Source organism: Chiloscyllium punctatum, chromosome 3 (assembly GCF_047496795.1).
Source record: "Chiloscyllium punctatum isolate Juve2018m chromosome 3, sChiPun1.3, whole genome shotgun sequence".
Classification (NCBI taxonomy): Eukaryota; Metazoa; Chordata; class Chondrichthyes; order Orectolobiformes; family Hemiscylliidae; genus Chiloscyllium; species Chiloscyllium punctatum.
The window spans coordinates 6,322,794-6,394,133 of NC_092741.1; the positions used below are offsets into that span (position 1 = coordinate 6,322,794).

At 54.7% G+C, this 71,340-nt stretch overlaps 2 protein-coding genes across 2 annotated transcripts; one reads left to right on the forward strand and one right to left on the reverse strand.

Moving 5' to 3' along the window:
* The first annotated feature begins 12,197 nt into the window (after positions 1–12,197).
* Positions 12,198–14,695, forward strand: LOC140454498 (calpain-1 catalytic subunit-like). Its single transcript, XM_072549300.1, has 4 exons — positions 12,198–12,296; positions 13,952–14,071; positions 14,175–14,233; positions 14,341–14,695. The coding sequence occupies exons 1-4, from the start codon at positions 12,257–12,259 to the stop codon at positions 14,362–14,364; spliced, it is 243 nt and encodes an 80-aa protein (XP_072405401.1). The 5' UTR covers positions 12,198–12,256; the 3' UTR covers positions 14,365–14,695.
* A 1,675-nt stretch (positions 14,696–16,370) lies between these two features.
* Positions 16,371–54,904, reverse strand: LOC140455348 (E3 ubiquitin-protein ligase RNF8-like). Its single transcript, XM_072550135.1, has 7 exons — positions 54,667–54,904; positions 51,930–52,058; positions 50,364–51,593; positions 42,878–42,961; positions 37,043–37,135; positions 35,043–35,247; positions 16,371–17,157 (listed from the first exon to the last, which is right to left on the reverse strand). Exons 1-7 carry the CDS (start codon positions 54,730–54,732, stop codon positions 16,979–16,981), a joined length of 1,986 nt encoding a protein of 661 aa, XP_072406236.1. The 5' UTR covers positions 54,733–54,904; the 3' UTR covers positions 16,371–16,978.
* Positions 54,905–71,340: the final 16,436 nt, after the last annotated feature.

A 71,340-nucleotide genomic window follows, 5' to 3' on the forward strand; every position in this document is an offset into this window, starting at 1 on the left:
TGGGGGGAGGGGAGGGGATGGTACACACTGCTGTTACTGAGGGGTCGGTGGGGGAGGGAGGGGATGGTACACACTGCAGTTACTGAGGGTCGGTGGGGGAGGGAGGGGATGGTACACACTGCTGTTACTGAGGGTCAGTGGGGGGGAGGGAGGGGATGGTACACACTGCTGTTACTGAGGGTCGGTGGGGGGAGGGAGGGGGATGGTACACACTGCTGTTACTGAGGGGTCGGTGGGGGGGGGGGGAGGGGATGGTACACACTGCTGTTACTGAGGGTCGGTGGGGGGGGGGAGGGGATGGTACACACTGCTGTTACTGAGGGTCGGTGGGGGGAGGGAGGGGATGGTACACACTGCTGTTACTGAGGGGTCGGTGGGGGGAGGGAGGGGATGGTACACACTGCTGTTACTGAGGGTCGGTGGGGGAGGGAGGGGATGGTACACACTGCTGTTACTGAGGGTCGGTGGGGTGGGGAGGGGATGGTAAACACTGCTGTTACTGAGGGTCGGTGGGGGGAGGGAGGGGATGGTACACACTGCTGTTACTGAGGGTCGGTGGGGGGGGAGGGAGGGGATGGTACACACTGCTGTTACTGAGGGTCGGTGGGGGGAGGGAGGGGATGGTACACACTGCTGTTACTGAGGGTCGGTGGGGGGGGAGGGGATGGTACACACTGCAGTTACTGAGGGTCGGTGGGGGGGAGGGAGGGGATGGTACACACTGCTGTTACTGAGGGTCGGTGGGGGGGGGAGGGAGGGGATGGTACACACTGCTGTTACTGAGGGTGGGTGGGGGGGGGAGGGAGGGGATGGTACACACTGCTGTTACTGAGGGTCAGGTGGGGGGGGGGAGGGGATGGTACACACTGCTGTTACTGAGGGTCGGTGGGGAGGGCAGGGAGGGGATGGTACACACTGCTGTTACTGAGGGTCGGTGGGGGGGAGGGAGGGGATGGTACACACTGCTGTTACTGAGGGTCGGTGGGGGGGGGAGGGGATGGTACACACTGCTGTTACTGAGGGTCGGTGGGGGGAGGGAGGGGATGGTACACACTGCTGTTACTGAGGGTCGGTGGGGGGAGGGGGGAGGGGATGGTACACACTGCTGTTACTGAGGGTCGGTGGGGGGGGGAGGGAGGGGATGGTACACACTGCTGTTACTGAGGGTCAGTGGGGAGGGGGGGGGATGGTACACACTGCTGTTACTGAGGGTCGGTGGGGGGGGGGGAGGGGATGGTACACACTGCTGTTACTGAGGGGTCGGTGGGGGGGGGAGGGGATGGTACACACTGCTGTTACTGAGGGTCGGTGGTGGGGGGGAGGGGGGGGATGGTACACACTGCTGTTACTGAGGGTCGGGGGGGGGGGAGGGGATGGTACACACTGCTAGTACTGAGGGTCGGTGGGGGAGGGAGGGGATGGTACACACTGCTGTTACTGAGGGTCGGTGGGGGGAGGGAGGGGATGGTACACACTGCTGTTACTGAGGGTCGGTGGTGGGGGGGGAGGGGATGGTACACACTGCTGTTACTGAGGGTCGGTGGGGGGAGGGAGGGGATGGTACACACTGCTGTTACTGAGGGTCGGTGGGGGGGAGGGAGGGGATGGTACACACTGCTGTTACTGAGGGTCGGTGGTGGGGGGGAGGGGATGGTACACACTGCTGTTACTGAGGGTCGGTGGGGGGGGGGAGGGGATGGTACACACTGCTGTTACTGAGGGTCGGAGGGGTGGGGAGGGGGGAGGGGATGGTACACACTGCTGTTACTGAGGGTCGGTGGGGGGGGGAGGGAGGGGGATGGTACACACTGCTGTTACTGAGGGTCGGTGGAGGGAGGGGAGGGGATGGTACACACTGCTGTTACTGAGGGGTCGGTGGGGGGGGAGGGAGGGGATGGTACACACTGCTGTTACTGAGGGGTCGGTGGGGGGGGAGGGAGGGAGGGGATGGTACACACTGCTGTTACTGAGGGGTCGGTGGGGGGGAGGGAGGGAGGGGGATGGTACACACTGCTGTTACTGAGGGTCGGTGGGGGGGGAGGGAGGGAGGGGATGGTACACACTGCTGTTACTGAGGGTCGGTGGGGGGAGGGAGGGGATGGTACACACTGCTGTTACTGAGGGTCGGTGGCGGGGGGGAGGGAGGGGATGGTACACACTGCTGTTACTGAGGGTCGGTGGGGAGGGGGGGATGGTACACACTGCTGTTACTGAGGGGTCGGTGGGGGGAGGGAGGGGATGGTACACACTGCTGTTACTGAGGGTCGGTGGGGGGGAGGGAGGGGGATGGTACACACTGCTGTTACTGAGGGTCGGGGGGGGGGAGGGGATGGTACACACTGCTGTTACTGAGGGTCGGTGGGGGGGAGGGAGGGGATGGTACACACTGCTGTTACTGAGGGTCGGTGTGGGGGGGGGGGGAGGGGATGGGACACACTGCTGTTACTGAGGGTCGGTGGGGGGGGAGGGAGGGGATGGTACACACTGCTGTTACTGAGGGTCAGTGGGAAGGGGGGAGGGAGGGGATGGTACACACTGCTGTTACTGAGGGTCGGTGTGGGGGGGGAGAGGATGGTACACACTGCTGTTACTGAGGGTCGGTGGGGGGGGAGGGGGATGGTACACACTGCTGTTACTGAGGGTCGGTGGGGGGGAGGGAGGGGATGGTACACACTGCTGTTACTGAGCGTCGGTGGGGGGGAGGAGGGGATGGTACACACTGCTGTTACTGAGGGTCGGTGGGGGGAGGGGGGAGGGGATGGTACACACTGCTGTTACTGAGGGTCGGTGGGGGGGGAGGGGGGGAGGGGGATGGTACACACTGCTGTTACTGAGGGTCGGTGGGGGGGGGAGGGGATGGTACACACTGCTGTTACTGAGGGTCGGTGGTGGGGGGGAGGGGGGGGATGGTACACACTGCTGTTACTGAGGGTCGGGGGGGGGAGGGGATGGTACACACTGCTATTACTGAGGGTCGGTGGGGGGAGGGAGGGGATGGTACACACTGCTGTTACTGAGGGTCGGTGGTGGGGGGGAGGGGATGGTACACACTGCTGTTACTGAGGGTCGGTGGGGGGGGGGGGAGGGGATGGTACACACTGCTGTTACTGAGGGTCGGTGGGGGGGGAGGGAGGGGATGGTACACACTGCTGTTACTGAGGGTCGGTGGGGGGGGGGGAGGGGATGGTACACACTGCTGTTACTGAGGGTCGGTGGGGAGGGGGAGGGGATGGTACACACTGCTGTTACTGAGGGTCGGTGGGGGGGGAGGGAGGTGGATGGTACACACTGGTGTTACTGAGGGTCGGTGGGGGGAGGGAGGGGATGGTACACACTGCTGTTACTGAGGGTCGGTGGGGGGGGAGGGAGGGAGGGGATGGTACACACTGCTGTTACTGAGGGTCGGTGGGGGGGAGGGAGGGAGGGGATGGTACACACTGCTGTTACTGAGGGTCGGTGGGGGGGAGGGAGGGAGGGGATGGTACACACTGCTGTTACTGAGGGTCGGTGGGGGGGGAGGGAGGGGGATGGTACACACTGCTGTTACTGAGGGTCGGTGGGGGGGGGAGGGAGGGGATGGTACACACTGCTGTTACTGAGGGTCGGGGGGGGGGAGGGGATGGTACACACTGCTGTTACTGAGGGTCGGTGGGGAGGGGGGGATGGTACACACTGCTGTTACTGAGGGGTCGGGTGGGGGGGAGGGGAGGGGATGGTACACACTGCTGTTACTGAGGGTCGGTGGGGGGGAGGGAGGGGATGGTACACACTGCTGTTACTGAGGGTCGGGGGGGGGGAGGGGATGGTACACACTGCTGTTAGTGAGGGTCGGTGGGGGGGGAGGGAGGGGATGGTACACACTGCTGTTACTGAGGGTCGGTGTGGGGGGGGGGAGGGGATGGTACACACTGCTGTTACTGAGGGTCGGTGGGGGGGGAGGGAGGGGATGGTACACACTGCTGTTACTGAGGGTCAGTGGGAAGGGGGAGGGAGGGGATGGTACACACTGCTGTTACTGAGGGTCGGTGTGGGGGGAGGGAGGGGATGGTACACACTGCTGTTACTGAGGGTCGGTGGGGGAGGGGATGGTACACACTGCTGTTACTGAGGGTCGGTGGGGGAGGGGGACGGGATGGTACACACTGCTGTTACTGAGGGTCGGTGGGGGGGAGGGAGGGGATGGTACACACTGCTGTTACTGAGGGGTCGGTGGGGGGGGAGGGAGGGGATGGTACACACTGCTGTTACTGAGGGTCGGTGGGGGGGAGGGAGGGGATGGTACACACTGCTGTTACTTAGGGTCGGTGGGGGGGGAGGGAGGGGATGGTACACACTGCTGTTACTGAGGGTCGGTGGGGGGGGAGGGGATGGTACACACTGCTGTTACTGAGGGTCGGTGGGGGAGGGAGGGAGGGGATGGTACACACTGCTGTTACTGAGGGTCGGTGGGGGGGGAGGGATGGTACACACTGCTGTTACTGAGGGTCGGTGGGGGGGAGGGGAGGGGATGGTACACACTGCTGTTACTGAGGGTCGGTGGGGGAGGGAGGGGATGGTACACACTGCTGTTACTGAGGGTCGGTGGGGGAGGGAGGGGAGGGGATGGTACACACTGCTGTTACTGAGGGTCGGTGGGGGAGGGAGGGAGGGGATGGTACACACTGCTGTTACTGAGGGTCGGTGGGGAGGGGGAGGGGATGGTACACACTGCTGTTCCTGAGGGTCGGCTGTTCCTGAGGGTCGGTGGGGGGGAGGGGAGGGGATGGTACACACTGCTGTTACTGAGGGTCTATGGGGGGGGGGGGGGGGAGGGGATGGTACACACTGCTGTTACTGAGGGTCGGTGGGGGGGAGGGGATGGTACACACTGCTGTTACTGAGGGTCGGTGGGGGAGGGAGGGGATGGTACACACTGCTGTTACTGAGGGTCGGTGGGGGGATGGTACACACTGCTGTTACTGAGGGTCGGTGGGGGGGAGGGAGGGGATGGTACACACTGCTGTTACTGAGGGTCGGTGGGGGGATGGTACACACTGCTGTTACTGACGGTCGGTGGGGGGGGGGGGAGGGGATGGTACACACTGCTGTTACTGAGGGTCGGTGGGGGGGGGGGAGGGGATGGTACACACTGCTGTTACTGAGGGTCAGTGGGAGGGGGAGGGGATGGTACACACTGCTGTTACTGAGGGTCGGTGGGGGAGGGAGGGGATGGTACACACTGCTGTTACTGAGGGTCGGTGGGGGGAGGGAGGGGATGGTACACACTGCTGTTACTGAGGGTCGGTGGGGGAGGGAGGGGATGGTACACACTGCTGTTACTGAGGGTCGGTGGGGGAGGGAGGGGATGGTACACACTGCTGTTACTGAGGGTCAGTGGGAGGGGGAGGGGATGGTACACACTGCTGTTACTGAGGGTCGGTGGGTGGGGGAGGGAGGGGATGGTACACACTGCTGTTACTGAGGGTCAGTGGGAGGGGGAGGGGATGGTACACACTGCTGTTACTGAGGGTCGGTGGGGGGGGGGAGGGGATGGTACACACTGCTATTACTGAGGGTCAGTGGGAGGGGGAGGGGATGGTACACACTGCTGTTACTGAGGGTCGGTGGGGGGGGGGAGGGGATGGTACACACTGCTGTTACTGAGGGTCAGTGGGAGGGGGAGGGGATGGTACACACTGCTGTTACTGAGGGGGGGGGAGGGGGAGGGGGAGGGAGGGGATGGTACACACTGCTATTACTGAGGGTCGGTGGGTGGGGGGGAGGGAGGGGATGGTACACACTGCTATTACTGAGGGTCTGTGGGGGGGGAGGGAGGGGATGGTACACACTGCTGTTACTGAGGGTCGGTGGGGAGGGGGGCGGATGGTACACACTGCTGTTACTGAGGGTCGGTGGTGGGGAGGGAGGGGATGGTACACACTGCAGTTACTGAGGGTCGGTGGGGAGGGGGGCGGATGGTACACACTGCTGTTACTGAGGGTCGGTGGGGGGGGGGGGAGGGAGGGGATGGTACACACTGCTGTTACTGAGGGTCGGTGGGGGGGGGGGAGGGAGGGGATGGTACACACTGCTGTTACTGAGGGTCGGTGGCGGGGGGAGGGAGGGGATGGTACACACTGCTGTTACTGAGGGTCGGTGGGGGGGAGGGAGGGGATGGTACACACTGCTGTTACTGAGGGTCGGTGGGGGGGGGAGGGGGAGGGGATGGTACACACTGCTGTTACTGAGGGTCGGTGGGGGGGAGGGAGGGGATGGTACACACTGCTGTTCCTGAGGGTCGGTGGGGGGGAGGGAGGGGAAGGTACACACTGCTGTTACTGAGGGTTGGGGGGGGGAGGGGATGGTACACACTGCTGTTACTGAGGGTCGGTGGGAGGGGAGGGAGGGGATGGTACACACTGCTGTTACTGAGGGTCGGTGGGGGGGGGAGGGAGGGGATGGTACACACTGCTGTTACTGAGGGTCGGTGGAGGGGGAGGGGATGGTACACACTGCTGTTACTGAGCGTCGGTGGGGGGGGAGGGGATGGTACACACTGCTGTTACTGAGGGTCGGTGGGGGGGAGGGAGGGGATGGTACACACTGCTGTTACTGAGGGTCGGTGGGGGGGGGAGGGTGGGGATGGTACACACTGCTGTTACTGAGGGTCGGTGGGGGAGGGAGGGGATGGTACACACTGCTGTTACTGAGGGTCGGTGGGGGGAGGGAGGGGATGGTACACACTGCTGTTACTGAGGATCGGTGGGGGGCGGGAGGGAGGGGATGGTACACACTGCTGTTACTGAGGGTCGGTGGGGGGGGGAGGGAGGGGATGGTACACACTGCTGTTACAGAGGGTCGGTGGGGGGAGGGAGGGGATGGTACACACTGCTGTTACTGAGGGTCGGTGGGGGGAGAGGGAGGGGATGGTACACACTGCTGTTACTGAGGGTCGGTGGGGGGGGGAGGGAGGGGATGGTACACACTGCTGTTACTGAGCGTCGGTGGGGGGAGGGAGGGGATGGTACACACTGCTGTTACTGAGGGTCGGTGGGAGGGGAGGGGATGGTACACACTGCTGTTACTGAGGGTCGGTGGGGGGAGGGGATGGTACACACTGCTGTTACTGAGGGTCGGTGGGGGGGTGGGGAGGGGATGGTACACACTGCTGTTACTGAGGGTCGGTGGGGGAGGGAGGGGATGGTACACACTGCTGTTACTGAGGGTCGGTGGGGGGAGGGAGGGGATGGTACACACTGCAGTTACTGAGGGTCGGTGGGGGGGGGAGGGAGGGGATGGTACACACTGCTGTTACTGAGGGTCGGTGGGGGGGGGAGGGAGGGGATGGTACACACTGCAGTTACTGAGGTTCGGTGGGGGGGGAGGGGATGGTACACACTGCTGTTACTGAGGGTCGGTGGGGGGGGGAGGGGATGGTACACACTGCTGTTACTGAGGGTCGGTGGGGGGGGAGGGAGGGGATGGTACACACTGCTGTTACTGAGGGTCGGTGGGGGGGGGAGGGAGGGGATGGTACACACTGCTGTTACTGAGGGTCGGTGGGGGGGGGGGAGGGAGGGGATGGTACACACTGCTGTTACTGAGGGTCGGTGGGGGGGGGGAGGGAGGGGATGGTACACACTGCTGTTACTGAGGGTCGGTGGGGGAGGGAGGGGACGGTACACACTGCTGTTACTGAGGGTCGGTGGGGGGGGGGAGGGAGGGGACGGTACACACTGCTGTTACTGATGGTCGGTGGGGGGGGGGGGAGGGAGGGGATGGTACACACTGCTGTTACTGAGGGTCGGTGGGGGAGGGAGGGGACGGTACACACTGCTGTTACTGAGGGTCGGTGGGGGGGGAGGGAGGGGATGGTACACACTGCTGTTACTGAGGGTCGGTGGGGGGGGGAGGGAGGGGATGGTACACACTGCTGTTACTGAGGGTCGGTGGGGGGGGGGGGAGGGAGGGGATGGTACACACTGCTGTTACTGAGGGTCGGTGGGGGGGGGTGGAGGGAGGGGATGGTACACACTGCTGTTACTGAGGGTCGGTGGGGGAGGGAGGGGACGGTACACACTGCTGTTACTGAGGGTCGGTGGGGAGGGAGGGGACGGTACACACTGCTGTTACTGAGGGTCGGTGGGGGGGGGAGGGAGGGGACGGTACACACTGCTGTTACTGAGGGTCGGTGGGGGTGGGGGAGGGAGGGGATGGTACACACTGCTGTTACTGAGGGTCGGTGGGGGAGGGAGGGGACGGTACACACTGCTGTTACTGAGGGTCTGTGGGGGGGGAGGGAGGGGATGGTACACACTGCTGTTACTGAGGGTCGGTGGGGGGGGGAGGGAGGGGATGGTACACACTGCTGTTACTGAGGGTCGGTGGGGGAGGGAGGGGACGGTACACACTGCTGTTACTGAGGGTCGGTGGGGGGAGGGAGGGGACGGTACACACTGCAGTTACTGAGGGTCGGTGGTGGGGGGGGACGGAGGGGACGGTACACACTGCTGTTACTGAGGGTCGGTGGTGGGGGGGGACGGAGGGGACGGTACACACTGCTGTTACTGAGGGTCGGTGGGGGGGGGGAGGGAGGGGACGGTACACACTGCTGTTACTGAGGGTCGGTGGGGGGGGGGGAGGGAGGGGACGGTACACACTGGTGTTACTGAGGGTCGGTGGGGGGGGGGAGGGGACGGTACACACTGCTGTTACTGAGGGTCGGTGGGGGAGGGAGGGGATGGTACACACTGCTGTTACTGAGGGTCGGTGGGGGAGGGAGGGGACGGTACACACTGGTGTTACTGAGGGTCGGTGGGGGGGGGGAGGGGACGGTACACACTGCTGTTACTGAGGGTCGGTGGGGGGGGGAGGGGATGGTACACACTGCTGTTACTGAGGGTCGGTGGGGGGGGGGGGAGGGAGGGGATGGTACACACTGCTGTTACTGAGGGTCGGTGGGGGGGGGAGGGAGGGGATGGTACACACTGCTGTTACTGAGGGTCGTGGGGGGGGGGAGGGAGGGGATGGTACACACTGCTGTTACTGAGGGTCGGTGGGGGGGGGGAGGGGACGGTACACACTGCTGTTACTGAGGGTCGGTGGGGGGGGGGAGGGAGGGGATGGTACACACTGCTGTTACTGAGGGTCGGTGGGGGGGGGGAGGGAGGGGATGGTACACACTGCTGTTACTGAGGGTCGTGGGGGGGTGGAGGGAGGGGATGGTACACACTGCTGTTACTGAGGGTCGGTGGGGGGGGGGGAGGGGATGGTACACACTGCTGTTACTGAGGGTCGGTGGGGGGGGAGGGGATGGTACACACTGCTGTTACCGAGGCTCGGTGGGGGGGGGGGGGAGGGAGGGGATGGTACACACTGCTGTTACTGAGGGTCGGTGAGGGGGGGAGGGGATGGTACACACTGCTGTTACTGAGGGTCGGTGGGGGGGGGGTGGAGGGGATGGTACACACTGCTGTTACTGAGGGTCGGTGGGGGGGGGAGGGGATGGTACACACTGCTGTTACTGAGGGTCGGTGGGGGGGGGGGAGGGGATGGTACACACTGCTGTTACTGAGGGTGGGTGGGGGGGGAGGGAGGGGATGGTACACACTGCTGTTACTGAGGGTCGGTGGGGGGGGAGGGAGGGGATGGTACACACTGCTGTTACTGAGGGTGGGTGGGGGGGAGGGGATGGTACACACTGCTGTTACTGAGGGTGGGTGGGGAGGGAGGGAGGGGATGGTACACACTGCTGTTACTGAGGGTCGGTGGGGGGGGGAGGGAGGGGATGGTACACACTGCTGTTACTGAGGGTGGGTGGGGGAGGGGATGGTACACACTGCTGTTACTGAGGGTCAGTGGGTGGGGGGGAGGGGATGGTACACACTGCTGTTACTGAGGGTGGGTGGGGGAGGGAGGGAGGGGATGGTACACACTGCTGTTACTGAGGGTGGGTGGGGGGGGAGGGAGGGGATGGTACACACTGCTGTTACTGAGGGTCGGTGGGGGGGGGGAGGGGATGGTACACACTGCTGTTACTGAGGGTCGGTGAGGGGGGGAGGGGATGGTACACACTGCTGTTACTGAGGGTGGGTGGGGGGGAGGGAGGGGATGGTACACACTGCTGTTACTGAGGGTCAGTGGGGGGGGAGGGAGGGGATGGTACACACTGCTGTTACTGAGGGTCGGTGGGGGGGGAGGGAGGGGATGGTACACACTGCTGTTACTGAGGGTCGGTGGGGGAGGGAGGGGATGGTACACACTGCTGTTACTGAGGGTCGGTGGGGGGGGAGGGAGGGGATGGTACACACTGCTGTTACTGAGGGTCGGTGGGGGAGGGAGGGGATGGTACACACTGCTGTTACTGAGGGTCGGTGGGGGGAGGGAGGGGATGGTACACACTGCTGTTACTGAGGGTGGGTGGGGGGGAGGGAGGGGATGGTACACACTGCTGTTACTGAGGGTGGGTGGGGGGGAGGGAGGGGATGGTACACACTGCTGTTTCTGAGGGTGGGTGGGGGGGAGGGAGGGGATGGTACACACTGCTGTTTCTGAGGGTGGGTGGGGGGAAGGGAGGGGATGGTACACACTGCTGTTTCTGAGGGTGGGTGGGGGGGAGGGAGGGGATGGTACACACTGCTGTTTCTGAGGGTGGGTGGGGGGGAGGGAGGGGATGGTACACACTGCTGTTTCTGAGGGTGGGTGGGGGGGAGGGAGGGGATGGTACACACTGCTGTTTCTGAGGGTGGGTGGGGGGGAGGGAGGGGATGGTACACACTGCTGTTTCTGAGGGTGGGTGGGGGGGAGGGAGGGGATGGTACACACTGCTGTTTCTGAGGGTGGGTGGGGGGGAGGGAGGGGATGGTACACACTGCTGTTTCTGAGGGTGGGTGGGGGGGAGGGAGGGGATGGTACACACTGCTGTTTCTGAGGGTGGGTGGGGGGGAGGGAGGGGATGGTACACACTGCTGTTTCTGAGGGTGGGTGGGGGGGAGGGAGGGGATGGTACACACTGCTGTTACTGAGGGTGGGTGGGGGGGAGGGAGGGGATGGTACACACTGCTGTTACTGAGGGTCGGTGGGGGGGAGGGAGTGGGTGTTTGTGGATGTGGTGCCAATCAAACAGCTGCTTTCTCCTGGATGGTGTTGAGCTTCTTGAGTGTTGGAGCTGCCCCCATCCAGGGCAAGTGGGGAGTATTCCCTCACCCTCCTGACTTGTACCTTGTAGATGGTGGACAGGCTTTGGGGAGTCAGGAGGGGAGTTACTCACCGCAGTATTCCCAGCCTCTGACCTACTCTTGTCGCCACTGTGTTTATGGGGTGAGTCCAGTTCAGTTCCTGGTCAATGATAACCCCTGGGATGTTGGTATCGGGGGAATTCAGTGATGGTGACACTATTGAATATCATGGGGATGGTCGTTCGAATCTCCAAATTGTTATGGTGTAGAAGGCGATTTGGCCTGTCAGATCTACCCTGGACCTGTGAACGTTTTAACTTGGTACCAATCTCCTGCCTTTTGCCCACGTCAGATAATTATTTAAGTGAAAATAATCCCCTGTTGGATATCTGAGTTGAACTTGCCTCCTCCCCCTTTCCAGGCAATGTATTCCATAATGAATCATTCGCTGGGTCAAACAGCCTTTTCTCACACCACCCTTACACAGCACGTCAAACACATACCCTCTGGTTATTGTCCCTTCTCCAAGTGGGAACAGTTCTCTCTCGCTACTCTGTCCTGCTCCTGGAAACCTCCATCAGATCCCCCTCTCAGTCGCCTTCTCTCCAAGGGGAACAGCCCCAACCTCTTCCAGCTGTCCTCCAAACCCCTCCCCATCCCGACTGGGAAATATCTCCCCGATCCCTCACTGTCACTGGGTCCGAATCCTGGAATTCCCTCCCTCAGGGACATTGTGGGTCTACCCACAGCACAGGGACTGCAGTGGGTCAGGAAGGCAGCTCGCCCCCACCCTCTCAAGGGGGGGGCAACTAGGGACGGGTGATAAATCCTGGACCCAGCCAGCGATGCCCATGTCACCTGAGTAAATTGAAAAAGTACTCGGGGGGTTTCTGATTGCTGGAACCATTCCAGACTGAACAATTGTAACCAAGATCTCTCTCTGTGGTTTTGTGAACCAGTGGGTAAGGGGGTGAATGTGAAATCGATGTTGCTGATCCATTGCTGAGAGGGTGCAGGGTTTAATAGATTCAAACAGATGCCTTCCTTTGTCTTATTGACAGAAAATCTACAAGAAGAATGATCTGGACCAGTCTGGCACCATGAGCTCCAGTGAGATGCGAGTTGCTGTTGAGGAAGCTGGTGAGAAATTCCCCATCGTATGATGGGAAAAGAACAGGAGGCCATTCAGCCCCTCGAATATAATCCTATCTGTTATCTGTTGCTGCTGGGGAAAATGATGGTCTAGCAGCATTACTACTGGACTGTAAGGGTCCAAACCCGAATGTTCTGGGGAGCTGAGGTTAAATACTGTCACAGCAGATGGTACAAATTAAAAATTGAACTATTGTTGATTGTCAGAAAAAAGTCCCATCTGTTTCACGAATGCCCTTTTGATATCCTAGTTAGGCCTGCATGTGACTCCAGACCCACAGTAAACGTGGTTGCCCCTTAACGGCCCTCTGCACAATTAGGGATGGGGGGGATGTACTGGTTATACTGGTCTAGCCAGTGATACCCTGAGCCTGTGCGAATGGACCAGCCCATTGAGCTTGTTGAACAAGAACAGCAGGAGGCCACTCAGCCCCAGAAGGTCAGGGGTCACCATGACTTCAGTAAAGCCTTTGATAAGGTTCCACGTGGCAGGCTGTTGGAGAAAATGCAGAGACATGGGATTGAGGGTGATTGAGCAGTTTGGATTAGAAACTGGCTTTCTGAAAGAAGGCAGCGAGTGGTGGTTGATGGAAAATATTCAGCCTGGAGTCTGGTTACTAGTGGTGTGGCACAAGGGTCTGTTTTGGGACCATTGCTGTTTGTCATTTTTATAAACTACTTGGACGCAGGCATAGGTGGATGGATTAGTAAGTTTGTAGATGACACTAAAGTTGGTGGTGTAGTGGTCAGTGTGGAAGAATGTTACAGGTTGCAGGGGACTTGGATAAACTGCAGAATTGGGCTGAGAGGTGGCAAATGGAGTTCAATGCAGCTAAATGTGAGGTGATGCACTTTGGGAGGAATAACAGGAAGGCAGAGTACTGGGTCAATGGAAAGATTCTCGGTAGTGTGGATGTGCAGAGGGATCTTGGAGTCCATGTACACAGATCCCTGAAAGTTGCCCCCCAGGTGGATAGTGCTGTTAAGGCGGGATACGGTGTGTTAGGTTTTATTGGGAGAGGGATTGGGTTCCAGAACTGCAATATCATGCTACAACTATACAAAACGCTGGTGCAGCCACACTTGGAATATTGTGTACAGTTCTGGTCGCCCCATTACAGGAAGGATGTGGAAGCATTGGAAAAGGTGCAGAGGAGATTTACCAGGATGTTGCCTGGTCTGGAGGGAAGGTCTTATGAGGAAAGGCTGAGAGACTTGGGTCTGTTCTCATTGGAGAAGGCGGCGGCTAAGAGGGGATTTGATAGAGACATACAAGATGATCAGAGGATTAGATAGGGTAGAGAGGGAAAGTCCTTTTCCTAGGATGATGACGTCAGCTTGTACGGGGGGGGCATAGCTACAAATTGAGGGGTGATAGATTTAAGACAGATGTCAGAGACAGGTTCTTTACTCAGAGTGGTGAGGGGGTGGAATGCCCTACCTGCCAATGTAGTCAACTCAGCCACATTAGGGAGATTTAAACAATCCTTGGATAAGTTAATGGATGATGATGGGATAGTGTTGGGGGATGGGCTGAGAATAGTTCACAGGTTGGTGTAACATTAAGGGTTGAAGGGCCTGTTCTGTGCTGGATCGTTCTATGGTCTATGGTGTGAGTTCTGTGTGTGTCTCTGTCTCCCCAGGTTTCCACTTGAATAACCAGCTGACCCAGATAATTGTGGCCCGCTATTCCGAGGTGGATAATCTCACCCTTGATTTCGATAACTTTGTTTCCTGTCTCGTTCGCCTGGAAGCTGTTTTCAGTAAGTGTTACCCTCAGTGGGGAGGGTCCACCTGGCTGCTGGGATGGGGGGGGGGCAGGGTCAGGGGTCACTCTGACACTCACAGATTCTCCTCCTTTTTCAGAAATGTTTAATTCTCTGCCCAAGGATGGGGATGGTCTTGTCGAGCTCGGAATGCTGCAGGTGAGGGAGTGAACAGGACGGTGGGGGGGGGGAGAGTCTAACTGCTGTCTGCCTGATAATGACCCCACACTAAGTGCTCTTTCTCTCTCTCTCTCTCTCACACACAGTGGCTCACGTTGGTCATGGGCTGATGTTGCTGGACCAGCAGTGGACGGGGAAGAGCAATTTCTACTGGGACAGTGCTCCATGAAGTGTCCATTCTGTCTGAGACATGCGCCCTGCTGTCTCTCTCTCTGGGATCTTGTTGCTCAGCCCTGCCTCAGGGCTGCTTGTGTTTCTAGCAGTGGGTCATATCACCAGTGCACTGTGCTCTGATCTCTGCGGTGGATTAACTCTGACTCTGTTGCCTAATCCTCAGCATGGCTTTCTCTGAGGACCAGGTGGGTGGTTGTACCAACTTGGTCACTTTGTATTTCTGACTGAATAAAAATGGGTTGAAAACTCTGGGAGCACTCAGAACAATGTCTGATGTAGTCTTTGATCGACTGACTGGATTTCCAAAAGCAGTATTCCCTCTGCTGGTGCACGACCCGTAAAGCACAATTTTCAGAAACCAGCATTTATTATCCTGTCCCTAATTGCCCCTTGAGAGGGTGGGGGGTGAGCTGCCTTCCTGACCCGCTGCAGTCCGTGTGCTGGGGGTAGACCCACAATGTCCCTGAGGGAGGGAATTCCAGGATTCGGACGCAGTGACAGTGTTCCCAGTGAGGATGGGGAGGGGTTTGGAGGGGAACTTGCAGGGGGTGGGGTTCCTACATGTCTGGGTTGGTAACGTGGTGTCTGAGGAGTCTTGGTGAGTTTCTGCAGCCCACCTGCCACGAAATGTCATCGGGGAGTGTTTGGATCATCTGTTGTTGGTGATGGTGTGTGCTGAGAATGGGACTTGGCAGTCCAAGCTTGTCCAGACCTTGCTTCAGTATCGGAGGAAATGCGAATGGTGGTGCACACTGTGTAATCATCAGGAAACATCCCCCCATCTCTGACCTTGGGATGGAGGGAAGGTCATTATTGAAGCAGCTGAAGATGGTTGGGCCTAGGACCCTCCCCTGAGGGACTCCTGCAGAGGTGTCCTGGAGCTGAGATGACTGACCCTCCAACAACCACAACCATCTTCCTCTGGGCCAGATGTGACTCTAACCAGTGGAGAGTTTGCTCCCGATGCCCATTGATTCCAGTTTTGCCCAGGCTCCGTGATGCCACACTCGGTCGAATGCAGCCTTGATATCAAGGGCTGTCCCTCTCCCCTCCCCTCTGGAATCCAGCTCTTTTGTCCATGTTTGACCCAAGGCTGGAATGAGGTCAGGAGCTGGGTGACCCTGGGGGAACCCAAACTGGGCGTCACTGAGCAGGTTATTGCTGAGCGGGTGCTGTTTGATAGCTCTGTTACTGACCCCTTCCATCACTTTACTGAGGATCGAGGGGAGACTGATGGGAGGGGGGGTAATTGGCCGGGTTGGATCTGTCCTGCTTTTTATATACAGGACACACCTGGGCAATGTTCCACATTGTCGGGTAGATGCCAGTGTTGTAACTGTACTGGAACAGCTTGGGTAGATCAGTGAGAGAATAGTGGGAAAAAGATTGAGCAGGTTGAGGGGAGTGTGGGGTGAGGGGATGGTGTGGAGACAGATAAACGGAAGAGGAATGAAGGGGGGAGGGAGAGCGAGAGAGAGAACTGGATTGGGGGGGGGGGGGAAAGAGAGGAGTGGAACTGGCATGCAGATACAGGGGGAGGTTCAATCAGATACAATACTGACATCTCAGCAGCGAGATGAACAGAGAATAGAGGGATATGAACCATTTGGAATAGGATCGTGGTCAGCACACACACACACACACACACAGAGGGCCTAAGGGCCTCCCTGTACACTGGAGTCTTCTATCGTAGATGGTGAGACTGGGGGGGGGGTGGGGGGGTGGGGTGTCGAGATGGGGAGCAGACGTGTCCCAGGTAGTGTACAATATATCCAGTATTTATTGTCCAGAGAGAGAGAGAGGATGCCAGTGTCACCATCTTGTTAAGACAAAGCAGTTCCTTTAAATGAACAGCCCTCCCCAAATCACCTCCCTCTCCCACACACACAAAACCAACCTGGGGACTGTGCCCCCACTCGATCCCAGCACACATCCCTCTTCCCCCACTGGACCCCAGCTCACCCCCCTGTCCCCGGACTGGACCCCAGCACATTTCCCTATCCCTGGTAGACCCCAACTCACCTCCCTGTCCCGAGTGGACCCCCCTGTCCCTGGACTGGACCCCAGCTCGTCTCCCTGACCCCGGACTGGACCCCGGCTCGTCTCCCTGACCCCGGACTGGACCCCGGCTCGTCTCCCTGTCCCCGGACTGGACCCCGGCTCGTCTCCCTGACCCCGGACTGGACCCCGGCTCGTCTCCCTGACCCCGGACTGGACCCCGGCTCGTCTCCCTGACCCCGGACTGGACCCCGGCTCGCCTCCCTGTCCCCGGACTGGACCCCGGCTCGCCTCCCTGACCCCGGACTGGACCCCGGCTCGCCTCCCTGACCCCGGACTGGACCCCGGCTCGCCTCCCTGACCCCGGACTGGACCCCAGCTCGTCTCCCTGACCCCGGACTGGACCCCAGCTCGTCTCCCTGACCCCGGACTGGACCCCAGCTCGTCTCCCTGTCCCCGGACTGGACCCCAGCTCGTCTCCCTGTCCCCGGACTGGACCCCAGCTCGTCTCCCTGTCCCCAGTAGACCCCGAGCTGCTGTGTTGTGATTGTGCTAGGAATGTGTCAAATGCTGTAATAAATGGGGGGAGGGGGAATTGTCCTCCGTGTCATCCCCATCACTGTGCTCGGCCAGCTCCGAACTGTCCAAGGTACTGACCGACTGGATTGAAGTCAGATCATCGCAACTACTGCTTTCACTGTCAGGCACAGAGACAGGCTTCATTTTCAACGCTGAAACAACAACGAGAAACAGACAGGTTACCGACCAGAACCACAAACACATGCTGCCTGCCTGGACAGGACAGTGGGAGAGTGTTAAACAAGGCCTTCACGTGACAGTGGGACCAGGATACAGGTACCAAACTGGAGAACAGGCACAGGGGATCTTCAGCAGTTTAACAGTGGGAACGGGGAGGTTTTGGATCAGTCTGGATCACTTAGATCCCAGGCTCAAGTGGGAGACGAGGAAAGAAATTACCCAAATGTTCAATTCCTCTCTGGGCACAGAGAAGCTGTCAGAGGACTGGAGGACAGCTAATGTGGTTCCCCTTTACAAGGAGAGTGGGAGAGAAACCAGGGGATTACAGGGCAATGGGTCTCACATCAGTGGGAGGGAAATTACTGGAGAGAATTCTGAAGGAGAGCATTAATCTCCACTTGGAGAGGCAAGGTTTGCTCAGGGATAGTCAGCACGGCTTTGTCAGAGGGAGGTCATGCTGAACAAATCTGGTGGAATGTTTCAAGGTGGTTACCAGGTGTGTAGATGTGGATGACGGAGTTGATCTGGATTTCAGCGCGGCCTTTAACAAGGCCCCACAGGGAAACAGATACAGAAGGTAAAAGCTGATGGGATTCAGAAATGGCTGAGTGCCGGGAGACAGAGGGAGGGGTGTGTGTGTGTGATTGGGGCCCAGTGTGTGGTGGGGTCCCACAGGGATCTGTGCTGGGTCCCTTACTGTGTGTGTGACTGGAGCCCAGTGTGTGGTGGGGTCCCACAGGGATCTGTGCTGGGTCCCTTACTGTGTGTGTGATTGGGGCCCAGTGTGTGGTGGGGTCCCACAGGGATCTGTGCTGGGTCCCTTACTGTGTGTGTGTCTGGGGCCCAGTGTGTGGTGGGGTCCCACAGGGATCTGTGCTGGGTCCCTTACTGTGTGTGTGTCTGGGGCCCAGTGTGTGGTGGGGTCCCACAGGGATCTGTGCTGGGTCCCTTACTGTGTGTGTGACTGGGGCCCAGTGTGAGGTGGGGGCCCACAGGGATCTGTGCTGGGTCCCTTACTGTGTGTGTGTCTGGGGCCCAGTGTGTGGTGCGGACCCACAGGGATCTGTGCTGGGTCCCTTACTGTGTGTGTGATTGGGGCCCAGTGTGTGGTGGGGTCCCACAGGGATCTGTGCTGGGTCCCTTACTGTGTGTGTGATTGGGGCCCAGTGTGTGGTGGGGTCCCACAGGGATCTGTGCTGGGTCCCTTACTGTGTGTGTGACTGGGGCCCAGTGTGAGGTGGGGGCCCACAGGGATCTGTGCTGGGTCCCTTACTGTGTGTGTGTCTGGGGCCCAGTGTGTGGTGGGGACCCACAGGGATCTGTGCTGGGTCCCTTACTGTGTGTGTGATTGGGGCCCAGTGTGTGGTGGGGACCCACAGGGATCTGTGCTGGGTCCCTTACTGTGTGTGTGATTGGGGCCCAGTGTGTGGTGAGGTCCCCACAGGGATCTGTGCTGGGTCCTTTACTGTGTGTGTGATTGGGGCCCAGTGTGTGGTGAGGTCCCACAGGGATCTGTGCTGGGTCCCTTACTGTGTATGTGACAGGGCCCAGTGTGTGGTGGGGACCCACAGGGATCTGTGCTGGGTCCCCTTACTGTGTGTGTGACTGGAGCCCAGTGTGTGGTGGGGTCCCACAGGGATCTGTGCTGGGTCCCTTACTGTGTGTGTGACTGGAGCCCAGTGTGTGGTGGGGTCCCACAGGGATCTGTGCTGGGTCCCTTACTGTGTGTGTGATTGGGGCCCAGTGTGAGGTGGGGACCCACAGGGATCTGTGCTGGGTCCCTTACTGTGTGTGTGATTGGGGGCCCAGTGTGTGGTGAGGTCCCACAGGGATCTGTGCTGGGTCCCTTACTGTGTGTGTGATTGGGGCCCAGTGTGTGGTGGGGACCCACAGGGATCTGTGCTGGGTCCCTTACTGTGTGTGTGATTGGGGCCCAGTGTGTGGTGGGGACCCACAGGGATCTGTGCTGGGTCCCCTTACTGTGTATGTGACAGGGCCCAGTGTTGTGGTGGGGACCCACAGGGATCTGTGCTGGGTCCCTTACTGTGTGTTGTGACTGGAGCCCAGTGTGTGGTGGGGTCCCACAGGGATCTGTGCTGGGTCCCTTACTGTGTGTGTGACTGGAGCCCAGTGTGTGGTGGGGTCCCACAGGGATCTGTGCTGGGTCCCTTACTGTGTGTGTGATTGGAGCCCAGTGTGTGATTGGGGACCCACAGGGATCTGTGCTGGGTCCCTTACTGTGTGTGTGATTGGGGCCCCAGTGTGAGGTGGGGACCCACAGGGATCTGTGCTGGGTCCCTTACTGTGTGGTGTGATTGGGGCCCAGTGTGAGGTGGGGACCCACAGGGATCTGTGCTGGGTCCCTTACTGTGTGTGTGATTGGGGCCCAGTGTGTGGTGGGGACCCACAGGGATCTGTGCTGGGTCTCTTACTGTGTGTGTGACTGGGGCCCAGTGTGTGATGGGGACCCACAGGGATCTGTGCTGGGTCCCTTACTGTGTATGTGACAGGGCCCAGTGTGTGGTGGGGTCCCACAGGGATCTGTGCTGGGTCCCTTACTGTGTGTGTGACTGGAGCCCAGTGTGTGGTGGGGTCCCACAGGGATCTGTGCTGGGTCCCTTAGTGTTTGTGATATTCATAAACAATACGGATGAGCATGTGGGGGGTGGGGGTTGTGGGGGGTGGGGGTTGTGGGGGGGGGGGGGGGGGTGATTGGTGGGTGGGGTGTGGGGGGCGGGTGGCTGTGGGTGTGGTGATAATTAAGTTTCTGGGTGAGGAAGATTGGTCGGGTGGTTAACAATGAGGAAGATGAGCCTGGGTTCCAGGGGGATCGAATCCGATTGGTCAGATGGACAGATCCGGAGCAGATGGAGTTTAACCCTGATCACTGTGAGGTTAACCCTGAACACTATGAGGTTAACCCTGATCACTGTGAGATGGAGTTTAACCCTGATCACTGTGAGTTTAACCCTGATCACTGTGAGGTTAACCCTGAACACTATGAGGTTAACCCTGATCACTGTGAGATGGAGTTTAACCCTGATCACTGTGAGATGGAGTTTAACCCTGATCACTGTGAGTTTAACCCTGATCACTGTGAGATGGAGTTTAACCCTGATCACTGTGAGATGGAGTTTTAACCCTGATCACTGTGAGGTTAACCCTGATCACTGTGAGGTTAACCCTGATCACTGTGAGATGGAGTTTAACCCTGATCACTGTGAGATGGAGTTTAACCCTGATCACTGTGAGGTTAACCCTGATCACTGTGAGATGGAGTTAACCCTGATCACTGTGAGTTTAACCCTGATCACTGTCGAGGTTAACCCTGATCACTGTGAGGTTAACCCTGATCACTGTGAGGTTAACCCTGATCACTGTGAGATGGAGTTTAACCCTGATCACTGTGAGTTTAACCCTGATCACTGTGAGATGGAGTTTAACCCTGATCACTGTGAGGTTAACCCTGATCACTGTGAGATGGAGTTTAACCCTGATCACTGTGAGATGGAGTTTAACCCTGATCACTGTGAGTTTAACCCTGATCACTGTGAGGTTAACCCTGATCACTGTGAGGTTAACCCTGATCACTGTGAGATGGAGTTTAACCCTGATCACTGTGAGGTTAACCCTGATCACTGTGAGTTTAACCCTGATCACTGTGAGATGGAGTTTAACCCTGATCACTGTGAGATGGAGTTTAACCCTGATCACTGTGAGTTTAACCCTGATCACTGTGAGGTTAACCCTGATCACTGTGAGGTTAACCCTGATCTCTGTGAGGTTAACCCTGATCACTGTGAGTTTAACCCTGATCACTGTGAGGTTAACCCTGATCACTGTGAGGTTAACCCTGATCACTGTGAGATGGAGTTTAACCCTGATCACTGTGAGTTTAACCTGATCACTGTGAGATGGAGTTTAACCCTGATCACTGTGAGATGGAGTTTAACCCTGATCACTGTGAGATGGAGTTTAACCCTGATCACTGTGAGTTTAACCCTGATCACTGTGAGATGGAGATTAACCCTGATCACTGTGAGTTTAACCCTGATCACTGTGAGATGGAGTTTAACCCTGATCACTGTGAGTTTAACCCTGATCACTGTGAGTTTAACCCTGATCACTGTGAGTTTAACCCTGATCACTGTGAGATGGAGTTTAACCCTGATCACTGTGAGATGGAGTTTAACCCTGATCACTGTGAGGTTAACCCTGATCACTGTGAGATGGAGTTTAACCCTGATCACTGTTGAGATGGAGTTTAACCCTGATCACTGTGAGTTTAACCCTGATCACTGTGAGATGGAGATTAACCCTGATCACTGTGAGTTTAACCCTGATCACTGTGAGATGGAGTTTAACCCTGATCACTGTGAGATGGAGTTTAACCCTGATCACTGTGAGTTTAACCCTGATCACTGTGAGGTTAACCCTGATCACTGTGAGATGGAGATTAACCATGATCACTGTGAGGTTAACCCTGATCACTGTGAGTTTAACCCTGATCACTGTGAGATGGAGTTTAACCCTGATCACTGTGAGGTTAACCATGATCACTGTGAGGTTAACCCTGATCACTGTGAGTTTAACCCTGATCACTGGGAGATGGAGTTTAACCATGATCACTGTGAGGTTAACCCTGATCACTGTGAGTTTAACCCTGATCACTGTGAGATGGAGTTTAACCCTGATCACTGTGAGATGGAGTTTAACCCTGATCACTGTGAGTTTAACCCTGATCACTGTGAGTTTAACCCTGATCACTGTGAGATGGAGTTTAACCCTGATCACTGTGAGTTTAACCTGATCACTGTGAGATGGAGTTTAACCCTGATCACTGTGAGATGGAGTTTAACCCTGATCACTGTGAGGTTAACCCTGATCACTGTGAGTTTAACCCTGATCACTGTGAGATGGAGTTTAACCATGATCACTGTGAGTTTAACCCTGATCACTGTGAGATGGAGTTTAACCCTGATCACTGTGAGATGGAGTTTTAACCCTGATCACTGTGGGTACCTGATCTGTGAGTTTAACCCTGATCACTGTGGGGTTAACCCTGATCACTGTGAGATGGAGTTTAACCCTGATCACTGTGAGATGGAGTTTAACCCTGATCACTGTGAGGTTAACCCTGATCACTGTGAGGTTAACCCTGATCACTGTGAGATGGAGTTTAACCCTGATCACTGTGAGTTTAACCCTGATCACTGTGAGGTTAACCCTGATCACTGTGAGGTTAACCCTGATCACTGTGAGATGGAGTTTAACCCTGATCACTGTGAGTTTAACCCTGATCACTGTGAGATGGAGTTTAACCCTGATCACTGTGAGATGGAGTTTAACCCTGATCACTGTGAGATGGAGTTTAACCCTGATCACTGTGAGAGGGAGTTTAACCCTGATCACTGTGAGATGGAGTTTAACCCTGATCACTGTGAGATGGAGTTTCACCCTGATCACTGTGAGGTTAACCCTGATCACTGTGAGATGGAGTTTAACCCTGATCACTGTGAGTTTAACCCTGATCACTGTGAGGTTAACCCTGATCACTGTGAGTTTAACCCTGATCACTGTGAGTTTAACCCTAATCACTGTGAGATGGAGTTTAACCCCTGATCACTGTGAGTTTAACCCTGATCACTGTGAGATGGAGTTTAACCCTGATCACTGTGAGATGGAGTTTAACCCCTGATCACTGTGAGATGGAGATTAACCCTGATCACTGTGAGTTTAACCCTGATCACTGTGAGATGGAGTTTAACCCTGATCACTGTGAGTTTAACCCTGATCACTGTGAGATGGAGTTTAACCCTGATCACTGTGAGTTTAACCCTGATCACTGTGAGTTTAACCCTGATCACTGTCGAGGTTAACCCTGATCACTGTGAGGTTAACCCTGATCACTGTGAGGTTAACCCTGATCACTGTGAGATGGAGTTTAACCCTGATCACTGTGAGTTTAACCCTGATCACTGTGAGTTTAACCCTGATCACTGTGAGATGGAGTTTAACCCTGATCACTGTGAGATGGAGTTTAACCCTGATCACTGTGAGATGGAGTTTAACCCCTGATCACTGTGAGATGGAGTTTAACCCTGATCACTGTGAGATGGAGTTTAACCCTGATCACTGTGAGTTTAACCCTGATCACTGTGAGATGGAGTTTAACCCTGATCACTGTGAGATGGAGTTTAACCCTGATCACTGTGAGATGGAGTTTAACCCTGATCACTGTGAGTTTAACCCTGATCACTGTGAGATGGAGTTTAACCCTGATCACTGTGAGATGGAGTTTAACCCTGATCACTGTGAGATGGAGTTTAACCCTGATCACTGTGAGATGGAGTTTAACCCTGATCACTGTGAGTTTAACCCTGATCACTGTGAGATGGAGTTTAACCCTGATCACTGTGGAGTTTAACCCTGATCACTGTGAGATGGAGTTTAACCCTGATCACTGTGAGTTTAACCCTGATCACTGTGAGATGGAGTTTAACCCTGATCACTGTGAGGTTAACCCTGATCACTGTGAGATGGAATTTAACCCCGATCACTGTGAGTTTAACCCTGATCACTGTGAGATGGGAGTTTAACCCCTGATGACTGTGAGATGGAGTTTAACCCTGATCACTGTTGAGATGGAGTTTAACCCTGATCACTGTGAGATGGAGTTTAACCCTGATCACTGTGAGTTTAACCCTGATCACTGTGAGATGGAGTTTAACCCTGATCACTGTGAGATGGAGTTTAACCCTGATCACTGTGAGAGTTTAACCCTGATCACTGTGAGATGGAGTTTAACCCTGATCACTGTGAGATGGAGTTTTAACCCTGATCACTGTGAGATGGAGTTTAACTCTGATCACTGTGAGTTTAACCCTGATCACTGTGAGATGGAGTTTAACCCTGATCACTGTGAGATGGAGTTTAACCCTGATCACTGTGAGTTTAACCCTGATCACTGTAAGATGGAGTTTAACCCTGATCACTGTGAGGTTAACCCTGATCACTGTGAGATTGGAGTTTAACCCCTGATCACTGTGAGAGGAGTTAACCCTGATCACTGTGAGTTTAACCCTGATCACTGTGAGATGAGTTTAACCCTGATCACTGTGAGGTTAACCCTGATCACTGTGAGATGGAATTTAACCCCCGATCACTGTGAGTTTAACCCTGATCAACTGTGAGATGGAGTTTAACCCTGATGACTGTGAGATGAGTTTAACCCTGATCACTGTGAGATGGAGTTTAACCCTGATCACTGTGAGTTTAACCCTGATCACTGTGAGATGGAGTTTAACCCTGATCACTGTGAGATGGAGTTAACCCTGATCACTGTGAGTTTAACCCTGATACACTGTGAGATGGAGTTTAACCCTGATCACTGTGAGATGGAGTTTAACCCTGATCACTGTGAGTTTAACCCTGATCACTGTGAGATGGAGTTTAACCCTGATCACTGTGAGATGGAGTTTAACCCTGATCACTGTGAGTTTAACCCTGATCACTGTGAGATGGAGTTTAACCCTGATCACTGTGAGGTTAACCCTGATCACTGTGAGATGGAGTTTAACCCTGATCACTGTGAGATGGAGTTTAACCTGATCACTGTGAGTTTAACCCTGATCACTGTGAGATGAGTTTAACCCTGATCACTGTGAGGTTAACCCTGATCACTGTGAGATGGAGTTTAACCCTGATCACTGTGAGATGGGGTTTAACCCTGATCACTGTGAGGTTAACTCTGATCACTGTGAGATGGAGTTTAACCCTGATCACTGTGAGTTTAACCCTGATCACTGTGAGATAGAGTTTAACCCTGATCACTGTGAGATGGAGTTTAACCCTGATCACTGTGAGGTTAACCCTGATCACTGTGAGATGGAGTTTAACCCTGATCACTGTGAGTTTAACCCTGATCACTGTGAGTTTAACCCTGATCACTGTGAGTTTAACCCTGATCACTGTGAGGTTAACCCTGATCACTGTGAGGTTAACCCTGATCACTGTGAGGTTAACCCTGATCACTGTGAGATGGAGTTTAACCCTGATCACTGTGAGGTTAACCCCGATCACTGTGAGATGGAGTTTAACCCTGATCACTGTGAGGTTAACCCTGATCACTGTGAGTTTAACCCTGATCACTGTGAGTTTAACCTGATCACTGTGAGATGGAGTTTAACCCTGATCGTACTGTGAGATGGAGTTTAACCCTGATCACTGTGAGGTTAACCCTGATCACTGTGAGTTTAACCCTGATCACTGTGAGATGGAGTTTAACCCTGATCACTGTGAGATGGAGTTTAACCCTGATCACTGTGAGGTTAACCCTGATCACTGTGAGTTTAACCCTGATCACTGTGAGATGGAGTTTAACCCTGATCACTGTGAGGTTAACCCTGATCACTGTTAGATGGAGTTTAACCCTGATCACTGTGAGGTTAACCCTGATCACTGTGAGATGGAGTTTAACCCTGATCACTGTGAGGTTAACCCTGATCACTGTGAGTTTATCCCTGATCACTGTGAGATGGAGTTTAACCCTAATCACTGTGAGTTTAACCCTGATCACTGTGAGTTTTAACCCTGATCACTGTGAGTTTAACCCTGATCACTGTGAGATGGAGTTTAACCCTAATCACTGTGAGATTGGAGTTTAACCCTGATCACTGTGAGTTTAACCCTGATCACTGTGAGTTTAACCCTAATCACTGTGAGTTTAACCCTAATCACTGTGAGATGGAGTTTAACCCTGATCACTGTGAGTTTAACCCTGATCACTGTGAGTTTAACCCTGATCACTGTGAGATGGAGTTTAACCTGATCACTGTGAGATGGAGTTTAACCCTGATCATTGTGAGATGGAGTTTAACCCTGATCACTGTGAGGTTAACCCTGATCACTGTGAGATGGAGTTTAACCCTGATCACTGTGAGATGGAGTTTAACCCTGATCACTGTGAGGTTAACCCTGATCACTGTGAGGTTAACCCTGATCACTGTGAGGTTAACCCTGATCACTGTGAGTTTAACCCTGATCACTGTGAGTTTAACCCTGATCACTGTGAGGTTAACCCTGATCACTGTGAGATGGAGTTTAACCCTGATCACTGTGAGTTTAACCCTGATCACTGTGAGATGGAGTTTAACCCTGATCACTGTGAGATGGAGTTTAACCCTGATCACTGTGAGGTTAACCCTGACAGTGAGTGGGAGGACTTGAGGAAGGTGAGAGGAACAGAGGGGTTTTGGGGTGTCTGTCCACAGGCCCCTGTAGGTGGGGGACAGGTTAATAGGGGAGTTTAGAAGGAATACGGGACACTTGGGTTTATCAGTCGTTACAGAGACTGTGAGAGCAGGGAGGTAATGGACAGGCCTCTGGTTAGGGCCACAGCTGGAGGACTGGGGCCAGTTCTGGTCCCTCCTCTATAGGGAGGATGGGATTACACTGGAGGGGGTGCAGAGGGAGATCAGGAAGGCAGATGATGATCTGAATGGGGACAGATTGGGAAAGGGGGCAGGGGCAATGGCACCTGGGTGTCCTTGTACCCCAGTCTCTGAAAGTAAGCGTGCAGGTACAGCAGGCAGTGAGGAAGGGAAATGGGATGTGGGCCTTTATAGGGAGAGGATTCGAGTCCAGGAGCAGGGAGGTCTTGCTGCAATTATACAGGGCCTTGGGGAGACCACACCTGGAGTATTGTGGACAGGTTTGGTCTCCTTATCTGAGGAAGGATGTTCAGGTGATGGAGGGAGGGCAGCGAAGGGTTACCAGACTGATTCCTGGGAGGGCAGGGCTGATGGATGGAGAGAGACTGGATCAGTTAGGATTATATTCACTGGAGTTGTGTAACATTCTAACAGGACTAACATAGGAACAATGTTCCTGATGACTGGAGAGGCTGGAACCAAAGCGATAGGCCTTTTCGAACTAGACTAAGCAGGTATTTCCTCACCCAGAGATCAGTGAACACATGGAATCCTCTGCCACAGGAAACTGTTCAGACCAAAACACAATGTTTTAAAGGAAGGAGTCACCAACACAAAGATCAGGGGCAGTTGGAGATAGTGTTGAAGGATACAGTGGGACAGGGATCAGTCGCAGATATGGGCAGAGAAATGGCAGATGGAGTTTAATCCGGGGATGTGTGAGGTGGTGCACTTTGGGAGATTAAATGTTAAGGAAAAGTATCCAGTTAATGACAGGACCCTGAACAGCTTTCCCTGATGAAGGATTTATGCCCAAAACATCAACTCTCTTGCTCCTCAGAAGCTGCCTGATCTGCTGTGCTTTTCCAGCACCACACTCTCGACTCTGATCTCCAACATGTGCACTCCTCACTGTCCCCTCAGACCCTGAACAGCTTTGATGTACAGAGGGACCTTGGGGGTCCAGTCCCTAACTCCCTGAAAGTGACCACACAGGTAGACAGGGTGGGAAAGAAGGTGGATGACACACTTGCCTTTATTGGTCAGGGAACTGAGGACAAGACTCTGGGTGTCATCTTGCAGCTTTATAAGGCTTTGGATCGGCCCACACCCAGGGCACGATGTTCAATTCTGGTCCCCACATTCCAGGAAGGATATGGAGGCTTTGGAGAGGGTGTCAAAGGGGTTTCCCAGGATGCTCCCTGGATTAGAGGGTATGGGCTATAAGGAGAGGCTGGAAAAACTCAGGCTGTTTTCTCTGGAGCAATGGAGGCTGAGGGGAGACTTGACAGAAGTCTGTAACATTATGAGATGCACAGATAGGGTTAAAGGTCAAAATCTTCTTCCCAGAGTTGAAATCTCTAAAACTAGGGGGGGGGGCACGTATTTAAGGTGGGAGGGGGCAAGTTCAAAGGGGATGTGAGGGGGAAGGTTTTTACACAGAGAGGGGTAGGAGACTGGAACACACTGTCAGGGGGTGGTCGTGGAGGCTGGGACCACAGGGGGGGTTTAAGAGACTTTTAGATCAACACATAAATGTACCAGGAATGCAGGGAGATGGGCCAAGGGCAGGCAGAAGGGATTAGTGTCATTTGGTGTCATGTTCAACACCACATTGTGGTGTGAAGGGCCTGTTCCTCTCCTCGACTGTTGGGTGTTCGATGTTGATATGGTTCTTCGGGGTCAAGGGATCAGAGAGTCTGGGGAGAAATTAAACCAGAGACTGAGTTGGATGATCAGCCACATCAACTTGCTCAGCCCAGTTGGCCGAAATAATAGAGCAGGCTGGAAGGGCTGAACGGCCTCCTCCTACTCCCAATATCAATGTGTTGAAGCTCGGGTTGGTTCCTGGAGAGGAGGGAAAGCTGAGGGGGGGAGTGATCGAGGTGCGTAAGGTTATTGGGGGGGGGGGAGTGATCGAGGTGTGTAAGGTTATGGGGGGGGAGTGATCGAGGTGTGAAGGTTATGGGGGGGGAGTGATCGAGGTGTGTAAGGTTATGGGGGGGGAGTGATCGAGGTGTGTAAGGTTATGGGGGGGGAGTGATCGAGGTGTGTAAGGTTATGGGGGGGGAGGAGGGAGTGATCGAGGTGTGTAAGGTTATGGGGGGGAGTGATCGAGGTGTGTAAGGTTATGGGGGGGGAGTGATCGAGGTGTGTAAGGTTATGGGGGGGGAGTGATCGAGGTGTGTAAGGTTATGGGGGGGAGGAGGGAGTGATCGAGGTGTGTAAGGTTATGGGGGGGAGTGATCGAGGTGTGTAAGGTTATGGGGGGGAGTGATCGAGGTGTGTAAGGTTATGGGGGGGAGTGATCGAGGTGTGTAAGGTTATGGGGGGGGAGTGATCGAGGTGTGTAAGGTTATTGGGGGGGGGGGGGGGGAGTGATCGAGGTGTGTAAGGTTATGGGGGGAGTGATCGAGGTGTGTAAGGTTATGGGGGGGGAGTGATCGAGGTGTGTAAGGTTATGGGGGGGGAGGGGGGAGTGATCGAGGTGTGTAAGGTTATGGGGGGGGAGTGATCGAGGTGTGTAAGGTTATGGGGGGGAGGAGGGAGTGATCGAGGTGTGTAAGGTTATGGGGGGGAGGGGGGGAGTGATCGAGGTGTGTAAGGTTATGGGGGGGGAGGGGGGAGTGATCGAGGTGTGTAAGGTTATGGGGGGGAGGGGGGGAGTGATCGAGGTGTGTAAGGTTATGGGGGGGAGGGGGGAGTGATCGAGGTGTGTAAGGTTATGGGGGGGAGGGGGCAGTGATCGAGGTGTGTAAGGTTATGGGGGGGGGGGGGGGAGTGATCGAGGTGTGTAAGGTTATGGGGGGGGAGTGATCGAGGTGTGTAAGGTTATGGGGGGGGAGTGATCGAGGTGTGTAAGGTTATGGGGGGGGGAGTGATCGAGGTGTGAAGGTTATGGGGGGGGGAGTGATCGAGGTGTGTAAGGTTATGGGGGGGGGAGTGATCGAGGTGTGTAAGGTTATGGGGGGGGGAGTGATCGAGGTGTGTAAGGTTATGGGGGGGAGGAGGGAGTGATCGAGGTGTGTAAGGTTATGGGGGGGAGTGATCGAGGTGTGTAAGGTTATGGGGGGGGAGGGGGAGAGTGATCGAGGTGTGTAAGGTTATGGGGGGGGAGGGGAGTGATCGAGGTGTGTAAGGTTATGGGGGGGAGGGGGGAGTGATCGAGGTGTGTAAGGTTATGGGGGGGGGAGTGATCGAGGTGTGTAAGGTTATGGGGGGGAGGGGAGAGTGATCGAGGTGTGTAAGGTTATGGGGGGGGGGGGGGGAGTGATCGAGGTGTGTAAGGTTATGGGGGGGGGAGTGATCGAGGTGTGTAAGGTTATGGGGGGGAGGGGAGAGTGATCGAGGTGTGTAAGGTTATGGGGGGGAGGGGGGAGTGATCGAGGTGTGTAAGGTTATGGGGGGGGGAGTGATCGAGGTGTGTAAGGTTATGGGGGGGAGGGGGAGAGTGATCGAGGTGTGTAAGGTTATGGGGGGGAGGGGGGAGTGATCGAGGTGTGTAAGGTTATGGGGGGGAGGGGGGAGTGATCGAGGGGTGTAAGGTTATGGGGGGGAGGGGGGGGAGTGATCGAGGTGTGTAAGGTTATGGGGGGGGAGGGGGGGAGTGATCGAGGTGTGTAAGGTTATGGGGGGGAGGGGAGAGTGATCGAGGTGTGTAAGGTTATGGGGGGGAGGGGGGGATTGATTGAGGTGTGTAAGGTTATGGGGGGGAGTGATCGAGGTGTGTAAGGTTATGGGGGGGAGGGGGGGGGAGTGATCGAGGTGTGTAAGGTTATGGGGGGGAGGGGGGAGTGATCGAGGTGTGTAAGGTTATGGGGGGGGAGTGATCGAGGTGTGTAAGGTTATGGGGGGGAGGGGAGAGTGATCGAGGTGTGTAAGGTTATGGGGGGGAGTGATCGAGGTGTGTAAGGTTATGGGGGGGAGGGGGGAGTGATCGAGGTGTGTAAGGTTATGGGGGGGAGGGGGGAGTGATCGAGGTGTTTAAGGTTATGGGGGGGGGAGGGGGGAGTGATCGAGGTGTGTAAGGTTATGGGGGGGGAGTGATCGAGGTGTGTAAGGTTATGGGGGGGAGGGGGGAGTGATCGAGGTGTGTAAGGTTATGGGGGGGAGGGGGGAGTGATCGAGGTGTGTAAGGTTATGGGGGGGGAGGGGGGATTGATCGAGGTGTGTAAGGTTATGGGGGGGGAGGGGGGAGTGATCGAGGTGTGTAAGGTTATGGGGGGGAGGGGGGAGTGATCGAGGTGTGTAAGGTTATGGGGGGGAGGGGGGGGATTGATCGAGGTGTGTAAGGTTATGGGGGGGGAGGGGGGAGTGATCGAGGTGTGTAAGGTTATGGGGGGGAGGGGGGAGTGATCGAGGTGTGTAAGGTTATGGGGGGAGTGATCGAGGTGTGTAAGGTTATGGGGGGGAGGGGGGGGGAGTGATCGAGGTGTGTAAGGTTATGGGGGGGGAGGGGGGAGTGATCGAGGTGTGTAAGGTTATGGGGGTGGAGGGGGGGGAGTGATCGAGGTGTGTAAGGTTATGGGGGGGAGGGGGGAGTGATCGAGGTGTGTAAGGTTATGGGGGGGGAGTGATCGAGGTGTGTAAGGTTATGGGGGGGAGGGGAGAGTGATCGAGGTGTGTAAGGTTATGGGGGGGAGTGATCGAGGTGTGTAAGGTTATGGGGGGGAGGGGGGAGTGATCGAGGTGTGTAAGGTTATGGGGGGGGAGGGGGGAGTGATCGAGGTGTGTAAGGTTATGGGGGGAGGGGGAGAGTGATTGAGGTGTGTCAGGTTATGGGGGGGAGTGATCGAGGTGTGTAAGGTTATGGGGGGGAGGGGGGAGTGATCGAGGTGTGTAAGGTTATGGGGGGGAGGGGGGAGTGATCGAGGTGTGTAAGGTTATGGGGGGGGAGGGGGGATTGATCGAGGTGTGTAAGGTTATGGGGGGGGAGGGGGGAGTGATCGAGGTGTGTAAGGTTATGGGGGGGAGGGGGGAGTGATCGAGGGTGTGTAAGGTTATGGGGGGGGAGGGGGGATTGATCGAGGTGTGTAAGGTTATGGGGGGGGAGGGGGGGAGTGATCGAGGTGTGTAAGGTTATGGGGGGGGAGGGGGGAGTGATCGAGGTGTGTAAGGTTATGGGGGGGAGGGGGGATTGATCGAGGTGTGTAAGGTTATGGGGGGGGAGGGGGGAGTGATCGAGGTGTGTAAGGTTATGGGGGGGAGGGAGGGGGGAGTGATCGAGGTGTGTAAGGTTATGGGGGGGAGGGGGGAGTGATCGAGGTGTGTAAGGTTATGGGGGGGGAGGGGGGAGTGATCGAGGTGTGTAAGGTTATGGGGGGGAGGGGGGAGTGATCGAGGTGTGTAAGGTTATGGGGGGAGGGGGGATTGATCGAGGTGTGTAAGGTTATGGGGGGGGAGGGGGGAGTGATCGAGGTGTGTAAGGTTATGGGGGGGAGGGGGGGATTGATCGAGGTGTGTAAGGTTATGGGGGGGAGGGGAGAGTGATTGAGGTGTGTAAGGTTATGGGGGGGAGTGATCGAGGTGTGTAAGGTTATGGGGGGGGGGAGTGATCGAGGTGTGTAAGGTTATGGGGGGGGGAGGGGAGAGTGATCGAGGTGTGTAAGGTTATGGGGGGGGAGTGATCGAGGTGTGTAAGGTTATGGGGGGGAGTGTTCGAGGTGTGTAAGGTTATGGGGGGGGAGTGATCGAGGTGTGTAAGGTTATGGGGGGGGAGTGATCGAGGTGTGTAAGGTTATGGGGGGGGGAGGGGGGAGTGATCGAAATGTCGCTGTAATCGGGGACGGTGTCGTCAGGGGAATAGACACTGTCCTCTGTGACCAGGACCGAGAATCCTGAAGGCCGTGTTGCCTGCCTGGTGCCCAAGTTCAGGATCATTATCTGGGCTGCAGAGGAACCTGGGAGTGGGAGGGGAAAGAGTCCGTTGTCGTGGTCCATGTCGGTACCAACGATATCAGGAGGGAGAGGAAAGAGGTTCTGCTGAGGGAATATGAGCAGCGAGGGACTAAATTAGAAAGCAAAACCAAAAAGGTAACCATCTCTGGATTACCAGCTGAGCCACGAGCTAACTGCGTCTCGGCTGGTGTGGGAGAAACTGATTCAAATGCACAGGACCTTGGCCCCAGTCCTGGGGAAGGAGGGAGCTGTTCCAATCAATCAGGCTGGGACCAGAGTTGTCATAGTACACTGAGGAGTCGTCTAAGACTCGGGGGAAAAATGACAGTTGAACAAACTTGATGGCTCTGCATCTGAATGCATGAAGCTCCCAGAGTAAAGTCAATGAGTTAACAGCACCAGGAGAGAGAACTGACTCTGATTCAGTGGGTGCAGGGAGACCAGGTTGGGGAATTGCATCTCCAAGGGTATTCAGTGTTTCAGAAGGATTGGCAGGAAGGAGGTCGAGGTGGTGTAGCTTTGTTAGTAAAGGAGTTAATCAATGTTGCCATGAGAAATGAGATCAGTACCAGAGGTGAAGGGAAAGGTGTCTGGAGAGGGAGGAATCTCCAGGTAGCCAAACTATAGTCTCACAGTGAGGGACAGTGTAAAACAGGAAATACTGGGGGCTTCTAACAGAGCAATAACCATTGATTTCAATGTGTATATGGAGTGGATTAATCTAAGAGCCAGGGGTAGCCTGAAGGAAGGGATTGTTTCCTGGAGCCAACCAAGGAGTAGTCTATTCAGGACGTAGTGGGTGTGGTGTGTGGAAGTAGGATGAATGGATGTTCACTGGTCATGGGTGAATTACAAACTCAGCTGCAGCATGACAAACTGCAGTAAAACGAAGGTCATGACATCGACACGAGGACAGATCGGGACAGGAAGACAATAAGGTCGTGACAGGTGATGAGCCGTGACAGATGGTTAACGGGGATACGCAATTTCTCCCAAAAGGAAGGAAGATTCGAAGGTGGGGGAGATTATCATCCATGGCTAAGCAAGGGAGTTAAAGATTACATAAAGGCAAGAATGAAGACATCGCAGAGTCCAGTACTTCTCCATCAGTCTGTTTGGTACTCCCTGTCTAGTCATGGTTTTAATCCCATTCCTGTATCTTCAGTAATAAGGGAATAACCCCAGTACCTTCCACCAGAAAGACTGAGAAAATATCTGTAAAACTCCCCTGCCATTTCCTTGTCCCCAAAACGATCTCCCAGATTCTAAGGGGCCTGCGTTCACTTTGATCTCTCTCTAGATTTACAGGAGCTCTGATATTTTTCACTGTTCTGCCTTGGTCATTTACATTTCTCATTATTATCCAATCAGCCCCCCTCCACTGGATTCGGAAGTTACCTCTGTCTTCAGGGCTAGCAAGAGCTTTTGTCTCCTTATATGGATTTTCTCACAACCTAATACTCGCCTCAACTTCCTGGGTTGGCCCTGGTTGGTTTATCCCTCTTGGAGAATCCTTCCTCCATCCAGGGATGTATTTTTGCCAAGGGTCACAGATTATCACCTTAAATGTCTGTCACTACTTCCTTCCTGTCCTTCCTGTGAATCGATCTGCCCGGTTCACCTGAACAAATTCTATCCTTATTTCTTTGGAATTCCCTTTATTTCAGACATAACATCATAACATTCAAGATTATGGGCGCAAGCTAGGAATAGGGACTGGCGTAGGGTGGTGCTGACCCAGAGGAAGGGGGACTGGCGTAGGGAGGGTGGCGCTGAACCAGAGGAAGGCGGACTGGCGTAGGGAGGGTGGTGCTGACCCAGTGGAACGGGGGACTGGCGTAGGGAGGGTGGTATTGACCCAGTGGAAGTGGAGGCCCTCGTTTCTGCAATGTCTTGTGTATTGTGCATACTACATTCTAATGTTTAGAGCCCTTTCTGACTCTTCTTTTATTAAAACTGGGAGCTGTCCACAGATGCTGCTCGAGTTGCTCCGCACCTCCAGGAATGTGTTTTTGAAATCTATCCTCTATCAAAGCTAATCCCTCCCTGTGAAACACGAGGGGCTAGGTTCACACAAAGCTGGGTGGGAGAGTGAGCTGTGAGGAACATGCAGAGATGTCTCAGTGGGATTTGGACAGGCTGAGGGACTGGGGAAATACATGGCAGATGCAGGATAATGTGGATAAATGTGAGGTTATCCACAACAGGTGAATCCGTATCAGAAGGGGCAGAGTCTGGGAAAGGGCAGATGTGTCCTCGCCAGCCTTGCTGTTTCTAGACACCATGAGAGCACCCACACACAGTGCCTGTTTTAACAAAACAATACAAGTGAGAGTCCTTCACTGACCAATCAGACTCAATCTGCTTGCTTTCCCATTTCAACAGACCGTGGCAGTTCAGCATCTTTTTCAGTCAGACAAGCCAACCATGGGAGATGAAGTACTTTCACAGTTGTTGCCTGGTTTATTTACCCCCCTGAGACCGAGTGTGTGGTATCACAGCACTGACATACACCCTGCTGTGCTCACCTTTGCGCTCTTTGAGGAGTTGGAGCCTGCGCTCTCTCATCGCCTCACTCAGATTCTCCAGCATACGGTCAATACAGTTATCGAGAACCACTGAGCGGCTCTGGGTCCGGATCGTCTGTCTACAGATTGGACACTCCTCCTTCCTCTTCCTCCACTCCAGGATACAGTGACAGCAAAAACTGTGAGAACAGTTCAGAGTGACAGCCTGAGGGTAGATACACAGTGACAATCAGAGGCACCATGATGTAGACGAGCTGAAGGCCATTCAGCCCGATTTAACATGCTCACTGCTGATCCGATAATCCTCAACTCTATTTGCTTGCCTTTTCCCGATAACCCAGGATTCCCTTCCTGCTCAGCCTTCAGGATCATGGACCAGCCTCACCAGCTCTCCGTGATCAAGAATTCCACAGATTCAGGCCCTTCGGAGGGAAAGGAATTCCTCCTCGACTCTGGCTTAAATCTGTGATCCTTATTCTGAGAACAGATCCTCAGGTCCGAGACTCTCCCACAAGTGGAACAACCTCCCCACGTTAACCTGGTTAGAGATCCCAACCAATCTTGTATGTTTCCATAAAACCATCAGATATTGTTGTAGAATGAGACCATTCGGCCCATCAAGTCTGCTCCTTCATTCGATCATGGCTGATATCTTTCTTAACCCCCCTCCCCCACCTCCTCCCTGTACCCCACGATCCCCTTACTCATCGAGAACCTCCCTCTCTCTCTCTGTCATGGACACACTCAGTGACTTGTCCTCCACAGCCCGATGCAGCAATGAGTCCCACAGATTCCCCCCACCCCACCCACTGGCTGAAGAAATTCCTCCTCCTCTCTGTCCCTTCACCCTGAGGCTGTGCCCTCGGGTCCCAGTCTCTCCTACAGCAGAAACATCATCTCCATGACCACTCGATCCAGGTCTCTCAGGGTTCTGGACGTTTCAATCAGATCCCCCCCCCCATCCTTCTGAACCCCATCGAGTACAGACCCAGTGTCCTCAGCTGCTCCTCATGTGACAAACCCTCCATCCCCAGGATCATTCGTGTAAACCCCCTGTGGACCCTCCTCCCTCCAACACCAGCACGTCCTTCCTTAGATACGGGGCCCAAAACTGCTCTCAATGTTCCAAATGTGGTCTGACCAGAGTGTGATCCAGCCTCATTTCTGGATGAGTGGTGCTGGAAGAGCACAGCAGTTCAGGCAATATCCAAGTAGCCTCAGCAGGACATCCCTGCTCTTGTATTGTAACCCTCTGGAAATTAACACTAACATTACATTGACCTTCCTACCTGCCAACTGAACCTGCCTGTTAACCTGAAGAGAATCCTGAACCAGGACTCCCAAGGACCTTTATGCTTTTGATTCCTGAAGCCTTTCCCCATTTAGGGAATAGCCCACTGCTCTATTCTTCCGACCAAAGTGTAAAACCTCCCCCTTTCCCACCTGCCAATTCCTGATCATTCCGTGCAGACCCAGGATCAGGTGAATGAACCTTGTCAGGATTCCCTCCAGTCCCTGTCTATCCTGGGAAACACAATGACTGCAGATGCTGGACACCAGATTCGGGATGAGTGGTGCTGGAAGAGCACAGCAGTTCAGGCAGTATCCGAAGAGCTTGGGCTTTTGCCCGAAACATCGATTTCGAAGCTGCTTGGATGCTGCCTGAACCTCCATGCCTGTCTATCCTGCTGAGATAACAAACCCAAACCTCTCAGACTGTTCTCTGCTTGAGTCCCGAAGGTGAACCTAATGTTTACAATCCATTAACATTCCCCGTTACCCACTCAATTCCCAAACACTGGCTTTTGGCCATTCATGGCCAAGGTCCCTCCAAGCCCTTGCTTGACTTTCTGCGGCTTCTTGAGAGAGAGACAGGAAAAGAGAGAGAGAGAGAGAGAGAGAGAGAATGGGGAGAGTGAGGAGGAGGAGAGTTCAGAGTGACTCGGAGGGGAGGGAGACGGGGTTTGGTGGAATGGGATACCGGAGATTGGATGTCCTACCTCAATGAAGTGCTCAGAGCAGATGATACATTGCAGCTCATTCTCCAGGACATCAGTCAGTTGGGCAGCTGCTTGGTCCCTGTGAATCTTCACCTGCTCAGCAAAACAGACAGGGAGCAGCAATATTACAGCTCAGTACACCCAGTCACCCCTTCATCACCGCTCACGGTCACTCACCGAGGGGTCACAGAGCTAACGGTCACTCACCGAGGGGTCACAGAGCTAACGGTCACTCACCGAGGGGTCACACGGCTAACGGTCACTCACCGAGGGGTCACAGAGCTAACGGTCACTCACCGAGGGGTCACACGGCTAACGGTCACTCACTGAGGGGTCACAGAGCTAACGGTCACTCACCGAGGGGTCACACGGCTAACGGTCACTCACCGAGGGGTCACAAAGCTAACGGTCACTCACCGAGGGGTCACACGGCTAACGGTCCCTCACCGAGGGGTCACAGAGCTAACGGTCACTCACCGAGGTGTCACACGGCTAACGGTCCCTCACCGAGGGGTCACACGGCTAACGGTCACTCACCGAGGGGTCACAGAGCTAACGGTCACTCACCGAGGGGTCACACGGCTAACGGTCACTCACCGAGGGGTCACACGGCTAACGGTCACTCACCGAGGGGTCACAGAGCTAACGGTCACTCACCGAGGGGTCACACGGCTAACGGTCACTCACCGAGGGGTCACAGAGCTCACGGTCACTCACCGAGGGGTCACACGGCTAACGGTCACTCACCGAGGGGTCACAGAGCTAACGGTCACTCACCGAGGGGTCACAGAGCTCACGGTCACTCACCGAGGGGTCACAGAGCTAACGGTCACTCACCGAGGGGTCACACGGCTAACGGTCACACACCGAGGGGTCACACGGCTAACGGTCACTCACCGAGGGGGTCACAGTGCTAACGGTCACACACGGAGGGGTCACAGAGCTAACGGTCACTCACTGAGGGGTCACACGGCTAACGGTCACTCACCGAGGGGTCACAGAGCTAACGGTCACTCACCGAGGGGTCACAGAGCTAACGGTCACTCACCGAGGGGTCACACGGCTAACGGTCACTCACCGAGGGGTCACACGGCTAACGGTCACTCACCGAGGGGTCACACGGCTAATGGTTACTCACCGAGGGGTCACAGAGCTAACGGTCACTCACCGAAGGGTCACAGAGCTAACGGTCACTCACCGAGGGGTCACACGGCTAACGGTCACTCACCGAGGGGTCACAGAGCTAACGGTCACTCACCGAAGGGTCACAGAGCTAACGGTCACTCACCGAGGGGTCACACGGCTAACGGTCACTCACCGAGGGGTCACAGAGCTAACGGTCACTCACCGAGGGGTCACACGGCTAACGGTCACTCACCGAGGGGTCACACGGCTAATGGTTACTCACCGAGGGGTCACAGAGCTAACGGTCACTCACTGAAGGGTCACACGGCTAACGGTCACTCACCGAGGGGTCACAGAGCTAACGGTCACTCACCGAGGGGTCACAGAACTAACGGTCAGTCACCGAGGGGTCACACGGCTAACGGTCACTCACCGAGGGGTCACACGGCTAACGGTCACTCACCGAGGGGTCACAGAGCTAACGGTCACTCACCGAGGGGTCACAGAGCTCACGGTCACTCACGAGGGGTCACACGGCTAACGGTCACTCACCGAGGGGTGACACGGCTAACGGTCACTCACCGAGGGGTCACAGAGCTAACGGTCACACACCGAGGGGTCACAGAGCTAACGGTCACTCACCGAGGGGTCACAGAGCTCACGGTCACTCACCGAGGGGTCGCACGGCTAACGGTCACTCACCGAGGGGTCACAGAGCTAACGGTCACTCACCGAGGGGTCACACGGCTAACGGTCACTCACCGAGGGGTCACAGAGCTAACGGTCACACACCGAGGGGTCACAGAGCTAACGGTCACTCACCGAGGGGTCACAGAGCTAACGGTCACTCACCGAGGGGTCACACGGCTAACGGTCACTCACCGAGGGGTCACAGAGCTAACGGTCACACACCGAGGGGACACAGAGCTAACGGTCACTCACCGAGGGGTCACACGGCTAACGGTCACTCACCGAGGGGTCACAGAGCTAACAGTCACTCACCGAGGGGTCACACGGCTAACGGTCACTCACCGAGGGGTCACAGAGCTAATGGTCACCCACCGAGGGGTCACAGAGCTCACGGTCACTCACCGAGGGGTCACAGAGCTAACGGTCACTCACCGAGGGGTCACAGAGCTCACGGTCACTCACCGAGGGGTCACAGAGCTAACGGTCACTCACCGAGGGGTCACACGGCTAACGGTCACTCACCGAGGGGTCACAGAGCTAACGGTCACACACCGAGGGGTCACAGAGCTAACGGTCACTCACCGAGGGGTCACAGAGCTAATGGTCACTCACCGAGGGGTCACACGGCTAACGGTCACTCACCGAGGGATCACAGAGCCAACGGTCACACACCGAGGGGTCACACGGCTAACGGTCACTCACCGAGGGGTCACACGGCTAACGGTCACTCACCGAGGGGTCACAGAGCTAACGGTCACTCACCGAGGGGTCACACGGCTAACGGACACACACTGAGGGGTCACAGAGCTAACGGTCACTCACCGAGGGGTCACAGGGCTAACGGTCACTCACCGAGGGGTCACAGGGCTAACGGTCAGACACCGAGGGGTCACACGGCTAACGGTCAGACACTGAGGGGTCACACGGCTAACAGTCACTCACCGAGGGGTCACAGAGCTAACGGTCAGACACCGAGGGGTCACACGGCTAACGGTCACTCACCGAGGGGTCACAGAGCTAATGGTCACTCACTGAGGGGTCACAGAGCTAACGGTCACTCACCGAGGGGTCACACGGCTAATGGTTACTCACCGAAGGGTCACAGAGCTAACGGTCACTCACCGAGGGGTCACACGGCTAACGGTTACTCACCGAGGGGTCACAGAGCTAACGGTCACTCACTGAGGGGTCACACGGCTAACAGTCACTCACCGAGGGGTCACAGAGCTCACGGTCACTCACCGAGGGGTCACACGGCTAACAGTCACTCACCGAGGGGTCACAGAGCTAACGGTCACTCACTGAGGGGTCACAGAGCTAACGGTCACTCACCGAGGGGTCACACGGCTAACGGTCACTCACTGAAGGGTCACAGAGCTAACGGTCACTCACCGAGGGGTCACACGGCTAACGGTCACTCACTGAAGGGTCACAGAGCTAACGGTCACTCACCGAGGGGTCACACGGCTAACGGTCACTCACCGAGGGGTCTCACGGCTAACGGTCACTCACCGAGGGGTCACAGAGCTAACGGTCACTCACCGAGGGGTCACACGGCTAACGGTCACTCACTGAAGGGTCACTGAGCTAACGGTCACTCACTGAGGGGTCACAGAGCTAACGGTCACTCACCGAGGGGTCACACGGCTAACGGTCACTCACTGAGGGGTCACAGAGCTAACGGTCACTCACTGAGGGGTCACACGGCTAACGGTCACTCACCGAGGGGTCACAGAGCTAACGGTCACTGACTCAGGGGTCACACGGCTAACGGTCACTCATCGAGGGGTCACAGGGCTAATGGTCACTCACTGAGGGGTCACAGAGCTAACGGTCACTCACTGAGGGGTCACAGAGCTAACGGTCACTGACTGAGGGGTCACACGGCTAACGGTCACTCACCGAGGGGTCACAGAGCTAACGGTCACTCACCGAGGGGTCACACGGCTAATGGTCACTCACTGAGTGGTCACACGGCTAACGGTCACTCACTGAGGGGTCACAGAGCTAACGGTCACTCACTGAGGGGTCACACGGCTAACGGTCACTCACCGAGGGGTCACAGAGCTAACGATCACTGACTGAGGGGTCACACGGCTAACGGTCACTCATCGAGGGGTCACAGGGCTAACGGTCACTCACTGAGGGGTCACAGAGCTAACGGTCACTCACCGAGGGGTCACAGAGCTAACGGTCACTGACTGAGGGGTCACACGGCTAACGGTCACTCACCGAGGGGTCACAGAGCCAACGGTCACTCACCGAGGGGTCACACGGCTAACGGTCACTCACCGAGGGGTCACAGAGCTAACGGTCACTCACCGAGGGGTCACACGGCTAACGGTCACTCACCGAGGGGTCACAGAGCTAACGGTCACTCACTGAGGGGTCACAGAGCTAACGGTCACTCACCGAGGGGTCACACGGCTAACGGTCACTCACCGAGGGGCCACAGAGCTAACGGTCACTCACCGAGCGGTCACACGGCTAATGGTCACTCACCGAGGGGTCACAGAGCTAACGGTCACTCACCGAGGGGTCACACGGCTAACGGTCACTCACCGAGGGGTCACAGAGCTAACGGTCACTCACCGAGGGGTCACACGGCTAACGGTCACTCACCGAGGGGTCACTCACCGAGGGGTCACAGAGCTAACGGTCAGACACCGAGTGGACACACGGCTAACGGTCACTCACTGAGGGGTCACAGAGCTAACGGTCACTCACCGAGGGGTCACAGAGCTCACGGTCACTCACCGAGGGGTCACTCACCGAGGGGTCACAGAGCTAACGGTCAGACACCGAGTGGACACTCGGCTAACGGTCACTCACCGAGGGGTCACACGGCTAATGGTCACTCACCGAGGGGTCACACGGCTAACGGTCACACACCGAGGGGTCACAGAGCTAACGGTCACTCACCGAGGGGTCACACGGCTAACGGTCACTCACCGAGGGGTCACAGAGCTAACGGTCACTCACTGAGGGGTCACAGAGCTCACGGTCACTCACCGAGGGGTCACTCACCGAGGGGTCACAGAGCTAACGGTCAGACACCGAGTGGACACTCGGCTAACGGTCACTCACCGAGGGGTCACTCACCGAGGGGTCACACGGCTAACGGTCAGACACCGAGTGGACACTCAGCTAACGGTCAGACACTGAGTGGACACTTGGCTAACGGTCACTCACCGAGCGGTCACACGGCTAACGGTCACTCACCGAGCGGTCACTCGGCCAACGGTCACTCACCGAGCGGTCACTCGGCTCATGGTCACTCACCGAGCGGTCACTTGGCTAACGGTCACTCACCGAGCGGTCACACGGCTGATGGTCACTCACCGAGCGGTCACTCGGCCAACGGTCACTCACTGAGCGGACACACGGCTGATGGTCACTCACTGAGCGGTCATACACACCCCAGTCGTCAGTGATTGCCTGGTCAAGGAGGGGCTGAGCTGCATTTCCTGCCCCTGTCCCTAGTTGCCCCCCCCCCCTTGAGAATGTGGGGGTGAGCTGCCTTCCTGACCCACTGCAGTCCGTGTGCTGTGGGTAGACCCACAGTGTCCCTGAGGGAGGGAATTCCAGGATTCAGACCCAGTGACAGCGAGGGAACGGGGAGATATTTCCCAGTCGGGATGGGGAGGGGTTTGGAGGGGACCTTGCAGGTGACCTGGTGGTATAGCAGCAGAAATGAGGCTATTCAGCCCGTAGAGTCTGCTGCATCACTCGCTCAAGGCTGGTCTGTTTCTCAACCCGATTTGCCTGCCTCCTCCCTGTCCCCCTTGATCCCCTTACTGGTAAGGATCTCTCTACCTGAAAGAGACTCACTGACCTGGTCTCCACAGTTTCCCCACAGTCAGGTCCCCCTGATTCACTCGGCTTTTCTGTGCTCCTTACACGGTGTATTGGCCCAACCATCACCAAGCTCGTGGATGTGACCCTGGCTCCCCTCCCCAATACCAGGTCATTCCTGGGCCTCCCCTTCCAAAACACAGCCCAACCCTGTGAAGGACTAACCTTCCTCTCCTGCAGTTCTCTGTCTTTGGCTTGAATTATGTCCTCCAACTCCTTTCTCTGTCGGCTTAGGGCTGCCTTCAGCTCCTGGTCACACGCAAACATATCTCCGAATGAGAGACGGGCAGAGAGAGAGAGAGAGAGAGACACGGCCACAAACATATCTCCGAATGAGAGACGGGCAGAGAGAGAGAGAGAGAGAGAGAGAGAGACACGGCCACAAACAGAGAGACAGCAAGACATACACAGAGAGGGACAGGGACAACTAGACAGATGGATATATCCGACAGGCAGATAGAGAGAAATACAAGGCACACCAAAACACAGACAGAAACATACATCCTCCAGACAGAGAGAGATATAGACGGGTATGATCATATAACACACATAAATCAGAAGAGGGAGTGACAGAGCAGATAGATATCGAGAGACACCCACCCACCCACTAGACAGAGACAGACCCTGGAAAGACGATTTAAAGTGTGTGTTTTTGTATTTCTTACTGTGGTCTGCAATGAGGAATAGTTGAGGTGTTATTCCAGTTATCAAATGGAGTAACCTGGCCCTGATTGTGAGCACTGTTAACCCCAGAGCCGCTGGTTCAAGCAGGAGAAGGTACCGAGGAGCTGGAGCGAAAGGGCTGTATAAAGAGAGCTTCAGTCAGCAGCCCCTTTGCTGGTTGCTCAGAGGCCCACAGTGTTCTGTTCCCTGTGTGTCAGCGGAGAGAGGTTTTCAGTTCTCAGGTTGCTGAACAGTCTGGCCCTGTCAACAGGGTACTGACAAGTGACTGGTTTGCTGCAACTTTGGGCCTTATTAGGAAGCCTGAAGAAATTGAGTTTAGTTTTCCTTCAGCAGCTGTTGTGAGCAGTGAGTTTTTGTTAATAAAGCAGAATTTTTTTTGTTCTCAGTGGGAACCAGACATCCCATCCCTCCCAGGTAACAGCATTCAGCGACGGCCAGGCAGGAAGCAGGGTCTGTGAACAGGGACCACGGGCCTGCCTCTCAGCACGACACCCCTGGCTGGGTATCTGAGTGCGTGTGGCTGAACGGGTACATGTCTAACAGGCAGTTTATAAAGGGATGAGACTTTTAACTCGGGCCGTTACGTGCTGATAACTCGGAACTGCTTCCAAATAGCAACAGTTTATTTAATTGTCACAAACAGACATTCTGGACCAGTACAGAAACCTGGATCTGCAAAGCCAAGAAATTGGGGAGTTCTGGGTATTTTACCTTGTGTGATGCCTCTGGGTGTACTGGGGCATGACTCCCAGCACTGTCCCAGTCTGGCGGTGATAAAATGGGGTGGGGGTGGGGGGGGTCTCACTCCAAAGTGACTTGAAATTCATTGGTGGAATTCATTGCCGTGGAGCACAGTGGAGGCCAGGACATTGAGTGTCTTCAAGGCAGAGATTGATAAAACTCCCCATCTCACAAGGAATTAAGGGCTACTGGGAAAGTGCGGGTAAGTGGCGTTGAAACACCCATCAGCCATGAGCAAATGGCAGAGTGGACTGGATGGGCCGAATGGACTCCCTTTCAATCCTATATCTGATGGAAACATAGGCAACAATAACAGCTGGTCCTGAATGGAAATAACAGAGGTGGTAATCTCAGGATTACTCCCGCTGGCACATGCGAGTCAGAGTCGGAATGACAGAATGTTCAGGATAAATGTGGGGCTTGAGAGATGCTGCAGGGGGGAGGGGTCCAGATGTTTGGGACATTCGGCCCGGTTCCTGGGGAGGTGAGACTATTATAAATTGGACGGTCTACACCTGGGCCAGACTGGAACCAAGGTCCTCAGGGGTGCTTTTGCTAACGCTGTTGGGGAGGGTTTACACGAATGTGACGACAGGGGGATGGGAACCAATTGAGGTGGTTAGAGGACAGTAAGGAGGTGGTAACTAAAGCCTGTTGGGAACTGGATAATGGAGTCAGCGTGACGGAGGGGAAGGTGAAGAGGAGGCAGGGAGCGGTGGGTGAACACAGAGGGACGGGTGGTCTGAGGTGCATTTGGTTTACTGCACCAAGTGTAGTCGGTGAGGTGGATAAACTTAGGGCTTGGATTAGTACCTGGGAGTATGATGTGACTGCTCCTCCTGAATCTGGGATCGGGGAAGGGCATGATGGATAACTAAGTATCCCAGGATATAGATGGTTCAGGCAGGACAGAGAGGGAGGGAAAAGGGGGTGGAGGAGTTACATTACTGGTCAGTGAGGATCTCACAGCTGTGCTGAAGGAGGGCACTAGGAAGGGCTCAAGCAGTGAGACAATATGGGCAGAGCTCAGAAATAGGAAGGGTGTGGGAACAATGTAGGGGCTATACTACAGGCCTCCCGACAGTGAGGGTGAGGGAGAGGTACAAATATGGAAACAGGTTATGGAAAGGTATAGGAACAACAGGGTGGTGGGGATCAGAGATTTTAATTTCCCCAACTTTGACTGGGATTCCCTTAGTGGTAGAGGTCTGGATGGAGCAGAATTTGTAAGGAACATCCAGGAGGGTTTTCGAGAGCAGGAAGGGGCCATAGTGGGGTCTGGTGTTGGGGAATGAGCCCAGCCAGGTGGGTGAAGTCTCAGTGGGGGATCACTTTGGGAATAATGATCACAATCCCGTGTGTTTTAGAATACTCGTGGACAAAGACGAGAGTGGTCCTAAAGGAAGAGAGCTAAATTGGGGGAAGGCCAAGACCCAGCAGGAGCTGGGGAATGGAGATTGGGAGCAGCTGTTGGAGGGTAAATCCCCATTTGATATGTGGGAGGCTTTTAAAGGGAGGTTGATTAGAATTCAGGAGAGACATCTCCCTGTGAACATGAGGGATAGAAATGGCAAGATTAGGGAACCATGGATGGCAGGTGAAATTGTGAGACTAACGAAGAGGAAAAAGGAAGCGTACATAAGGTCCAGGTGACTGAAAACAGATGAAGCTTTGGAAGAATATTGGGAATGTAGGACCAATCTGAAACGAGGAATGAAGAGGCTCAAGGGGACATGAGATATCCTGAGTGAGCAGGGTTAAGGAAAACCCCAAAGCCTTTTATTCATAGAGAAGGAGCAAGACCGAAGAATTGTTGTCATTGAGGTCACACTGTTTGCACACAGACTGTCTGTGAGCCACCAGAAACCCCTCTCGTCAGGTTCCCCAGTTCTTCCTCATCCCCTATATTTTGATTCAGGAGCCCAGTATCAGGTTCACCAAGCTCACTCTTCATTATCCTATTGTCTAATGGTCACTCCGCCTCATCAGACAGTCTGGCTGCTCAGTTAACCTTTCTCATTACACTATTCCCCCCTAAATCCGGAGTAGCCTGTTCTGTGGTTGGTTCCCCAATGTTTAGTGGATAAAGTGTGAAGCTGGCAAAAAACAAAGCAGCTTCAGCAGCATCAGAGGGGAGGGGAGTCAATGTTTCCAGGTGGAACCAGTCCTATGAAAGGTTCGGCCCTGAAAGATTGACCCCTCATCTCCTCGGATGTTGCGGGAGCCGCTGTGTGGTTGCTTACCCCACACTTTATCCAGTCAGACTCTCCAGCATCTACAGTCCTCATGGTCCCCAATGTATCAGTCTAACCAACTCACATACCCAATCCAGCAAATCCCCATCTACAATACCACGGCCGGTTTAATCCCCACCCACAATACCACGGCCGGTTTAATCCCCACACACAATACCACGGCCGGTTTAATCCCCATCTACAATACCACGGCCGGTTTAATCCCCACCCACAATACCACGGCCGGTTTAATCCCCATCTACAATACCACGGCCGGTTTAATCCCCACCCACAACACCACGGCAGGTTTAATCCCCACCCACAACACCACGGCCGGTTTAATCCCCACCCACAACACCACGGCCGGTTTAATCCCCACCTACAATACCACGGCCGGTTTAATCCCCACCCACAATACCACGGCCGGTTTAATCCCACCCACAATACCACGGCCGGTTTAATCCCCACCCACAATACCACGGCCGGTTTAATCCCCACCCACAATACCACGGCCGGTTTAATCCCCACCCACAATACCACGGCCGGTTTAATCCCCACCCACAATACCACGGCCGGTTTAATCCCCACCCACAATACCACGGCCGGTTTAATCCCACCCACAATACCACGGCCGGTTTAATCCCCACCCACAATACCACGGCCGGTTTAATCCCCACCCACAATACCACGGCCGGTTTAATCCCCACCCACAATACCACGGCCAGTTTAATCCCCACCCACAATACCACGGCCAGTTTAATCCCCACCCACAATACCGCGGCCGGTTTAATCCCCACCCACAATACCACGGCCGGTTTAATCCCCACCCACAATACCACGGCCAGTTTAATCCCCACCTACAATACCACGGCCAGTTTAATCCCACCCACAATACCACGGCCAGTTTAATCCCCACCACAATACCGCGGCCGGTTTAATCCCCACCCACAATACCACGGCCGGTTTAATCCCACCCACAATACCACGGCCGGTTTAATCCCACCCACAATACCACGGCCAGTTTAATCCCCATCTACAATACCGCGGCCAGATTAATCCCCACCCCAATACCACGGCCAGTTTAATCCCCATCTACAATACCACGGCCAGTTTAATCCCCAACCCCAATACCACGGCCGGTTTAATCCCCACCTACAATACCACGGCCAGTTTAATCCCCATCTACAATACCACGGCCAGTTTAATCCCCACCCCCAATACCACGGCCAGTTTAATCCCCACCCCCAATACCACGGCCAGTTTAATCCCCATCTACAATACCGCGGCCAGTTTAATCCCCACCCACAATACCATGGCCAGTTTAATCCCCACCCACAATACCGCGGCCAGTTTAATCCCCATCTACAATACCACGGCCAGTTTAATCCCCAACCCCAATACCACGGCCGGTTTAATCCCCACCTACAATACCACGGCCAGTATAATCCCCATCTACAATACCACGGCCAGTTTAATCCCCACCTACAATACCACGGCCAGTTTAATCCCCACCCCCAATACCACGGCCAGTTTAATCCCCATCTACAATACCACGGCCAGTTTAATCCCCACCCACAATACCACGGCCGGTTTAATCCCCATCTACAATACCGCGGCCAGTTTAATCCCCACCCCCAATACCACGGCCAGTTTAATCCCCATCTACAATACCACGGCCAGTTTAATCCCCAACCCAATACCACGGCCAGTTTAATCCCCATCTACAATACCACGGCCAGTTTAATCCCCAACCCCAATACCACGGCCGGTTTAATCCCCACCTACAATACCACGGCCGGTTTAATCCCCACCCACAATACCACGGCCGGTTTAATCCCCACCCACAATACCACGGCCGGTTTAATCCCCACCCACAATACCACGGCCGGTTTAATCCCCACCTACAATACCACGGCCGGTTTAATCCCCACCCACAATACCACGGCCGGTTTAATCCCCACCCACAATACCACGGCCGGTTTAATCCCCATCTACAATACCACGGCCAGTTTAATCCCCACCCCCAATACCACGGCCGGTTTAATCCCCACCCACAATACCGCGGCCGGTTTAATCCCCACCCACATACCGCGGCCAGTTTAATCCCCACCTACAATACCGCGGCCAGTTTAATCCCCACCCACAATACCGCGGCCGGTTTAATCCCCACCCACAATACCGCGGCCGGTTTAATCCCCACCCACAATACCACGGCCGGTTTAATCCCCACCCACAATACCACGGCCAGTTTAATCCCCACCTACAATACCACGGCCAGTTTAATCCCCACCCACAATACCACGGCCGGTTTAATCCCCACCCACAATACCACGGCCGGTTTAATCCCCACCCACAATACCACGGCCGGTTTAATCTCCATCCACAATACCACGGCCGGTTTAATCCCCACCCACAATACCACGGCCAGATTAATCCCCACCCACAATACCACGGCCAGATTAATCCCCATCTACAATACCACGGCCGGTTTAATCTCCATCCACAATACCACGGCCGGTTTAATCCCCACCCCCAATACCACGGCCGGTTTAATCCCCACCCCCAATACCACGGCCGGTTTAATCCCCACCCACAATACACGGCCGGTTTAATCCCCACCCACAATACCACGGCCGGTTTAATCCCCACCCACAATACCACGGCCAGTTTAATCCCCCACCCACAATACCGCGGCCAGTTTAATCCCCACCCACAATACCACGGCCGGTTAATCCCCACCCACAATACCACGGCCGGTTTAATCCCCACCCACAATACCGCGGCCAGTTTAATCCCCACCCACAATACCACGGCCGGTTTAATCCCCACCCACAATACCACGGCCGGTTTAATCCCCACCCACAATACCACGGCCAGTTTAATTTCTCCAATCCATATGTAAATTAGAAATGTAAAGAGAAACTGTTGCGGAAAGATGAAGATCAGCATAAAACGCAGGTGGAATCAGGAGACACCAGGGGCTGAGGGAGAGAACCGGAGTCACAAAGCGCAGCCTGGAAGGTAATGTTTGCAGAGACCCTGCCAAAGCACGTGGGGGCATTCCTCATATCGTCTGAGCAAGTGGCTCGGCAAACAAATTGGGAAAAACCACGTTTGAACGTTGCTCATACAGGGGAAGTTGCCAGGTAAGGTACAGGACATTTACGCTGCACTGTCAGGGGCAAGTTTCTCAGGATTATGAGACAGGCAAGATGGTTATATTGGCTACATATGGGTTAGTGCCTGGAGCAAACAGGCAAGGGTGCTGGGGTTGAAGGGATACAACCTGAACAAACCAATATTCAACTCAAGAGGGTTAAACAGAGTAATGTTGACAGCTGGACAAGAGCATTAGAAACTGAAACTATGAATCAAGCTCTCTGGGAGGTTACTCTCATCAAAGAATCTCAATTAAAAGGATGATGGTAGGGATACCACAGAGAAATCTCTAACAGAGAGACCTGTAACACTCAGTCAGGCCTGGAAAGGGAAAACACGCAGGAAGCAGGCTCCATGACCAGGCAGGTCATAACCAGAGTCACTGGGGTTGGTCAGCCATTTCAGACTGAGGGGAGGAGGAGAAATATCTTCATTCACAGACTGGGGAGCCTGGGGAATTCTCTCCAAACCAATGATCTGATTCAATTTATGATTATTATCACATTGTACCGAAACACAGAGTTTGGGTGTTATCCAAACAAATCACCAGAGAAATAGCAGAGAAGATTTTCAGGGAAAGAGGCACCAATTTCAGATGGAGTTGGGAAGGGATTTCTTCTCTCCAAGAGGATGAGAGTCTTTGGAGAGAAAGAGAGAGGGAAATACACACACAGACACACACACACACACACACAGACACACACAGAGGGGACGGAGAGGGAAAGGCAGATTTCAGGAGCTACACACAGGGAGAGAAACAAGCTTGTGCTCACACATCACTTCACATACACACACCGAGACAGAGATTCCAGGACCGGTACTCTGACACCCACCTTTCGCTCCTGCTGCTCTGTGGGCAGGGATTTGTGCAGCTTTCCCTGCAGCTCTTGCAGCCCCTGAACACTGGCAGCCAGCTCTTCAACGTGACTGTCGTTTTCCCAGGTATTGACAGTGCATCTGCCTGTACCCCTGGTATTGCTCTCAGTGTACTTGAAGGGTCCGTTTGGATACAAGTCTTTCTCATCATGCTGGGCCCGGGGTGTGTACCCGCTCTGAGTCTCTGCCTGTCTTGGCTGGGCCCGGGGTGTGTACCCGCTCTGAGTCTCTGCCTGTCTTGGCTGGGCCCGGGGTGTGTACCCGCTGTGAGTCTCTGCCTGTCTTGGCTGTGCCCGGGTCTGTACCCTCTGTGAGTCTCTGCCTGTCTTGGCTGGGCCCGGGTGTGTACCCGCTGTGAGTCTCTGCCTGTCTTGGCTGGGCCCGGGGTGTGTACCCGCTGTGAGTCTCTGCCTGTCTTGGCTGTGCCCGGGGTCTGTACCCTCTGTGAGTCTCTGGCTGTCTTGGCTGGGCCCGGGGTGTGTACCCTCTGTGAGTCTCTGCCCGTCTTGGCTGGGTCCAGGGTCTGTACCCACTGTGAGTCTCTGCCTGTCTTGGTTGGGCCCGGGGTGTGTACCCTCTGTGAGTCTCTGCCCGTCTTGGCTGGGTCCAGGGTCTGTACCCTCTGTGAGTCTCTGCCTGTCTTGGCTGGGCCCGGGGTCTGTACCCTCTGTGAGTCTCTGCCTGTCTTGGCTGGGTCCAGGGTCTGTACCCGCTGTGAGTCTCTGCCTGTCTTGGTTGGGCCCGGGGTGTGTACCCGCTGTGAGTCTCTGCCCGTCTTGGCTGGGTCCAGGGTCTGTACCCTCTGTGAGTCTCTGCCTGTCTTGGCTGGGTCCAGGGTCTGTACCCGCTGTGAGTCTCTGCCCGTCTTGGCTGGTGCTGTAGTCTGATGTGCTTGACTGACAGAGTCGTTGAATTTTGTTGGTGTAGCCCTGGGATCCGTCTGTATCCAGTGGCTCCACATGGTCACGGCTGTGTTTGCGTTTCCCTCTCGCACTGGCCTTGGCTCTGGCTGTACTCCTGGAACCAGCCTCTTCCTGTTCCCTGTCTCTCCAGGTTAATCGATACTCATACTCTGCCTGTTCTTTATCACGCAACGGCACACCTAGCTGTATCACATCGCCTTCACTCAGTCGGTGAGGCTGCTGGGGTTCAATCCGCTCCCCATTCACCCACACTCCGTTCAGACTCTGCATCAGAAACGGAATTCGTCAGAGACAGGGAGCTCAGCCCATTCCCAGCACCGGGCCCCCTCCCGGCACACCGCCCCACCAAACCCCCTCCCGGCACACCGCCCCACCAAGACCCCTCCCGGCACACCGCCCCTCCAAGCCCCCTCCCGGCACACCGCCCCTCCAAGTCCATTCCCAGTGCCCAGAGTCCTCCCGGCACAGCCCCCACCCAGCCCCCTCCCGGCACACCACGCCCACCAGGTCCGGTGTATAGATGTTTGAGGTGGGTGCAGTTGGATTGAAGGGAAGTGGGAACACGGGTTGGAGGAGCTGAATGACCAGGTTTATCAATACCTGGTTGTCGATGACGAGGCAGTGACCCTCTGAAGTGATGCGAAAGGTGCAGTGATTGCGGGAAACCATCAGGGGGCAGCTCCTGGCCAAGATACGGTGAGTGACACCGAGTCCACGGCCCATTGTCACCTGTGAACCGACAAACCAAAGACTAAACACCAGCAGAGGAACCAACCACCATCCGTCCTCCCGCAGTCCCAACACGTTCTCTCTCTCCCCCCCCCACTCTCTCGTTCTCTGATGATATATATTATTAGTGTACATGACCTAGTTAGGGCCAGTCAGCATGGCTCTGTGTGGGGTAGGTCAGGGATTACTAACGTGATTGAATCTTTCGAGGAGGTGATGAAGGTGATCGATGAAGATAGAGCAGTGGATGTTGCCCACGTGGATTTCAGTAAGGATTTCGACAAGGTCCCTCATGGTCGGCTCATCCAGAAGATTAAGATTCACAGGATCCACAGTGACTTGACTGTTTGGATTCAGAATTGGCTTGCCCTGGGAAGGCAGAGGGTAGTGGGGGAAGGGTGTTTTTCAGGCTGGGGGGGTCCTGCAGGGATCAGTACTGGACCCTCTGCTGTTTGTGAGTTGTATAAATGACCTGGATGGAAATGTAGGTGGGTGGGTTAGTAAGTTTGTAGGTGATACAAAGATCAAGAGGAGTTGGAGATAGTGTCAAAGGATACAGTGGGACAGGGATCAGTCGCAGATATGGGCAGAGAAATGGCAGATGGAGTTTAATCCAGGGATGTGTGAGGTGGCGCACTTTGGGAGATTAAATGTTAAGGAAAAGTATCCAGTTAATGACAGGACCCTGAACAGCTTTCCCTGATGAAGGATTTATGCCCAAAACATCAACTCTCCTGCTCCTCGGAAGCTGCCTGATCTGCTGTGCTTTTCCAGCACCACACTCTCGACTCTGATCTCCAACATGTGCACTCCTCACTGTCCCTAAGACCCTGAACAGCTTTGATGTACAGAGGGACCTTGGGGGTCCAGTCCCTAACTCCCTGAAAGTGACCACACAGGTAGACAGGGTGGGAAAGAAGGTGGATGACACACTTGCCTTTATTGGTCAGGGAACTGAGGACAAGACTCTGGGTGTCATCTCACAGCTTTATAAGGCTTTGGATCGGCCCACACCGAGGGCACGATGTTCAATTCTGGTCCCCACATTCCAGGAAGGATATGGAGGCTTTGGAGAGGGTGTCAAAGGGGTTTCCCAGGATGCTGCCTGGATTAGAGGGTATGGGCCTTAAGGAGAGGCTGGAAAAACTCAGGCTGTTTTCTCTGGAGCAATGGAGGCTGAGGGAGACTTGACAGAAGTCTGTAACATTATGAGATGCACAGATAGGGTTAAAGGTCAAAATCTTCTTCCCAGAGTTGAAATCTCTAAAACTAGGGGGGGGGGGGGGCACGCATTTAAGGTGGGAGGGGGGAAAGTTCAAAGGGGATGTGAGGGGGAAGGTTTTTTACACAGAGAGGGGTAGGAGACTGGAACACACTGTCAGGGGGTGGTGGTGGAGGCTGGGACCACAGGGGGGGTTTAAGAGACTTTTAGATCAACCCATAAATGTACCAGGAATGCAGGGGAATGGGCCAAGGGCAGGCAGAAGGGATTAGTGTCATTTGGTGTCATGTTCAACACCACATTGTGGTGTGAAGGGCCTGTTCCTCTCCTCGACTGTTGAGGATATTATACTTACCCTGCCTCTCTCTCTCTCTGTGATGGTGTTATTACTGTATGTTATGGTCTATACTTTATATTTAGCTGTCTCCCCTCACTCTCTCTTTGATATTATTAATGTTCATTATAATGTGATTATTTATCGGAGATCACCTCACAGCTCGCCCCCACCTTTTGAAAGTTTGCTTCATGTCACTTCACTTTTATGAAACACCTCCATTGGTCCCTGTTTTTGGTAACTGAGAAAAATCCAAACAGGGATTCTGCTTTTAGGGAAAACGGGGAAACGTTCCCCTCCAGGGGGGGGGGGGGGAGGTGGGGGGGGTAGGGGGGGAGAGGGGAAGGGGGGAGGGGAGGGGAGGGGGGGGGAGGGGAGGGGAGGGGGGGGGAGGGGGGGGGAGGGGGGGGGAGGGAGGGGGGGGGGGGGAGGGGGGGGAGGGGAGGGGAGTGGGGGGGGAAGGGGGTGGGAGGGGAGTGGGGGGGGAAGGGGGTGGGAGGGGAGTGGGGGGGGAAGGGGGGGTGTTGTGGGGTGTGAGTGTGTCTGGGGGTGTGAGTGTGTCTGGGGGTGTGTGAGGGGGTGTGTGAGGGTGTGTGTCCTGGGGGGTGTGGGAGGGTGTGTGTCCTGGGGGGTGTGTGAGGGGGTGTGTGTGAGGGTGTGTGTCTGGGGTGTGTGTGTGAGGGTGTGTGTCTGGGGGTGTGTGAGGGTGTGTGTGAGGGTGTGTGTCCTGGGGGGTGTGAGGGTGTGTGTGAGGGTGTGTGTCTGGGGGGGTGTGAGGGTGTGTGTCTGGGGGGGGTGTGAGGGTGTGTGTGAGGGTGTGTGTCCTGGGGTGTGTGAGGATGTGTGTGAGGGTGTGTGTCTGGGGGTGTGTGAGGGTGTGTGTCCTGGGGGTGTGTCTGGGTGTGTGTGAGGGTGTGTGTCCTGGGGGGTGTGTCTGGGGGGGTGTGAGGGTGTGTGTCCTGGGGGGTGTGTCTGGGTGTGTGTGAGGGTGTGTGTCCTGGGGGGTGTGTCTGGGGGGGTGTGAGGGTGTGTGTCCTGGGGGGTGGTGTTACCTCTCTGTCCAGTCTCACTGTCTCTCTCTCGGATCCGACTCTCTCCAGGATCCATCTCCCCGCCATTTCCCCGATCACTCCTCCAGGGCCGCCGGCCGAACCCCGATCTGATCGATCACTCCTCCAGGGCCGCCGGCCGAACCCCGATCTGATCGATCACTCCTCCAGGGCCGCCGGCCGAACCCCGATCTGATCGATCACTCCTCCAGGGCCGCCGGCCGAACCCCGATCTGATCGATCAATCCTCCAGGGCCGCCGGCCGAACCCCGATCTGATCGATCACTCCTCCAGGGCCGCCGGCCGAACCCCGATCTGATCGATCACTCCTCCAGCGCCGCCGGCCGAACCCCGATCTGATCGATCACTCCTCCAGGGCCGCCGGCCGAACCCCGATCTGATCGATCACTCCTCCAGCACCGCCGGCCGAACCCCGATCTGATCGATCACTCCTCCAGGACTGAGTGGAATGTCGATAAATCTATCACTGGGTTGTGATGGCAGACCCCAAACCCCACCCTGATGCTGACCCCTGACCCCAAACCCCACCCTGCTGACCCCTGACTCTGAACGTCACACCATCCTGACCTTAACCCTAACCCTGACCCTAACCCTAACCCCTGACCCTAACCCTGACCCTGACCCCTAACCCTGACCCTAACCCTGACCCTTGACCCTGACCCCTGACCCTAACCCTGACCCTGACCCTAACCCCTGACCCTAACCCCTGACCCTAACCCTGACCCTGACCCTGACCCCTGACCCTAACCCTGACCCTGACCCTAACCCCTGACCCTAACCCTGACCCTGACCCTGACCCCTGACCCTGGTAGGTTAATGCCGATGTGCCATTGCCTCCCTGTAAGGTCTGAACTCGAGTTATTTTAATGGAACAATTATCGCGGATGAGCTTTGGGCCTGAATTAACGACATGGTTCTGGAGAAGGACCAGACTGACAGCTCAATGTCCCAGGGTTTAGATGTTTCAGACTCGATGGAGAGGGGGTGGGGGAGTTGATCATCCAGTCAGGCTACATGGGGAGAGCTCAGGAAAAACACAAGTGCATTATTATGATGGAGTTATCCTCTCGGCCTCCCAATAGCCAGTGGGAGATAGAGGGACACCTGTTGATTTTCCTGCTCCTCGATGCTGCCTGACCTGCTGTGCTTTTCCTGCACCACTCTCATCTGGACAGCTATGTAAACATAGAGCCAGAGAGATGTACAGCACGGGAACAGACCCTTCGGTCCAACTCATCCATGCTGACCAGACATTCCAATCCAATCTAGCTCCAAGATGAAAAATAAAGCAGGGTTATTGTGGTGGGTGATTTTAACTCGACAAATATTACCTGGGACTCCCTAGTGCAGAATTTGTGCATCCAGGAGGGATTCCAGCCTTGGGCAACTCTCTGTGTGGAGTTTGCACATTCTCCCCGTGTCTGTGTGGGTTTCCTCTGGGTGCTCCAGTTTCCTCCCACACTCCAAAAGTGTATGGGTTAGGGTGAATTGGCCGTGGGAAATTACCCTTCCACTGACACCCTCCTTCGACTGACTGAACTGGTCCTCACCCTGAACAACTTCTCTTTCCAATCCTCCCACTTCCCCCAAACCAAAGGAGTAGCCATGGGCACCCGCATGGGCCCCGCTATGCCTGCCTCTTCGTAGGATATGTGGAACAGTCCATCTTCCGCAGCTACACTGGCCCCACCCCCCACCTTTTCCTCCGCTACATCGATGACTGTATCGGCGCTGCCTCGTGCTCCCACGAGGAGGTTGAACTGTTCATCCACTTTACCAACACCTTCCACCCGAACCTCAAATTCACCTGGACCGTCTCAGACTCCTCCCTCCCCTTCCTAGACCTCTCCATTTCTATCTCTGGCGACCGAATCAACATGGACATTTATTATAAACCATCCGACTCCCACAGCTACCTAGACTACACCTCCTCCCACCCTGCCCCCTGTAAAAATGCCATCCCATATTCCCAATTCCTTCGTCTCCGCCGCATCTGCTCCCAGGAGGACCAGTTCCAAAACCGTACAACCCAGATGGCCTCCTTCTTCAAAGACCGCAATTTCCCCTCAGATGTGGTTGACGATGCTCTCCACCACATCTCCTCCACTTCCCGCTCCTCCGCCCTTGAACCCCGCCCCTCCAACCGCCACCAGGACAGTACCCCACTGGTCCTCACCTACCACCCCACCAACCTCCAGATACATCGTATCATCCTTCATCATTTCTGCCACCTCCAACCAGACCCAAGCACCAGGGATATATTTCCCTCCCCTCCCCTATCAGCGTTCCGAAAAGACCACTCCCTCCATGACTCCCTCGTCAGGTCCACACCCCCCACCAACCCAACCTCCACTCCCGGCACCTTCCCTGCAACCGCAAGAAATGCAAAACTTGCGCCCACACCTCCCCCCTTCACTTCCCTCCAAGGCCCCAAGGGATCCTTCCATATCCGCCACAAATTCACCTGCACCTCCACACACATCATTTACTGCATCCGCTGCACCCGATGTGGCCTCCTCTATATTGGGGAGACAGGCCGCCTACTTGCGGAACGTTTCAGGGAACACCTCTGGGACACCTGGACCAACCAACCCAACCGCCCCGTGGCTCAACACTTCAACTCCCCCTCCCACTCCACCAAGGACATGCAGGTCCTTGGACTCCTCCATCACCAGACCATAGCAACACGACGGTTGGAGGAAGAGCGCCTCATCTTCCGCCTGGGAACCCTCCAACCACAAGGGATGAACTCAGATTTCTCCAGTTTCCTCATTTCCCCTCCCCCACCTTGTCTCAGTCCCAACCCTCGGACTCAGCACCACCTTCCTAACCTGCAATCTTCTTCCTGACCTCTCTGCCCCCACCCCACTCCGGCCTATCACCCTCACCTTAACCTCCTTCCACCTGTCGCATTCCCAACGCCCCTCCCCCAAGTCCCTCCTCCCTACCTTTTATCTTAGCCTGCTTGGCACACCTTCCTCATTCCTGAAGAAGGGCTCATGCCCGAAACGTCGATTCTCCTGCTCCTTGGATGCTGCCTGACCTGCTGCGCTTTTCCAGCAACACATTTTTCACCTCTGATCTCCAGCGTCTGTAGTCCTCACTTTCTCCTCCATGGGAAATTACCCGATATTATTCAGGGATGTGTAGGTTAGATGTCATAGTGCAGGGTAGATGTAAAGGAGTGGGTTTGGGTGGGATACTCTTTGATGGGTCCATGTGGACCTGTTGGCCTGAAGGGATTCTATGATAGTAGTTGAACAAGGGGCTGTATCACGACTTTGTGCTGGGGAATGAGCCTGCCCAATGTTATGGACTAGGCCAGGCCACTCAAAACATTCTTAATAAGGCAGCCCCAGACCAGAACTTTGCAATTTGTTTCAGTAAGTGTACAGTGAGAACTACCCAGGTAAGTTAGTTAGGTTGATTACGAGGTTTAAAACAGACAAAAAAATTATTCACAAAATTACACAATGAAACACAGAGACCAGAATAAAGAATCCCGACAGAACTCGACTTAATGATGCTGTTCCAAATATAGCCAACAGTCCCAATTAGCTAAACCCCCTTTAAACCCGGTACAAATGGAACAGATGCTTACAGATTGAAGTTAGAAGGAGAGAGGGAGCCGGTTTCCACACAGTTCACTGTTGAACTCCCAACCAGTTCTGACCTGTTCAGCTAGAGAGCTGACCACTCCCCTTTCATTCTACAGGTCACTTCTAAAGCATGACCACTTTGACCTCAAGTCTCATCTATTTACACATTAGATTAGATTAGATTCCCTACAGTGTGGAAACAGGCCCTTCAGCCCAACAAGTCCATGCCGACCCACCAAAGAGCAACCCACCCAGACCCATTCTCCTACGTTTACCCCTGACTAATCCACCTAACACTACGGGCAAGTTTCTCTTTGAGAAAAGGAACAGCTTCGTGACACCAGGTGATGGAAGATTCATGGGGGAGCTTTTTGGGAACAGGGATCATAATTCGGTAAGTTTTAAGATGGTTATGGAAGGGCTAAGGCTGGTCCTCAGGTGAAAGTGCTAAATTAGGGGAAAGCTAATTATTACAGAATTAGGCAGGAACTGGAGAAATTAGATTGAAGGGCGACTGGTTGAGGGTAAATCCACATCTAGAACATAGAACATAGAACAATACAGCACAGAACAGGCCCTTCGGCCACGATGTTGTGCCGAACTTCTATCCTAGATTAAGCACCTATCCATGTACCTATCCAAATGCCGCTTAAAGGTCACCAATGATTCTGACTCTGCCACTCCCACAGGCAGCGCATTCCATGCCCCCACCACTCTCTGGGTAAAGAACCCACCCCTGACATCTCCCCTATACCTTCCACCCTTCACCTTAAATTTACGTCCCCTTGTAACACTCTGTTGTACCCGGGGAAAAAGTTTCTGACTGTCTACTCTATCTATTCCCCTGATCATCTTATAAACCTCTATCAAGTCACCCCTCATCCTTCGCCATTCCAACGAGAAAACGCCGAGAACTCTCAACCTATCCTCGTACGACCTATTGTCCATTCCAGGCAACATCCTGGTAAATCTTCTCTGCACCCTCTCCAAAGCTTCCACATCTTTCCTAAAGTGAGGCGACCAGAACTGCACACAGTACTCCAACTGTGGCCTAACCAAAGTCCTGTACAGCTGCAACATCACCTCACGACTCTTGAATTCAATCCCTCTGCTAATGAACGCTAATACACCATAGGCCTTCTTACAAGCTCTATCCACCTGAGTGGCAACTTTCAAAGATCTATGAACATAGACCCCAAGATCCCTCTGCTCCTCCACCTGACTAAGAACCCTACCGTTAACCCTGTATTCCGCATTCTTATTTGTCCTTCCAAAATGGACAACCTCACACTTGGCAGGGTTGAACTCCATCTGCCACTCCTCAGCCCAGCTCTGCATCATATCTAAGTCCCTCTGCAGCCGACAACAGCCCTCCTCACTATCCACAACTCCACCAATCTTCGTATCATCTGCAAATTTACTGACCCACCCTTCGACTCCCTCTTCCAAGTCATTAATAAAGATTACAAACAGCAGAGGACCCAGAACTGATCCCTGTGGAACTCCACTTGTAACTGGCCTCCATGCTGAATATTTACCATCTACCACCACTCTCTGACTTCGACCGGTTAGCCAGTTCTCTATCCAATTGGCCAAATTTCCCACTATCCCATGCCTCCTGACTTTCCGCATAAGCCTACCTTGGGGAACCTTATCAAATGCCTTACTGAAATCCATGTACACTACATCCACTGCTCTACCCTCATCCACATGCTTGGTCACCTCCTCAAAGAATTCAGTAAGACTTGTAAGGCAAGACCTACCCTTCACAAATCCGTGCTGGCTGTCCCTAATCAAGCAGTGTCTTTCCAGATACTCATAAATCCTATCCCTCAGTACCCTTTCCATTACTTTGCCTACCACCGAAGTAAGACTAACTGGCCTGTAATTCCCGGGGCTATCCCTATTCCCTTTTTTGAATAGGGACACAACATTCGCTACTCTCCAGTCCCCTGGTACCACCCCCGTTGCCAGTGAAGACGAGAAGATCATTGCCAACGGTACTGCAATTTCCTCTCTTGCTTCCCACATAATCCTAGGATATATCCCGTCAGGCCCGGGGGACTTGTCTATCTTCAAGTTGTTCAAAATGTCCAACACATCTTCCTTCCTGACAGGTATCTCTTCTAGCTTATCAGTCCGTTTCACACTCTCCTCTTCAACAATACGGTCCCTCTCGTTCGTAAATACTGAAGAGAAGTACTTGTTCAAGACCTCTCCTATCTCTTCCGACTCAATACACAGTCTCCCACTACTGTCCTTGATCGGACCTACCCTTGTTCTCGTCATTCTCATGTTTCGCACATTCGCATAAAAGGCCTTGGGGTTATCCTTGATCCTACCCGCCAAAGATTTTTCATGCCCTCTCTTAGCTCTCCTAATCCCTTTCTTCAGCTCCCTCCTGGCTATCCTGTATCCCTCCAACGCTCTGTCTGAACCTTGTTTCCTCAACCTTATGTAAGCCTCCTTCTTCCTCCTTACAATACATTCAACCTCCCTCGTCAACCAAGGTTCCCTCACAAGACCATCTCTTTCTTGCCTGACAGGTACATACATATCAAGGACATGTCGGATCTGCTCCTTGAAAAAGTTCCACATTTCAATGACATCCTTCCCTGACAGCCTATGCTCCCAATTTATGCTCCTCAGATCCTGTCTTGCAGCATCGTATTTACCCTTCCCCCAATTGTAAAACCTGCCCTGTTGCACGCACCTATCTCTCTCCATAACCAAGGTGAAAGTCACAGAATTGTGGTCACCATCACCAAAATGCTCACCCACTAACAAGCCCACCACTTGTCCCGGTTCGTTACCGAGTACCAAATCCAATATGGCCTCCCCTCTGGTTGGACAATCTACATACTGAGTTAGAAAAGCTTCCTGGACACACTGCACAAACACCGCCCCGTCCAATCTACTTGATCTAAAGAGCTTCCAATCAATATTTGGGAAGTTGAAGTCGCCCATGACTACTACCCTGTGGCTTCTGCACCTTTCCAAAATCTGTTTCCCAATCTGTTTCTCCACATCTCTACTGCTATTGGGGGGCCTATAGTAAACACCCAACAAGGTGACTGCACCTTTCCTATTTCTGACTTCAGCCCATACTACCTCCAGAGGCAGATCCCCCTCAAACTGCCTTTCTGCAGCCGTTATACCATTTCTAATTAGCAACGCCAGCCCCCCTCCTTTTTTATCCCCCCCCCCCCCCCCCCCTCCCCCAAATCTTACTGAAACATCTGTAACCAGGAACCTCCAACAACCATTCCTGTCCCTCTTCTATCCATGTTTCCGTGATGGCCACAACATCGTAGTCCCAGGTACCGATCCACGCCTTAAGTTCACCCACCTTATTTCTGATACTCCTTGCGTTGAAGTATACGCACTTGAGCCCATCTCTGTGTCCACAAGTATTCCCTGTCAGTGCTACCTTCTCCACAGCCTCCCTACAGTCTTGGACATCCTGACACACAGCTAGCTTACTTGCTGGACTACAAGTCCGGATCCCATCCCCCTGCCAAATTCGTTTAAACCCCCCCGAAGAGTGCTAGCAAACCTACCCCCCAGGATATTGGTGCCCTTCTGGTTCAGGTGCAACCCGTCCTGTTTGTACAGGTCTCACCTTCCCCAGAATGCAGTCCAATTGTCCAAATACTTGAAGCCCTCCCTCCTACACCATCCTTGCAGCCACGTGTTCAACTGCACTCTCTCCCTATTCCTTGCCTCACTGTCACGTGGCACCGGCAACAACCCAGAGATGACGACTCTGTCTGTCCTAGCTTTTAGCTTCCAGCCTAACTCCCTGAGCTCCTGAATGACCTCCCCACCCCTCTTCCTACCTATGTCGTTGGTGCCAATGTGTACCACGACCTCTGGCTGCACACCCTCCCCCTTAAGGATTCTGAAGACACGGTCCGAGACGTCTCGGACCCTGGCACCCGGGAGGCCACAAACCATCCGAGAGTCTCGCCCATGTCCACAGAACCACCTGTCTGTCCCTCTAACTATAGAGTCTCCTATAACTAGTGCTCTCCTCCTCTCCCCTTTTCCCTTCTGAGCCTCAGAGCCGGACCTCGTGCCAGAGACCCGGTCACTGCAGCTTACCCCTGCTTGGCTGTCTGACATGTGGGAATCCTTTAAAAGCCAATTGATCAGAGTTCTGGGCTTATGTCAATAGACAATAGACAATAGACAATAGATGCAGGAGTAGGCCATTCTGCCCTTCGAGCCTGCACCGCCATTCAATATGATCATGGCTGATCATTCCTAATTAGTATCCTGTTCCAGCCTTATCTCCATACCCCTTGACTCCACTATCTTTAAGAGCTCTATCCAATTCTTTCTTAAAAGAATCCAGAGACTGGGCCTCCACTGCCCTCTGGGGCAGAGCATTCCACACAGCCACCACTCTCTGTGTGAAGTAGTTTCTCCTCATCTCTGTCCTAAATGGTCTACCCCGTATTTTTAAGTTGTGTCCTCTGGTTCGGCACTCCCCCATCAACGGAAATATGTTCCCTCCTGCCAGAGTGTCCAATCCTTTCATAAGCCTATACGTTTCAATCAGATCCCCTCTCAGTCTTCTAAACTCAAGGGTATACAAGCCCAGTCGCTTCAGTCTTTCCGTGTAAGGCAATCCTGCCATTCCAGGAATTGACCTCGTGAACCTACGCTGCACTCCCTCAATAGCCAGAATGTCTTTCCTCAAATTTGGAGACCAGAACTGTACACAGTACTCCAGGTGTGGTCTCACCAGGGCCCTGTACAGCTGCAGAAGCACCTCTTTGCTTCTATACTCAATCCCTCTTGTTACGAAGGCCAGCATGCTATTAGCCTTCTTCACGACCTGCTGTACCTGCATGCTTGCCTTCATTGACTGGTGTACAAGAACACCCAGATCTCTCTGAACAGCCCCTTTACCTAATTTGATACCATTGAGGTAGTAATCTGCCTTCCTGTTCTTGCCACCAAAGTGGATAACCAGACATTTATCCACATTAAACTGCATCTGCCATGCATCTGCCCACTCACCTAACTTGTCCAGGTCACCCTGTAATCCCCTAACATCCTCATCACATTTCACCCTACCACCTAGCTTTGTGTCATCAGCAAATTTGCTAATGTTATTGCTGATACCATCTTCTATATCATTTACATATATTGTAAAAAGCTGCGGTCCCAGCACGGATCCCTGCGGTACCCCACTGGTCACTGCCTGCCATTTCGAAATGGAGCCGTTAATCACTACCCTTTGTTTCCTATTAGCCAACCAATTCTCTATCCAATCTAGTACTTTGCCCCCAATCCCGTGCGCCCTAATTTTACTCACTAACCTCTTGTGTGGGACTTTATCAAAAGCTTTCTGAAAGTCCAGGTACACTACATCCACTGGATCTCCCTCGTCCATCTTCCGAGTTACATCCTCAAAAAATACAAGAAGATTAGTCAAGCATGATTTCCCCTTCATAAATCCATGCTGACTCTGTCCTATCCTGTTACTATTATCCAGATGTGCCGTAATTTCATCCTTTATAATAGACTCCAGCATCTTTCCCACCACTGAGGTCAGACTAACTGGTCTATAATTTCCTGCTTTCTCCCGCCCACCCTTCTTAAAAAGTGGCACAACATTAGCCGCCCTCCAATCCTCAGGAACCAACCCCGATTCTATTGAACTCTGGAAAATAATCACCAGCGCATCCACGATTTCCCGAGCCACCTCCTTCAGTACCCTGGGATGCAGGCCATCAGGTCCCGGAGACTTATCAACCTTCAGACCTAACAGTCTCTCCAACACCAAATCCTGGCAAATAGAAATTCCCTTAAGTTCAGGTCCTTCAGCCACTGTTACCTCAGGGAGATTGCTTGTGTCTTCCCCAGTGAACACAGATCTGAAGTACCCATTTAATTCCTCTGCCATTTCTTCGTTCCCAGTAATGTATTCCCCTGCTTCTGTCTTCAAGGGCCCAATTTTTGTCCTAACCATTTTTTTGCCTTGGACATACCTAAAAAAGCTTTTACTATCCTCCTTTATATTCTTGGCCAGTTTACCTTCGTACCTCATTTTTTCATGTCGATATGCAACCCATTCTATAAGATGGAAGACTTAACAGTGATCTTGGTTTGTTCAATATATCGTATCAATGTGATCTTTTGCTTTAAATTCTGCGTTTTATGATCCTGCCCCACAGCTACCTGCTAAAGGAGCAACGCTCCGAAAACTGGTCCTGCCAAATAAACCTGTTGGACTATAACCTGGTGCTGGGTGATTTTTAGTTTAGATCAGAGTGGTGCTGGAAAAACACAGCAGGTCAGGCAGCATCCGAGGAGCAGGAAAATCGACGTTTCGGGCAAAAGCCCTTCATCAGGAATGAGGCTGGGAGCCTCCGGGGTGGGGAGATAAATGGGAGGGGGGTGGGGCTGGGGGGAAGGGAGCTGAGAGTGTGTGTGTGTGAGAGAGAGAGAGGCTGACTGAGATCATTGTAGGGAGAGGAGGAGAATTTCCTCAAGGTAGGCATCCTTGGAAGAGGATTCGCAGTCAGGTTATCATCAAGTTGGCAGAAGTGGGTCCTGCAGATGCTGGAGATCAGAGTCAAGATCAGAGTGGTGCTGGAAAAGCACAGCAGGTCAGGCAGTGTCCGAGGAGCAGGAAGATCGAAGTTTCAGACTGGAGCCCTTCACCAGGAATGACCGAGAAGTGACACAACCTCAGGTTTATGTGAAATCACAAGTTTTGGGAGCGCCGTCCCTTTGTCAAGTGCCGTGAGAAACCAGCACATACCGACCTAGAGTTTATACGCACAGAGGTCAAAACATCATACAACTACCGTGATGATCCGTCAAGTCATACATGTCTGCAGGCAGCTCAGAGTAAGTAAAGGATTTACAAACATCAATGTCAGTGCTGTGCTGTCATGACAATCAGGGGCAGAGTGAGAGGAATATCCAAAAGGTGACATCTCAGGTCAGGCACTGAATTATAGGTGTGAGGCTTTGTTCAGAATCTGTCTCAGGGTTTTAACCTGGAATCAGGCTGGTATTATTCCAAAATCGGGAATTTATAACAATTTGTGACAAAATCTGTCATATTAAGTCACATTAACTTAATATTACAACAAATTATGTGCTGTTTGAATAAAATGGAATGTATCTGTCAATAGACAAACATCTTGGATGAAATGATTCACCCCTTAGATGTGTGTGTGTGTGAGAGAGAGAGAGAGGGAGAGGGAGAGAGTGTTTCACCAACTCATTTATGAATTCCTGATAAAACTCACTCAGAAATCCATCTGACCCTGGAGCTTTGCCATCCTGAGGCGACCTTATTGCTTCCTACATTTCCTGTACTATTTTAGGCACATTCGATAAGGAAGCCTGTTCTGTGTGAGAGTGTGTGTGAATGTGAGAGGCTACATGTGTTGAGAGAGGGGTGTGTGTGTGTGTGTGTGTGTGTGAAAGATTATGTGAGTGTGCAATTCAAAACTGTACAAACCAATTATGTTCGAGACATCATAACTTATCGCGGTGATGGTGTCAAAACAGGACAGTAAGGGTGATTTTACAGATTCAGAGCAGTGTAGTGGGGTCACATGGAGCACAACATGAACCCAAGATCCCAGTTGAGGACGTCTTCATGGGTATGGAAGTTGGCCAGCAGTTTCTGCTCAGCGATTCTGCATTGTTGTGTAGCCTTGGAGGATGCTTACCCGAAGATCAGAGGCTGAGTGTCCCTGACCACTGAAGAGTCACAGAGTCACAGAGTCACAGAGTCATCGAGTCATAGAGATGTACAGCACGGAAACAGACCCTTCGGTCCAACCCGTCCATGCCAACCAGATATCCCAACCCAATCTAGTCCCACCTGCCAGCACCCAGCCCATATCCCTCCAAACCCTTCCTATTCATATACCCATCCAAATGCCTCTTAAATGTTGCAGTTGTCCCAGCCTCCACCACATCCTCTGGCAGCTCATTCCATACACGTACCACCCTCTGTGTGAAAAAGTTGCCCCTTAGGTCTCTTTTATATCTTTCCCCTCTCACCCTAAACCTATGCCCTCTAGTTCTGGACTCCCCGACCCCAGGGAAAAGACTTTGTCTATTTACCCTATCCATGCCCCTCACGATTGTATAAACCTCTACAAGGTCACCCCTCAGCCTCCGACGCTCCAGGGAAAACAGCCCCAGCCTGTTCAGCCTCTCCCTGTAGCTCAGATCCTCCAACCCTGGCAACATCCTTGTAAATCTTTTCTGAACCCTTTCAAGTTTCACAACATCTTTCCGATAGGAAGGAGACCAGAATTGCACGCAATATTCCAACAGCGGCCTAACCAATGTCCTGTACAGCCGCAACATGACCTCCCAACTCCTGTACTCAATACTCTGACCAATAAAGGAAAGCATACCAAACACCTTCTTCACTAGCCTGTCTACCTGCGACTCCACTTTCAAGGAGCTATGAACCTGCACTCCAAGGTCTCTTTGTTCAGCAACACTCCCTAGGACCTTACCATTAAGTGTATGAGTCCTGCTAAGATTTGCTTTCCCAAAATACAGCACCTCGTATTTATCTGAATTAAACTCCATCTGCCACTTCTCAGCCCATTGACCCATCTGGTCCAGACCCTGTTGTAATCTGAGGTAACCCTCTTCGCTGTCCACTACACCTCCAATTTTGGTGTCATCTGCAAACATACTAACTGTACCTCTTATGCTCACATCCAAATCATTTATGTAAATGACAAAAAGTAGAGGGCCCAGCACCGATCCTTGTGGCACTCCACTGGTCACAGGCCTCCAGTCTGAAAAACAACCCTCCATCACCACCCTCTGTCTTCTCCCTTTGAGCCAGTTCTGTATCCAATGGCTAGTTCTCCTGTATTCCATGAGATCTAACCTTGCTAATCAGTCTCCATGGGGAACCTTGTCGAACACCTTACTGAAGTCCATATAGATCACATCTACTGCTCTGCCCTCATCAATCGTCTTTGTTACTTCTTCAAAAAAACTCAATCAAGTTTGTGAGACATGATTTCCCACGCACAAAGCCATGTTGACTATCCCTAATCAGTCCTTACCTTTCCAAATACATGTACATCCTGTCCCTCAGGATTCCCTCCAACAACTTGCCTACCACCGAGGTCAGGCTCACCGGTCTATAGTTCCCTGGCTTGTCCTTCCCACCCTTCTTAAACAGTGGCACCACATTTGCCAACCTCCAGTCTTCCAGCACCTCACCTGTGACTATCGAGTTACCCTTTTGTCCTTAATATATTTGTAAAAACTCTTTGGATTCTCCTTAATTCTATTTGCCAACACGATCTCATGTCCCCTTTTTGCCCTCCTGATTTCCCTCTTAAGTATACTCCTACCGCCTTTATACTCTTCTAAGGATTCACTCGATCTATCCTGTCTGTACCTGACATATGCTTCCTTCTTATTCTTAACCAAACCCTCAATTTCTTTAGTCATCCAGCATTCCCGATACCTACCAGCCTTCCCTTTCCCCCTGACAGGAATATACTGTCTCTGGATTCTCGTTATCCCATTTCTGAAGGCTCCCCATTTTCCAGCCGGTCCTTTACCTGTGAACCTCTGCCCCCACGAGTTGGAGGGAACCTTCCTGCACGGTGACCATTCATCTATCACCATAACCTCTCAGCATGGTCTATCCAATGTACCGTGTCTTGGGCATCCTTGCCCACAGTGTATGAGATAGACAACATTGGCCAAGTCACATGAGCATCTGCCGTGTGTGTGGTGCATGGTGTACCCACACGTGATGGGGAATGTCCACATCAATCACGTGGCAGCGGTTGCTATGGCAGCGGTTGTGTGGTAGTGTTTTGGTTGCCGTGGCAGCGGTTGCCGTGGCAGTGGTTGCTATGGCAGCGGTTGCCGTGGCAGTGGTTGCTATGGCAGCGGTTGCGTATGGTGATTTTACATTGACCTGTCGGAGTATAACTGGGGGCTGGGTGAGATTTCACACAATAACCTCACCCCCCCCCCCCCCCCCCCCACAATGGACCAGCTAATAAAGGGGAGGGGCTTCACTGGGAGGGCAGGGGAGGGGCTGGGGGGGTCGGCGGGGTTAGATGGATGGGCGGGGTCTGAGGAGGCGGGGTCTGAGGCGAAGGGGCGGGGTTTGATGGATGGGCGGGGTCTGAGGGGGTTAGGGTTGGGGGGCGGGGTTTGATGGATGGGCGGGGTCTGAGGGGGTTGGGGTAAGGGGCGGGGTTCGATGGATGGGCGGGGCGTTGAGGGTCAGGGGTGAAGGGGCGGTGCTTGGGCCTGCGCCTGCGCGCTGCTGTTCCCCCGCCTGGAGCCTGCGGCCTGTTCCCGGGAGCGGGAGAGCGGTGACAGGCTCCGTGCCCGCGCCCAGCACCGACCCCCCCCCGCCCGGGGGAGAGCCCGCCGTCACCCCCCCCCCCCCACCGGCCCGACCATGAAGCGGCGGGCCCCGGGCTCTAGCCCGGAGCTGGCGCCCCCCAGCAGCCGGAGGAAGATTGAGGAACTGGGGCTGAACCTCAGCTCAACTCCGAGGAGGAGGCTCCAGCTGCGGCCCGGGACCGGGGTGAGGGGTGAGGGGTGAGAGGGTGTGTGGGGTGGTGGGAGATATGTGCGGGGGAGGGGGTGAGGGGGTGGGGGGTGAGGGGGGGAGGGGAGGGGGGTGAGGGGGTGGGGGGGTGAGGGGGGGAGGGGGAGGGGGGTGAGGGGGGAGGGTGAGGGTGGGGGTGGGGGGTGAGGGGGGGGTGGGGGGTGAGGGGGGGGAGGGGGTGAGGGGGGGTGAGGGGGGGAGGGGGAGGGGGTGGGGGGTGAGGGGGGGAGGGGGAGGGGTGGGGGGTGAGGGGGGGAGGGGGAGGGGGTGGGGGGTGAGGGGGGAGGGGGAGGGGTGGGGGGTGAGGGGGGGAGGGGGAGGGGGTGGGGGTGAGGGGGGGAGGGGGTGGGGGGTGAGGGGGGAGGGGGAGGGGTGGGGGTGGGGGGTGAGGGGGGGGAGGGGGTGGGGGGTGAGGGGGGGAGGGTGTGGGGGGTGAGGGGGGGGAGGGGGTGGGGGGTGAGGGGGGGAGGGGGTGGGGGGTGAGGGGGGGGAGGGGGTGGGGGGTGAGGGGGGAGAGGGGGTGGGGGGGGAGGGGGGAGAGGGGGTGGGGGGGAGGGGGAGGGGGTGAGGGGGGAGGGGGTGGGGGGTGGGAGGGGGTGGGGGGTGAGGGGGGGAGGGGGTGGGGGGTGGGGGGGGGAGGGGGTGGGGGGTGAGGGGGGGGAGGGGTGGGGGGTGAGGGGGGGGAGGGGGTGGGGGGTGAGGGGGGGGAGGGGGTGGGGGTGAGGGGGGGGAGGGGGTGGGGGTGAGGGGGGGTGGGGGTGAGGGGGAGAGGGGGTGGGGGGGGGGAGGGGGAGGGGGTGAGGGGGGAGGGGGTGGGGGGTGAGGGGGGGGAGGGGGTGGGGGGTGAGGGGGGGGAGGGGGTGAGGGGGGGTGTGGGGGGATGGGGAGGGGGGGGTGGGGGGAGGGGGTGTGGGGTGAGGGGGGAGGGGGAGGGGGTGAGGGGGGGGGAGGGGGTGGGGGGTGAGGGGGGGGGAGGGGGAGGGGGGGGGAGGGGGGTGAGGGGGTGGGAGTGGGGTGAGGGGGTGGGGAGGGGGTGAGGGGGGTGAGGGGGTGGGGAGGGGGGGTGGGGGGGGAGGGGGTGAGGGGGGGTGGGGGGGGTGTGGGGTGAGGGGGGTGTGGGGTGAGGGGGAGGGGGGTGTGGGGTGAGGGGGTGTGAGGTGAGGGGGGGGGGGAACAGCCGTACACCGGAGATGTACAGCACAGAAATGAGCCCTTCACTACAACCAGATGTCCCACCCCCACCACCCGGCCCCCCATCACCAACCCTCCACCACCACCCTCTGTCTTCTACCTTTGAGCCAGTTCTGTATCCAAATGGCTAGTTCTCCCTGTATTCCATGAGATCTAACCTTGTTAACCAGTCTCCCATGGGGAACCTTGTTGAACACCTTACTCAAGTCCATATAGATCACATCTACTGCCCTGCCCTCATCAATCCTCTTTGTTACTTCCTCAAAAAACCTCAATCAAGTTTGTGAGACATGATTTCCCACGCATAAAGCCATGTTGACTATCCCTAATCAGTCCTTGCCTTTCCAAATACATGTACATCCTGTCCCTCAGGATTCCCTCCAACAACTTGCTCACCACTGAGGTCAGGCTCACCGGTCTATAGAACATAGAAGAATACAGCGCAGTACAGGCCCTTCAGCCCTCGATGTTGCGCCGATCAAAGCCCACCTAACCTACACTAACCCACTATCCTCCATATACCTATCCAATGCCCGCTTAAATACCCATAAAGAGGGAGAGTCCACTACTGCTACTGGCAGGGCATTCCATGAACTTACGACTCGCTGAGTGAAGAACCTACCCCTAACATCAGTCCTATATCTACCCCCCTTAATTTAAAGCTATGCCCCCTTGTAATAGCTGACTCCATACGTGGAAAAAGGTTCTCACTGTCAACCCTATCTAACCCCCTAATCATCTTGTACACCTCTATCAAATCACCCCTAAACCTTCTTTTCTCCAATGAAAACAACCCAAGTGCCTCAGCCTTTCCTCATAGGATTTTCCTACCATACCAGGCAACATCCTGGTAAACTTCCTCTGCACCCGTTCCAGTGCCTCCACATCCTTCCTATAGTATGGCGACCAAAACTGCACACAATATTCCAGATGCGGCCGCACCAGAGTCTTATACAACTGCAGCATGACCTCAGGACTCCGGAACTCAATTCCTCTACCAATAAAAGCCAGTACGCCATATGCCTTCTTCACTGCACTATTTACCTGGGTGGCAACTTTCAGAGATCTGTGTACATGGACACCAAGATCCCTCTGCTCTTCCACACTACCAAGTAGTCCTACCATTAGCACAGTAATCCATCTTTTTATTACTCTTACCAAAGTGAATCACTTCACACTTAGCTACATTGAACTCCATTTGCCACCTTTCTGCCCAGCTCTGCAGCTTCTCTATATCCCGCTGTAACCTGCCATATCCTTCCTCACTGTCTA

What these genes read in the sequence shown, in the direction of transcription:
- LOC140454498 (XM_072549300.1), top strand. Translation starts at nt 12,257, where the DNA reads ATGAGCTCCAGTGAGATGCGAGTTGCTGTTGAGGAAGCTG. An exon ending in AGTTGCTGTTGAGGAAGCTG is followed by an intron (nt 12,297 to 13,951) that starts GTGAGAAATTCC and finishes CTGTCTCCCCAG; the next exon opens with GTTTCCACTTGAATAACCAG. An exon ending in TCGAGCTCGGAATGCTGCAG is followed by an intron (nt 14,234 to 14,340) that starts GTGAGGGAGTGA and finishes TCTCACACACAG; the next exon opens with TGGCTCACGTTGGTCATGGG.
- LOC140455348 (XM_072550135.1), bottom strand. Translation starts at nt 54,732, where the DNA reads ATGGCGGGGAGATGGATCCTGGAGAGAGTCGGATCCGAGAGAGAGACA. An exon ending in GAGAACTGCAGGAGAGGAAG is followed by an intron (nt 37,136 to 42,877) that starts GTTAGTCCTTCA and finishes TTTGCTGAGCAG; the next exon opens with GTGAAGATTCACAGGGACCA. An exon ending in ACTCCTCAAAGAGCGCAAAG is followed by an intron (nt 17,158 to 35,042) that starts GTGAGCACAGCA and finishes TTGTTGTTTCAG; the next exon opens with CGTTGAAAATGAAGCCTGTC.